Here is a 68,495-nt window from a genome sequence, read left to right as displayed (position 1 = left end):
TCAGCAGCTATAAGTGGATGATATTAAGGTTGTATATGTGCACGTATGCAAAAGATGGTGTGAATGCACAAACACAAGGGCGTCCGTGTAGATGTGTGTACCGAGGTGCATTAGCAAACACACGCCTGTGTACATCTGTCCCCTTAGGCCCTGTGTGCCCTTTATTAGCAGCAAGTTGACTCCATTCAGCTTGGCGAAGTGATTAAACCTTTTCATGGCGGGAACTTTCACACCACTGTGAACTGTGTGAGGTGATTAAAGGCTGTTCAATTTGTAGTCCAGTCCCACTGCTATTCTTCCTCATTGATCTTTTTCAGGCCCTTGAAGTGAGAGCTGCACGCAGCAGGCTTCTCTCATTGGAATAAGATGGGATGCACACTCTGTCCTATTCTTTCTGTCTTGCTGCTCTCATGTCAGCAAATATTTCACAGACCTGTATCAAATCTAATTACAGCAAAAAATTAGCTGCCATGTATGGCTGGTATTTAATAACGTTTATGTGATTAACTTTGTTGTGTTTCTTTTGATATTGTTACTTGGATTTAATTAAGCTCTTTTATGTTGAACAGTATGCATGAATATGTATCAAGTGAAATTATGTTAATTACATTGCTCAGAGTGCTGACCTTTATAATGTATGATACGTAACTCAAGAAGAACAAATGCTACAGCCACGGATGATTTTCAGAAGATGAAATCTTAACAGAGAAAAAGTGAGTCTTTGTGTACTGTTCACAGTTTGTGAAGGTACAATAAATCATAATTGGAACCCAGTATGATAGTTTTCAGAGGAATGTATCACTTTACCACACTTAGAGAAAAATGTTGTAGGCTACTTAAAAGAAATCAGGAAAGATATTTTTATTTTACCTTTGTTTTAACAGAGAGTCTTAAACCTCTAAATGCTAGCAAAAGCATGCCAGCATGCTCACATTACCATGTTCACCATGTCAGTTTAGCATGCTAAGATTTAGTAACCTAAGAACCTAATGAAAATGTCATTCATTTCACAGGTATTTAGTTGAAAATTTCCTGAGGGAACAATAACCAACAACTAATTTTTAAATTGAACAACAGACAGGAGGTATTTCTGAAAACATGGGGTCTCTACATGGATACAATGTTGAATGGTTAACTAGGGCAAAGCTAGGAGTGATAATTATAGCCTACCTGCCATGTATGCAATTGTTACACTGGTATGTGAGTTTGATAGGTATAATAATACTTACCCTGTGTGTATTTAGATTATTTTTGTTTTTCTTTTGTTTTATTAGATTTATTGTTATTATTGTTTTCTGTCTATGATGCCCTTGTTCTTGTGATGTCCTTTGAGGGGCAATAAAAAGTAAATTACAAAAAAAAATCTTTTGGGAAACATGAATGTCTGTATCAAATACCATGGCAATCTATACTACATTTCCTGAGGCATGTTACTCAAAACCATAAATGTCAACTTAATGAAAAAGTCACCCAAGTCATTCAGATTCATCCTCTGGGGAACATGAATATCTGTACAAGACGTAACCGTAATTCATCCTATAGCTGTTGAGATGTTTCAGTCTGGGCCAATGAGGTGGACTGAAGATATGGACTGACAGTGGCACCCCCAGTTGGGGGGCATGGCCCCCCAGTACAATTGCTGCAACCCCCACTGGCTCCCCTTTGCAAAAATTTTTGGTGGCCAACATTACTGTCTTTCAGAGGTTGTGATGTGCTCATTATTTAAGGTAAGCCTCAAGTGAAGGTAGTGGTATCTTGTAAAATTAGACAACTTAAGGTTTTCATCAGTAACAACCATGTCGGCATGGGAAGGTGGCTAAATAGTGCTCCAAATTTAGGCCAAACTTTGGCGAGGGAAAAACTGACAAGGCCGTTTTCAAATGGTTCCTTGAACTCTCAACTCAAGCTATGTAAATGGGTTCTGTGGGCACCACCGAGTCCTCCCTAAACTGAAAAAGGTTTGTTCCCAGTAAAGGGTTTGTTCCTTACAATCAATGTACTCTTTCAAATTAAAGCTGTTTATTTGTCTTTTTAAAGGCTTATTTGAAGAGCAATGAATCACGTAACATGTACATAACTTATTAAAAACAGGATTGTTGTGGAACTCAAAGTGTTAACTATACCAGTAGTCTATAACTAGTACTGTCAACTGTAAAATAAGAAATCAGAGTATATCCTTATACAATACCTTGACTCTCCATTTTGACATCGTTTTCAACCAGCCTATATATACTCTTGAAACATCCATGTACCAGCCATTTTCATAACCACTTATCCTCTTGGGGGTATCCCAGCTGACACTGGGCAAGAGTACACCTTGGACAGGTTGTCAGACTTATCACAGGGCTGACACACAGAGACAGACAATCATTCAAACCTATGGACAATTTAGAGTCACCATTTAACCTATCCCCAACCTGCATGTCTTTGGAATGTGGGAGGAAGCCGGACTACCTGGAGAAATCCCACGCTGACATGGGGAGAACATGCAAACTCTGCACAGAAGAGCTCCCTCCTGGGATCGAACCAGGAACCCTCTTGCTGTGAGTGCTAACCACTACAACTACGTGCCGCCCTTACTACTGAAACAGCATAATCAAATTCCTGAAATTCAGTCATGGTTTTTAGTTTTGCTGTGCCATATATGGCCACCCCTATGAAACCTTTCTGGGGGCACCACTGCAGACAACATTGTCATCCCTACAGCCAAGCCACAAGCATGGCGATAACACTTTTTGTTCATTGCTCTTCTTTGTTTTCACTATTACTTCCATTTACTCTGTACATATAGCATCTGTAACATGACTGTCCACCTGGGAAAAGGGAATACTCCCTCCTCTGCTGCTCCTCTTGAGGTTTCTCCTTTTCGCCCACCCGCATAGAAGATCAGAGTACACAAATACAACACTTTCACACACTGCAGAGAGAAAAGAAATGGCCAGGAGAAGGGTTATTACATCACCAACGCTAGATGCCAAAACACTTCCCACAAGGAGTTTGGAGTCTAACAAGTGCTTTAAGGACAAATAGCAAAGACTGATTGTGGTAATGTTCTAATATCAGATTTGATCAAGCAGCAGATGTATTTTTATTGCAAGTCATTACTGCTGTCATACCTATTAGCATACAAATGGTTTCTAGGCCTATGGAGACCTAAAAGTTATTGCATGTGTAATTGGACCTGATCTCTGCTCTGTGATTGAGATGTTCCAACACACACACACATTGCTGTGCACACAAGGCAGTAAACATATTGTGCGCACTCACGAATGCACCTATGCACCAACACACATACACGATTTTCTCTGTTCTTCTCATTTATATAAGTACAGAGAAAGAAGCAGAGGAAGAAAGATAGGAGAGATGAATATGGGGATTATGACCATGTCACTGATCAACACAACACATTATGAATAACACATAAATAATGAAAACTGTAATTTTTCTTCTGCAGAGATTTATAGACATATCTGTGCCTTTTGAATGTGATCCTATTACACAGATGAATTTGGAGGGGTGTGAATGCAAAGAATCAATATGTTAATAAAACTACTGTGTGCAAATGCAAAAGGAAATTAGCAAATATTTCACATCACTTTCTGCCTGAGAATGTTTTTACTTTCTTTTCATCATCAAAAAGGATTTAACAGGGTCATATAGCGTGGGAACTTTTTGGCTCTGCCACTTAAATTTATGTGACAGGTCCTTATGACTGTAGCACATCACAGGAATTATTGCTGGGAACAAGTGCAGACTTTCAAAATCCAATTGAGTCGGCCCTGTTATCGTGACCTCGTTGGCATCTTAGCAGATGTGTCAAAATGAGATTCAGCATGAGCCACTTAGATCCTCAGATGAGCCATGTCAGTCCGTCGGTCCACAACTTTGATCAAGACTAGTAAAACTCAACAACTGTTGGATGGATTGCCGCCCAATTGAAAAGCAATTCATGGTCCCCAGGATGAATCCTGCAGATCTTGTTCATCCCATTACTATAGCTACACCAGACGGTAAAATTTGTATCTTCTCAAATAGTTTGGTTTGTGGTCAAACATCTTCACAACTAGCCTACTGTCATTCACATCAGCCTCAACTGTGATTGCAAATGTTTTTGGTCAAAAATGCTAAACTATATAGACACAATAAACAGTATGCCTGCTGCATGATATCATCCAGGTATTAGCATGTAGCTCAAAGTAAACACTGTTACTCAGAGCCTTGCAGAGCCACTAGCATTTTCAGGGATCCTCCAGTATTCATTCAGTATCCTACCTGGTTGTCCTGGTTCTTCTCAGCCCTCTAAAAGGACTCACAGTGGTGACTCAGCATTTTTTGTTCATATGTGAACACTCCAAGAGAACTCAGACCCCTCTGAAGCGAACTGATCTCAAGTCCGTGGTGCTGTTCGCTTAACCTGTGCACTGTGAACACAAAGCACTCCAGGTTCGCTTTGCTCTTTGCCACTGTATTCAGCCCTCTGGATTACATGCTATTGCACTGGGATGCTTGAAAAAACGTACAAAACCACATCGACCTGTAACGCTTGCCAGGACGCGGGACAAGGAGTAGTTTGGTCCACGGAAGATACTGCATGTCTCCAGATCTGGAATGTAGAATACATCAAACGGCAACAGTCTACAGCACACAGAAACGCTAAGGTCTTCTTCTAACTCTAAATTCATGTGAAAGCGAAAGGCTTAAAAAACCACACTGCGGCACCACGTCAAAGAACAGAAGTCAGTATATATAGGCTATAGTGTGAACAGAAAGAGGAGTCCTTTTTAATTGAACTGACAATGTGAACATAAAAAGAACTGAATCCCTTTCTGTTGGTCCACTTTTTGGTGCACTTTCAGAGGACTGAGTTCAGTTCAGTTCATTTAAAAAGGACTATATATGTGAAAACGCCCCAACTGTGTTAGCATTTCAGACCCATCCACTTCTCTTCTGATTACCCCTTTCCCACCAGTTCCACCACCTGATCTTCTCCTCCTAACTCACCTGCTTCCCATTTCCCTGATTGCCTCAGTAGTACAGTATATAGCACATCACCCACTTCCAGTAGTCAGTTGATTTATTATCTTTTGCATTACACTAAACTCTCCAGCATTCATACCTGATATCTGATTCTGCCTACCTGAGCCCGTTTCTTGGATTCTGACTCCCTGCCTGATCCCTGGTGGTCCTTCATGGTTAAGTTCACCTTCTCTGATTGATCTTCTGTTTTGGACCCTGCCTGCATATTGGAGTAAACCTCTTTGGACTTCAGTTCTTACCTTCATTCTTCAAGAGTCGTGCTTGCGGGTTTTTGCCTGTTCTGTGTAAGTGAGCGCTGCAAGCACAGCTTTAGATTCTTGTTTATATAACACAAATGATTATTTAACCAGTAAGCCAAAGGTTTCAGCCAGGGATTTAGGAAAATACATAATCTCAGTGAATGAGTGATAATCTTGGAGTGTACATATGGTATAGATGAATTTGGTGCCATGATGTTTTGACCTCAAAGTCACATTCAATTTCTAAATTGTACCCCTGATGCATAAATGTTCGTAGTTATAAACAACAAAAATTTCACCTTATAGGGTGAGAATTATTCATTTGGAACAACACTCATTACATTGGTGACTGGCAGCAATCAGTAGGTTACCTGCTCTTTTGACTCTCTGTGAAATCAGTATAAGGTAGGCCTATATTTTATTTAAAGGGCCAGTGTGTAATATTTGGCATGGTTTATTGTCAAACTGAATCTGAATCTGAATATTCTACCCATTAATATGTTTATATAAGTGTATAATCGCTATAAAATAAAATTTGTTTGGTTTCGTAGCCTTATAATTATGCTTTTATATATATATATATATATATATACAGTACAGGCCAAAAGTTTGGACACACCTTCTCATTCAATGCGTTTTCTTTATTTTCATGACTATTTACATTGTAGATTCTCACTGAAGGCATCAAAACTATGAATGAACACATGTGGAGTTATGTACTTAACAAAAAAAGGTGAAATAACTGAAAACATGTTTTATATTCTAGTTTCTTCAAAATAGCCACCCTTTGCTCTGATTACTGCTTTGCACACTCTTGGCATTCTCTCCATGAGCTTCAAGAGGTAGTCACCTGAAATGGTTTCCACTTCACAGGTGTGCCTTATCAGGGTTAATTAGTGGAATTTCTTGCTTTATCAATGGGGTTGGGACCATCAGTTGTGTTGTGCAGAAGTCAGGTTAATACACAGCCGACAGCCCTATTGGACAACTGTTAAAATTCATATTATGGCAAGAACCAATCAGCTAACTAAAGAAAAATGAGTGGCCATCATTACTTTAAGAAATGAAGGTCAGTCAGTCCGGAAAATTGCAAAAACTTTAAATGTGTCCCCAAGTGGAGTCGCAAAAACCATCAAGCGCTACAACGAAACTGGCACACATGAGGACCGACCCAGGAAAGGAAGACCAAGAGTCACCTCTGCTTCTGAGGATAAGTTCATCCTAGTCACCAGCCTCAGAAATCGCAAGTTAACAGCAGCTCAGATCAGAGACCAGATGAATGCCACACAGAGTTCTAGCAGCAGACCCATCTCTAGAACAACTGTTAAGAGGAGACTGCGCGAATCAGGCCATCATGGTCAAATAGCTGCTAGGAAACCACTGCTAAGGAGAGGCAACAAGCAGAAGAGATTTGTTTGGGCCAAGAAACACAAGGAATGGACATTAGACCAGTGGAAATCTGTGCTTTGGTCTGATGAGTCCAAATTTGAGATCTTTGGTTCCAACCGCCGTGTCTTTGTGAGATGCAGAAAAGGTGAACGGATGGATTCCACATGCCTGGTTCCCACTGTGAAGCATGGAGGAGGAGGTGTGATGGTGTGGGGGTGTTTTGCTGGTGACACTGTTGGGGATTTATTCAAAATTGAAGGCACACTGAACCAGCATGGCTACCACAGCATCCTGCAGCAACATGCCATCCCATCCGGTTTGCGTTTAGTTGGACGATCATTTATTTTTCAACAGGACAATGACCCCAAACACACCTCCAGGCTGTGTAAGGGCTATTTGACCAAGAAGGAGAGTGATGGAGTGCTGCGGCAGATGACCTGGCCTCCACAGTCACCGGACCTGAACCCAATCCAGATGGTTTGGGGTGAGCTGGACCGCAGAGTGAAGGCAAAGGGGCCAACAAGTGCTAAACACCTCTGGGAACTCCTTCAAGACTGTTGGAAAACCATTTCAGGTGACTACCTCTTGAAGCTCATGGAGAGAATGCCAAGAGTGTGCAAAGCAGTAATCAGAGCAAAGGGTGGCTATTTTGAAGAAACTAGAATATAAAACATGTTTTCAGTTATTTCACCTTTTTTTGTTAAGTACATAACTCCACATGTGTTCATTCATAGTTTTGATGCCTTCAGTGAGAATCTACAATGTAAATAGTCATGAAAATAAAGAAAACGCATTGAATGAGAAGGTGTGTCCAAACTTTTGGCCTGTATTGTATATATATAGCAAGGGCCTTGCTTTAGAGAGGTCGCCATCTTGCGCCGCCATGTATGTACGGCAGACCGAGCGGACAATCCAGCCAGCCAGAGAACGCGTTTCGCATGTATAAATGAACCAATGAAAACAGCGGAAGGAAGGAAGAAGGAGGAAGAAACAGCAGAGAGTGTTAGTAGTTCGTCGATAGAGAGTAGTGAAAAGTTTTTTTAGTTATAAAGTTTGCGAATGGACCACACTTACCACGCAACAGGAGAGAATGAACTCGAACCGCCATCTGCGAGGAAAAGAAGACGCAACTTCACTCCTTGTGATGCACTCTCTGCGGCGCTTTTCCTCCTGATGATATATCTCCCCAGCGATGGCAGCAGTAGCACCGAATCCCATTCTGTGCATTCAGCCTCTCTTCTCGCCCGCTCAGCATCAAACACATGGAGTTCCTCATCTGTATGCTCCGGCTCAAACAGGTATGGCTCTGGGTCTGTGTCCGCTACAAGAAACTCTTCAAAATCGCGTTCAAAGTCGTCCATTGCAGCTGCTATAGTCTGGAGATATTGCTAGGCTAAATAAACAGCTGAGCTCTGTTTACAGGCTACGCTGTCAGTCAGTGTGCGGGCTGGAGATTGGTGGAGCAGAGAGGGAGGGGGTGCCCACTCAGTATGGTAAACGAGTATGTGTGTATGAAGTGTGTCTGTTATGCTAGAAGAGTCAGAGTTTGGGATGGAGTCTTTTACCCCCTGGAGTGTTACTGGAGTTTCTGGAGCGCTCAAATAAACTGGCCTTTTCCCCGAACACTCCTCTGGTCTCCTTCTCGTGAGGGATTCATTACAATATCGTAACATGGTTTAGATTTCTAAATAAATATTCACCTCGTCACTAGATAGACCTACTCCTGAAAAACTCGTGCGCAAGGCTTTTTGTCCCTACGAGGCCGCCGTCATTTACCCAACGGGAGGGGTGAGCGAGTGAGCCCTGCAATCTAGAATTTGACCACTGATGTCACTGTTTTCAACCCATTTTACACACTGGCCCTTTAACTGTTGGTGGTAAATACACTTTGAGAGTCTGCAGCTGAAAACGCACCAAGCAACAGGGAAGTGCAGCCTGTGGCATTGGCGAGCTGCCACGCAATGGCTGTGGAAAGTTGTGGTGGTCGCTCTGAGCTGCAGCCATTTGTTTCTTTGGCGAAGTGTGGCCAAAAAAAAATTCACAAATAAAGTGTCACTTTTAGTCGAGAGCGGCCAGAAAATACCCGCAACCAATCAGTAAACACTCCTGTGACTCGTGTGACATATTGACCTCTGTTACAAAGAATTTCTTCTCCCTTAAAACACACCTGGCCACAGAAAAAGGTAACCATTGCAGAGAGTCACACGGCCTGAATGTAAGATCATACGACTCTCCTATTGTCCATTAAACGTGAAGCTACGGCTAGAAGCTGGTTAGCTAGCACAACAACTGGAAGTAGGGAGAAACAATGAGCCTGGCTCTGTCCAAATATAACAAAATGTAACACTTAACATTTGAAGGCCTAGATAAACCAAAGTGTTAAAACAACAAGTTACAGGGGGTTTGTGCAGAACTAAGCTAATCGGCTAAGCTAAGCTAACTGGCTGCTTCAGCTTCACATTTAATGCACAAATATGCAAGTGGTATACCATCTCAGTTTCAGCCAAAAAAGGGAATGAGCACATTTTCCCAACTATAAAACCATATTCCTAACTAATTTGGTGGCTACTGGACTGTGACTTGACAAAATATCCATCCACACAATTTGTATCCATCAGAGGAAAAGTTGCCAGATATACACTGTATCAAGAAGCCCTCCACTTATATCTTTGAGGGCAGTCCCACTGGGCCTCTTCACATCAAGACATGGACACTTCCATTTGTCACATGAACCCTTCATTTCACTGTTAGTCCTGATACACTCAGATGTGATTTGTGCATTTTGGCATCAACACAGATGGATGAGGCTCCTCACCAAGGCTGTCAGTCTCAGTCAGGAGGGGACTTTAAATTACCACATCCAAGGCTGTGCTCAACATGAAAGAGCCTCGCACATACATAGCATTCACGCAACCACAAATGACTGTGTGCCTGCACGTCTGTTGTCATGCATATGTCTGAACGGCTTCTGCACGTACCACACGATAATATTTTCACATGAATATGTGAGTGGATTTTTTTAACAATAAATCTTACAGTTATTAACAAAAAGTAATGACCTCAAAATGTACTCAGAAGGAAATAATAAATCTCCATTTGGGTGTTTAGTTGTTTGGCTGCCTGACTCGTTGGCTGGCTGGGAAAAGTATGCTGACCTGGGTGCATCCAAATTAGATATTGGCATGGTTGCGTGTATTACACAGTGGGAGTGCTGCTCTGGCTCAGTCACCCTGCTGCTCTAAATCTGGCCAGTGCTCAGCTCAGCAAACACAATGCAACAGCAGGGAGACAGCATCTCAACACTCTCATTAAGCTGCAGATAATAGCTAGACAAAAGCAGAGGCACACATGTTTTTTATGCATGTTTTTTTTTCCTTGAATCAAATTGTCTACATTTTTTGTTGATTTGTCCTTACACTGTCATCGCGTTGGTTTTGAAGTGAGGCATCCAAACAAGCCTGCTGGAAGTGCAAAAATAAATTTCAGACTGTAAAGTGAGCGACTGTCACACTCACACATGGATAGACCACTTGAAAGAGCTTAAATTAAAATCCAGTGACATATAAACAAAGCACATCTGATCATTCTAGTGGCAAAAGCTGAGGAACATCCATCTATTCACATCAGTCACCAGCGGCACCCCCCTCGTAAATTAGTTAAAGGGATGAAAGAGAGAAGGGATGGAAAGAATGCCCGAGAGCAGCAGAGGGGATGATAGAGTAAGAGAGGGAAAAGGCAGGAGTGGGGTGAGTGAGACAGAAAGAGGAGAGACAAAGAGAAAGGGAGGAGGTAGAGAATGAGGAGGTGGCCATCATATCCCTCCCTGTCTTTGATCAGTGGTCCATGGGGAACTGAGGCAGTGCAGATAGCTGGTCCACAGCTCCTGAGGAACGCAGCTTCACATTCCTCCTTGCTCTTTCCCCGCTTCTGCAAAATCACTTCTAGTCTTTCAGACCACAGCAGCTGTGAAAACACATCATTGCTTACTACATGCCAGAAAAGACCTGGCTAATGCACTGGAGTGCCATTGTCCTGCTGGTCCTCATTTACTGGTGCAATTCCTCCCAGGGAAAACTCTTCTTCTTTTCTTATATTCTCTATTATAAAGTTTAAAAATTATCAACATTATTATATCTTGTTGCATAACCACCTGGCAGAAGGATCAGAGGTCATGCTCAGCTACAGATCAGCACTGCTATGACTCAGCGGTCCAGTGTTTTGCTCAAAGGCACTTTAGCAGGACAAATAAATGCTGATGAAGAGCCAGTTCTGTCCAGAGAATGCATCAGAATGTCTCTGAATCCAACCTCCAAGTATTACAGATATCCTGGTTTCCTTTCATCAGGCATGCCAGTGTCTCAGCTGCAGAATCACTTGCTAATACAGCGACCTGACCCCTAAACCTCTATGAAGCATGGATAGTTTATGGTAACTGTACAGTAAAAGATAATGCTACACCTGCTACTAGCCATCTGCCTTTGAACTCATACAAACAAAACAATAAATAGCAAGCAATATGATAAGCTTGACAAAATTGTATACATCCTGCATCATTATGTGCAACGCTTTTGTCAGCTGAACTCCAGTATATTAGAAAGTGCAAATAGGAGTGAAATGGCTGTTTTGATTTAGGTAATAGCCATAGACCCTGACTTTGTTTTAACTTCATGCACAAACCTACCTTACATTAATAAACAGTATAATATCATGTAGAGGTGTAGCCTATTAGTGTGTCTGCAGTTACCTAATTATTTATGGACAACATTAAAGCAATATAAAATATGCTTTTATAGTCAAAGAGCAATTAAACATACACTGATATTATTTCTGCATACACATATTGTTATTTACTTCAGAATTCACTCTTGACTTTGGAAAACGCAGCAACTATTACAGTCATCTTTAAATCTAACATGTATGAAAAGTCCTAAAAAGAGGACGTGTTAAAATAAATAAATAAATGAATATTTTACACTTACAGTTTTCATGACAACTGGGCAAACTCCATCTGCCGAGATGCTCCAGAGCAGCTAAACTATTTAAATGGACCTTGAGGTAAGATTCTTATGCATTTTACTGTACTGTAATAGTTATTTTATAGGCTACTTACAAAAAAAAGTAAAAGCCTACTAACATTATAATGGACTGCCAAAAAACCTGCATTAAAGAATATCTCTTAATTTCTCACATGGCCTGGTATTATTAAATGGGTAAACCATAAATCTCAGCTGTGAAGTCACTGTGGTAATCAGCGAAGTGTCTTGCTCTTCCTGCTTTCACTGTGCGCCTCTCTTCTCTCTGGATGTGAATGGGTGCACTGGAAGCCCCGCCCGCCTCGGATGTGACACGAGCCAATGGCAACGCATCGTGCGCCGTGGACGCACGTCACATCATCAGCAGCAGTCGTTCTGGTGGGACTACCGTCCTGCTCCTTTGCTTGGCTTGCAGTCTTCACAGCACCTCTTGTTTTTGTGTGTGTGTGAGCCGCCACTTGGACACTTCACGCGACTGGAGAAATTCACGGAGAAATTAGCTCGTCGGCTTCGTGGGAAGAGCGAAGGACAAGTTGTGGACGAATGAAGAGACGTTGTTTTGAGAGGAGGGAGGCAGACTGCCTGGCTGTCTTTACTTCCAACCAGCGTTAAAGCTACTTTGATGCAGCCGCTTAGCTAACAAGCTAACTGTGAATGTTTTCAGAAACTAGCCAGTCTATTAGCTTGCTAGCTAGCCAAATCGGATGGGCAACTTCGCTGTATAGATTTAGCAAAGGGTTATAATGGTAACGTTACGTTTATCTTCCTGTACGTTGAGTGAAAGAACTGTGGCAACGTCTTGCCCGCTTGGTTGCTAATTTCCAGAAGGGACAATAGTTAACAGTCCAGGCAACAAGTCTGGCACACACTGCTGCTGCAACGTTACCCAAGTTTGTACTCATTGTGTGCCATGTTATTAGTGGCAGTTTGGGTCTAGTTAGCTAAACATGAGCACTGTGTGGTGAAAATGAGCGTTTGAGCACCGTATAGATGAGGGTATACAAAGGGGTGCCACTTTAACGTTAGATCCCCGTTTCTAAGTGGATCGGGTCCCTGTTGTGCAGTAGAAACTGATAGTCGACACAACTATTGACGAGGAGGCGAGGTGGATGAACATTATAAATCGCCCACATGCTTTGGATCAGTTCCCGGACTTGCGAAAGGTATCTGAAGCAGAAGGTGGGAGACGTGAGCGCACAGCCCTTGCAGCCCGGGGGAAGATGGCGGAGCGTTCCCGCAGGAGGTGGTGAAGCCAAAACTTGGGGACTTCTTGGATTTATCGCCAGACATCTTATCCCAGATCGTAGGACACATGCAGGCCAAAAAACGGTACTTAACTCTGTTCTCCGCCGGCGCGTGTCTCATTCTGTTGTTTTGTTTTGGGGGGATACAAGTCCCGCTATCCAGACGGGGTCCCAGCCGGCGTGATGACCGCAGCCTCACCGGTTATCACCCCGGGGCGCGGTGGCGTCGCTTCCCGGGGCCCCTGCAGCCTTTCAGCCCCTGGGAGCAAGACCGGACTGATAATCACAATGAACACATATCTCCAAGACAGAAGAGGGACGCCAACTCAGGCGTTTACACTGGAAAACGCTGCAGAATGGACTCCTGCTTTGATTTCTCCCTTTGTAGGAAGAATGGGTTCAAAGTTTACGTCTACCCCCAGCAGAAAGGGGAGAAGATGTCAGAGAGCTATCAGAACATCTTGTCCTCTATTGAAGGATCCATGTTCTACACACCCGACCCAGGACAGGCATGCCTGTTTGTCCTGAGTTTGGACACACTGGACCGGGACCAGCTTTCACCCCAGTATGTGCACAACTTGAAAGCAAAAGTCCAGAGCCTTCATCTGTGGAATGGGGGCAAAAACCACATCATCTTTAACTTGTACTCTGGCACCTGGCCAGACTACACAGAAGATCTTGGCTTTGATATCGGCCTCGCCATGTTGGCCAAGGCCAGCATCAGCACTGAGAACTTTAGGCCCAACTTTGACGTTTCTATCCCTCTTTTCTCTAAAGACCACCCAAGGACAGGAGGGGAAAGGGGTTACCTGAAACATAACACCATCCCCCCTTATAGGAAGTACATGCTTGTTTTTAAGGGGAAGAGGTACCTAACTGGAATAGGTTCAGACACAAGGAACGCTTTATATCATGTTCATAACTCAGAGGATGTGGTCCTCCTCACAACCTGTAAGCATGGGAAGGACTGGCAGAAGCACAAAGATGCGCGCTGTGATAAAGACAATGCAGAGTATGACAAGTAAGTACCATCCAGTTGTTAACTTTACAGCTAAAGTGACTCAGTTCTACTTAATTCACACCATACACTTGCTGTTTTTTCTCCTAGTCTGTTTTGTAATGCTATCCTAATGTTTTGACAGTTCTTTACATTATGTTGTACTACTATAGCTCACACTGTAAGCTACTCTCTCTGATAATGAGAAGGTAAGTGTTAAATGTCATAGACATTTTGACAGAACATCTGTTTCCTCCATGGATTGAACCTTCAATTTCCGAGATGGGCTCTGTAACATTTGTATAGTAAAGTCAACTCACATAGTGGTATAATAAAGTGGCTTGGGTCTGATCAGGTCCACTTTCCTACAACACCCATCCATGACACTGGGATATATTTTTCAGCTTTCAGATCATCTATAGTTGCCATGCTGTTGAATTTTCCTTCCCTGTTTTTGTTTAGTGCTATATAACATAAGGCCTTAAGTCTGGGATGCCAGGCACATAGGCAGTATGAGAGTATTTTCAAATGCAGGTTGGTCTGACTGGTCTTTCTGTCTATGTTTCACTTTACCTTAATTAAATTCCTCCTCATGTTGCACGTCTGATTTACTCAACAGTAACAGAAACACCACTTTGGTGGACAACAACGATTTGTTGCTTTTAAATTGTCCCCGTATCATATGACTTTGTTTACTGAATTACACATCACAAGGCACAGATAAGTAGATTTGCTTTAATGTCAGCCACAAGAGCCACTGTATTAATGCAATTCAGTTGATATCTCCATCTGTCTACAGCCAGCTATTCAGCAGTGGATAAATCTGTTTCTCTTGCTCTCGGCATTTCCACCTTTCTGCCTGTCAGTGTATTATGAGTCCTGATCCTCTCTGACAGAAGTTGTCAATACAGAAATGCATACACGCAGCTACCAGTCATCATGATGCACACAGATACTTTTTTTATGGACGAGTAAATGGTCGACTTTGCTACATCTCTAACGGGCTGAAAAGTTATATAATGCTCAGTAATACAGTCCCTGTAACTTGTCCTCATTCCTGCAGAAGGCAATGTTGCACAGCACCATTGCCTTAAAAAGTTGCTCTGTGATCATCACCCAGTCCTACAGTTAAGCCATACTGTTTTCTGTGCCCAAATCTGATGAGCAAACTGGCGTCTGTCTCCCTGCTTTGGCCAGTGGGATTCATTTCATGTCCCCACAGACTGTGCTGTGTTGTTACTGGTGACTGTATGGCGCTGGGTGTTTGACTGTGGCTCTTTGGAGTGGATTAGTGGGGACAATGCGCTGGTGCCAGTAAGGGGAAGCCACTCTGGCCCCTGTTTGCTCAGTCATTTCCCAGACAAACCCAACTGCATCAGCCAGGAATGCCCTGGCCCCAACCCGTGTCCTGCGTGACCCCTCCGTTGTTGGGGCCTGTTGTGATTGACCCCTATGTCAACTCTTTACCATGTTGTCAGTTGCTCAGTTTTATTAAAAGACAACTTCAAAGTATATAAAGGGTTCTGCTATGGAATCTGGCTGCAACATGTATCACGGTGAGAATGAGGTGTTTTCTTTGTGTCCCCAGATCATTACCTGTGTCTGATATGTTTTCATATCATGATGTCTGATGTGTTTGCTTAGCACTGATCCTCGGAGGATTCTCATCTTTGTGTCTGCCTGTGTAGGTATCAGCTTATGAGGTACATTCGTTGGCTCAGCAGAATAACATTCTCCATATCACTCTTAAGACATGAGCTATCTGCTCGCTCTCTCTGCCTCTTTCTGCCAGCTCGCTGCTTGCTGCCAAGCGCTGCCAGGGAGCAATTTCACACAGTGAGATGGGTGGCATCAGAGCCATAACCCAAAGGAAAAATTAATCCTCCTGTCATTAAGTAGCATTGGGGGAGAAACAGGCTTTGGGTATCTCTCTAGCCCTCGCTGGCTTAGCTCCATTGCATGGCTACAGTATGTTCAGTGGTTCTCAGTCAGTACATCCTCAGTAAGCCACATCACTATCAGTCAAAAGGCTTTGGCTCCATCTCCAGTCCACTGCAGAATGACTGTTAAATTAAATGAAATTAATTTACGGATCCCTACCTTACCTTCTCCTCTTGCTGGTAGAGCCCTAAGAATCGTCAAACTATGTATGTCACTTAAACTAACAAGCTTACAAAAAGTTCTTGCACTTAAATGACAAGCATTGATTACAGTTTCAAATAGAAAACTTGACTGTCTCGTCGTCTGTGCCTGTCTTTTTTAATTGTGACTTTTATCATGCTGCAACATATGGACTTACAGGTGGGTTCACTCCATGGTCAGATCTTACTCACATTATGTTCCATTTTCATACACAAACAAGGCAGTGTATAGATATCATAAAGATGAGTAGATACTCACTACAAAGTCAGCATTGAAATTTCAAAGTTTTCATAACAGACACATTTTCCATGGGTTGCACATAAAAGAGGCAAAGTGAAAAGTGCATCTCTCAGCCAGATATTATACATTTTTTATGAGAAGTTTGTTTGGACCGGATCTGGCAAAAACATCTTGCAGTGTACAGTGATTTTACAGAACACAGTTTGAGGCTATTGGGACTCCTCTTTTGCAGTTTACTATCTTTTTAATGTTTGTGTGTGTGCAGCAAGAGCCCACACTCACATTTTACCTACAGTGGACTTTGGTTTCATGCCTCTTGTTGTTTTTAAAGTTTGTGATAGGTTGGAATCATCGTTGTCTATTAAAATAAAATCTTAAGCATCAGATTCTGAATTTCAATACTTCACTTGACGTGATTGTCTATGCACAGTTTGATGGCAATTATATATGAGCTATTAATCATCTCTTCAGATCATTTTTTCTGTTGTGAAGTGTAATACTAGGATGGTCCAGATGTGGCTGGTCCCATAATACCAGGTATAATCAGTGTAAATTATCATTGAGAAGGTGTATGGCACTGTGTTATGGTTGCATCTGTCCATATTGTGTGCACTTCTTAGAGTAATTTTCCTGAATCTCCCACGATGCGGGCTTTATTATTTAGTTGCTTTCTTGGCTTTAGTCACCAGCACAGTGGACCATAAAAATCCTATCAGTACAATGAGGTTTTTATTGAGTCTGTTTGGAGTACAATTTGGGTGGGGTTTGGCCTTTTTGAGGGGGAAATCCAAATGGTTAACATTACATCTGACAGGACTGATTCATCAGTCCCCAAAAGCCAAATTATTTTCAGTCAGTAATCATACCCAGACCTGCGCTACATCGCTGGCCTGGCACCCAGCTGTACAGCGCTTTCCAAAGGGGTGAGACTCAGAGGGGCCAAAGATGTGGGTGGGACAGTAGTCAAGGAAGGTAGTTGCCAAGGAGATCAATATTTGTTTTTGGGTCGACTTTCAACTCTCCAAATGAAAAGTGTCTCTGACTTATGCTGTAAACAACACAGTAGTTGGAGCAAGCTGTTTGTAGCATGCTGCAAATCGGGAAGATATTAAATGGGCTGAGGTCTTAAAAATATCTCCCTGATTGAGCAGCTCTTCGTTAGGAAGACAGATTTAGACTCGGGTTAAGACATAAGCTAATTTGTAAACATGTCATATATTGAAACAGCTATAGGTGTACTGAATTTATGCTTACTCCACACAACATCATCTCACTTACACAAAGCAGAGATAAAAAAAAAAAAAATCTTAGGATTTTGCTGAGATTTTGCAAATATACTGTCGGTAGTACTGAGCTCTCTATCCAGGTTGATGTCTATAATTGTGATGATGTTCTGGGACTATTTTTTCCTTCCGGATTCCGATACCTGAACTTGTGTATTGGCTAATAGCAATTACTGATTTGATATCACCACGTTAAATAAAATGTAACAGCTGTGTACTACTAACCCTGTATGGATGTGAAATTGTAGCTATCATTGTTGCATGGCATGATTCAGGTAGAATTCTTTGTAAAACATGAACAAATACAAACAGACAATGAGGGCCATAGAACTTTGTTTTATCCAGTGTAAAATATTGCCTTTGTTTACAGCGAATGTGCAACATTTACCAGATATCAATTCTTCTTCAGTGCTGTAAAACTTTGGTTGCAAGTGGCTGCACAGTGCAGCATGCTGTGTGGGCTACTGTTCTAGAGCAGCAAAGGAGAATTGACTTCAGAGAAAACTGACTTTAAAGTTAATTAATAAATGCTGTGGTATTGACTTGCATATACAGTACAGGCCAAAAGTTTGGACACACCTTCTCATTCAATGCGTTTTCTTTATTTTCATGACTATTTACATTGTAGATTCTCACTGAAGGCATCAAAACTATGAATGAACACATGTGGAGTTATGTACTTAACAAAAAAAGGTGAAATAACTGAAAACATGTTTTATATTCTCGTTTCTTCAAAATAGCCACCCTTTGCTCTGATTACTGCTTTGCACACTCTTGGCATTCTCTCCATGAGCTTCAAGAGGTAGTCACCTGAAATGGTTTCCACTTCACAGGTGTGCCTTATCAGGGTTAATTAGTGGAATTTCTTGCTTTATCAATGGGGTTGGGACCATCAGTTGTGTTGTGCAGAAGTCAGGTTAATACACAGTCGACAGCCCTATTGGACAACTGTTAAAATTCATATTATGGCAAGAACCAATCAGCTAACTAAAGAAAAACGAGTGGCCATCATTACTTTAAGAAATGAAGGTCAGTCAGTCCGGAAAATTGCAAAAACTTTAAATGTGTCCCCAAGTGGAGTCGCAAAAACCATCAAGCGCTACAACGAAACTGGCACACATGAGGACCGACCCAGGAAAGGAAGACCAAGAGTCACCTCTGCTTCTGAGGATAAGTTCATCCGAGTCACCAGCCTCAGAAATGGCAAGTTAACAGCAGCTCAGATCAGAGACCAGATGAATGCCACACAGAGTTCTAGCAGCAGACCCATCTCTAAAACAACTGTTAAGAGGAGACTGTGCGAATCAGGCCTTCATGGTCAAATAGCTGCTAGGAAACCACTGCTAAGGAGAGGCAACAAGCAGAAGAGATTTGTTTGGGCCAAGAAACACAAGGAATGGACATTAGACCAGTGGAAATCTGTGCTTTGGTCTGATTAGTCCAAATTTGAAATCTTTGGTTCCAACCGCCGTGTCTTTGTGAGATGCAGAAAAGGTGAACGGATGGATTCCACATGCCTGGTTCCCACTGTGAAGCATGGAGGAGGAGGTGTGATGGTGTGGGGGTGTTTTGCTGGTGACACTGTTGGGGATTTATTCAAAATTGAAGGCACACTGAACCAGCATGGCTACCACAGCATCCTGCAGCGACATGCCATCCCATCCGGTTTGCGTTTAGCTGGACGATCATTTATTTTTCAACAGGACAATGACCCCAAACACACCTCCAGGCTGTGTAAGGGCTATTTGACCAAGAAGGAGAGTGATGGAGTGCTGCGGCAGATGACCTGGCCTCCACAGTCACCGGACCTGAACCCAATCCAGATGGTTTGGGGTGAGCTGGACCGCAGAGTGAAGGCAAAGGGGCCAACAAGTGCTAAACACCTCTGGGAACTCCTTCAAGACTGTTGGAAAACCATTTCAGGTGACTACCTCTTGAAGCTCATGGAGAGAATGCCAAGAGTGTGCAAAGCAGTAATCAGAGCAAAGGGTGGCTATTTTGAAGAAACTAGAATATAAAACATGTTTTCAGTTATTTCACCTTTTTTTGTTAAGTACATAACTCCACATGTGTTCATTCATAGTTTTGATGCCTTCAGTGAGAATCTACAATGTAAATAGTCATGAAAATAAAGAAAACGCATTGAATGAGAAGGTGTGTCCAAACTTTTGGCCTGTACTGTACTTAAGTACTTGCCAACACCCAATCAAGCATTTTAGACATTATCAGAGGCATTTCCAGTAGTGGTATCTTTACCGTATACTGGCATCGGTATCGGAACAACTCTAATTGTGGGTGAGTTGCACTGTCCTGTTATACAGCCCTATGGGTCAGACAGTACAGTCTGTGGTCTAACTGGGTGGAAGTAATAGTTTCTGTGCCTGGCTGCAGCCCTTTGTAGAATAAATCCCTCTTATCCTCTCCCACTGACAACAAGGAAGTTGTGACAGACTGAATGCAGCCTCTCACTATAATTACCATGTAATGGCCGTGTCATTTTTGTGTAATAGTTCAGACTTCATCCTCCAGATGCTGGTTTGGAATGTATATGGGTTTTTGATGCACTGTGTGGCCTGTTTGAAGGAACAATTCATTGTATTTTGACGCTGCATTGCATGGTACTCTGTCTGATTGTATTGTTTTAGTAGCAATTTTAGTGTATTTTTACGAGTGTATAGTATTTATAAGCTCTTTCTTCCAATTTTAGATCCCACGGTCTTTTCACAGCTAAGTTAACTTACTACATTCTGTAACTTATTCCTGCTTGTGGATGGTTTAGTTTCTGGTTATAGGAATTGGCCTCCTCTAGTTACCTTAGGTCTCTACAGTAAAGGAAGTTTTTTTTTTAGCATTGTTGTACCTCATACACTGTAAGATTTGAGCCCATTTCTGACCTGATTTTGGAGCTGCAGGACTTATTGTAGAGTTGGGTCAAATTTCAGCTTCGATGGGCGTTGTTGCTGCGCAGTGTACAATAGTGAGCAAAGACCTATCATGGCCTGATCTACTGCTCCTGACTGGCTGTTCAAACCTTCAGATGAATTTCTGCCATGTCTGGAATTTTGGTTGGCTGAATCAAAGACATGAGTTGATTGCCCAAGGTTAGTGTCTTTTTCCTCACTGTGCCTGAGCAGAGTGGCAAACGTCTAAAAGTGCCATGACGACATGACATGTCATGTGGATGGACAATATGAAGGTCAGATTGGTCGAGCTGTGCCATCAGCATACTCATGACCAATACAAATGAGAGAAACATTGATAATAATACCGTATTGTGAACCACTCGGGTGTAATGTTGCAGACCTTTGCTAGCAGACAAACGTCCATCTGCCTCTGAGCTTTCAAACATATTTCTATTGTCAATTGTCAATAACCAGAACAGTCTGCTGGCGGCCAGTGGGCTATTTTACTGTCTTATTTTGCACATACAATGTGAGCACTCGGGTTGTGGCTTGACGATTGGACCATACTGTGTGTGCACCTAAACTGTGAGCTCTACGTGTACAGTAGGAGTTGGAATAAACAACATTTATAAAATGAGCTCACATCCTACAGTGCATGCCCAGCTTTACTGCTGCAATGAATATTTATTGTACACATGTTGTAGACTCTCTGCATGTTACAAACAGAGGGAAGAGTCAAGGGTTGTATTCTTGCATTATGAAAAGCTCCCACATTTGGCCTTGTAAAAGTCTTCATTTGGTATGATGTATTCGTGTCTCTAAGCTTCCTCCTGGTTCTGATTCACATTTCCTATTTAAAATGTCTGGACTGATGGGGCATGTTGTTGGTGGGTTAAAAATGTCAAGTCACATTCCACATATTTGTGTTGCTTGGAAGTATACTACAGCATGTCTCCGTTTTTCTTGTTTACCTGTCATGTCCCTGCTGTTTCCAGCCAGTGGGTAGAGTCAACTTTTGCTTCCTTATTCACCACACTCTGTCCTTCAGACATCTGCACTCGTCAGCCACTGTGTACAAGCCTGTATTACAGCCAAAGGAGAGAAGAAAAGCTACAGCAGGAGGCAGGTCAGATGCAATTTTAACCTCAAACTGAAAGCCCTCTCACAGCTTGTTTCCAATTAAGAGGCCCTGCCAAGCGAGAGAGTACGAGATGGATAGTGTGAGAGAAGAGTGGGAGACAAACTGAGAGAATGAGTTGGAGGGAAAAATAGGAACACAAAAAGAGAACAGCGAGACTCTGAGAAAGTGAAAGACAGAGGGAGAAAGTTAAAGCAAGAGAAAAGCAAAAAGAGTAAAAACCCATGCCAGCCATCCAGCATTGAGAGGTGAGTGCAATAGCTGGCTGGGTGCTGACGTTGGTCTGCTAGGTGTATTTATAGACTTGCAGGGTTTTAATCCTCAGTATTGGCCAAAGCCCCTGGCAAGAGGGCTCCCAGCCAACTTGATGCAGGCTTTACAGAGCTTGGGGAAAACGATAATCGTTGGGGGAGGATGGTCGATCTCTGAGTTCCTGCACATTAACTTTAAATGCCTTTTTTTCACACAGTCTACTGTTTGCATTGTAGCTTAACTTTTTTTCTGAGTAGCTGATTATTTCCTAGTTCACCAGATTGCTTCTTCAGATTGCTTCAGATGTTGAACACAACGCAAACACAGGAGTGAGTGGCCAGATGACAACCTACATGCAGGTGCATTCTGGGCATATACTGTATGAGAGAAGATAGTAAGGGGGAAGTCTGTATTTGTATTCCAGTCACAGAAGTAAAAACATCAACCCAGCGAAGCATTTTGTAGTCGCTACAGTCAGTTTAAGTGGTCTTGCTCTATTCTCTATTTTATTGGATCTCTCAGACATGCAGTTACAAACGACACTGTTTCACAAGGGTTTGTGTTGCATTGGAGTTTTTAGCCTGCTGTCATTTGCTTGGTAAAGAGGACAAGAGGTCAGGCAAAACATGAAATGAAATTGCACTGAAAGAGTGACATGTTGGATTCAGGAGATGCTAAAAAAAGTGAGCCAGAAAACCCTTTTACTGACAGCCTCAGCTACTGATTCATTTTCCCCCACCATACACATTGCAAAAACTGCAGGCCATGTTTTGCCACAGTCACAAAACGGCAGCCCTGTGGTGCCCAGCGGGCAACAGTTGGCTTGATGTGTCATGGCCCTTTAGCTGCCCCTGGCTAGACTGAAAAGTAGCAATCTTGTGGGAGATGTTTGTGAATCACTGAGTTGTGGAATTGCAAAATAAGCAATTGCTTAGGTTTGTGGTTGGGGTATAGAGTCTTTTATTCATGTGTTTATTTCCATCTGCATGGTTTACATTATGTTATTTATTTAGGTAGGCTAATAGACCACAGAGCTTCTGTGCAATAAAGGGGTCGAAAGAGGCCGTTGGCACTAGTCAGCCCCTGTCAGCTTTTTTTTTTTTTTAAAAGCCGATTTACTTAGTTGAATAAGCTTGAAGTAACTGATTGGCAGTTAAGCTCAGTACATGTGAAGAAAAATGCAAGTGAGGAAAGCAAACAAACAACTTAAGTCAAGAGCATGACAAATTTTATTTTAGCTAAGATTGTTTTTTTTAGCCATCAAGCTCTTTAACGAAAACTGTTTATAACTGTATGTGTTTTTGTCTTTCAACATTGAGTTGTGTTGTTAATGTGCTAAGTGGCTAATTAGCATCCTGAATCTGTACTGTCAGTCTTCTGGTGTTCCTTTTTGAATGACAAATCAGAGTACCGCTGCTTGCTGGTAAGGAGTTATTTCCTCTCACGTAGGCACAGAAAGTATGTGCTTGTTGGCTGTAGGCTTTGCAGTATGTTCAAGTGCAACTGTTTGGCTGAGACACAGATGACGCGAGGTGAAGCAACAGTCAGTCAGTCTTCGTTGCCACTAGTTCTTTGATATCAGTTATCAGATATCAGTTTGGTGTGTCTGGGCCTGTATGGTGTTGCTTCCTGTGTTGAGGTGGACAAATTGTTTACAGTTTACCCTGTTGCTTGGCTGACTTTATTGCAAAAGTGCGATGTAATAGTTAATTCTTTGACTTCACTTTATGAGAAGATCCCTTTTTCTGGAAGGCCCTTTCAGTTGCCATCCTTTATAACTCAGCTCTGCCAGTAAACCATTGACAGTCTGCCCTGCTGGAAAGAGCTGAATGATACAGCAGGTCGTGAAGGAGGATGGTAAACCACAAAACCTCTCCGCACAGATTATATGTTTACTCTGTATCTACATGACCACACTGTCATTTAGAATGGTCAGTGTTTTAAACACTGTGTCAGATGTGCTGTGTTGGGCCATTTTCTGTATGAAAGTGAAAGTGCAGGTCATGGAGCAAGAGGGAAACCTTGAGATAACGACACAGTGACTCTATACAGGAGGGCCCAGCAGCAACTGTTTTTGCTGAGTAAACTCAAGTCCCTAATACTGTTTCATGAGGTTGCATTAGTTTCTCAGCTTGGTCTCGATCTCTATTGGCGCTTACTGTCAGTCACTTCCACTGATTAATGTTATTTTCTCTCTTACATTGATCTTTACAATGAAGACAAGATTAGCTACATACAGGCATCTATTGTCGATAAGCTTTGTATCAGGATATAATGTATTGTGGCCTATCACACAAGCAGCACTGCTTTGCTATATGTGTATCTCCACTACATTGTGTTGTCAGTTTAACTTGTCTCCAAGGCTGTAAACAGGTTGAATCCCATAGAGGAAAATGCTGGCACAATCAGCGAGTTGAGATGAGCTCTTCTGAATGCTGTGATTGGGAGCACCTTTCTTATTTTGATCTGCGGATGTTCATCTTTTCATAATGATGATAGACAGTAGAGCAGAAAATGTATGTCAGTGTGATGCGCTGAGCTAATCTGCTTTACCTCTGCAAAAATTCCACCTAGTTTTTGTGTAGTATCAATGTATTATCATAATATGTGATATGTCTTCTTGGTGAATGGCTTCTTTGTGGGTGAATTTTAAATAGTTAGATGATAGTGGGATGTTTGAAAGACTCTTATAAGAGCAAACTAAACTACATAAATTATGTCAACCAGAAGACGTGCACAGTGCAGCTGGTTGATGAATACTCAGGAGATTTATTTACCCTATATGTCTAATGGTGCATAGCTTTGTGTAAGGAAGTGAAGGGCTAAACTGGATGGATGCTGCACAGTTTCCTATAGAGCCAAGGAATTACAAACTACTCATATTTAGAGAGCTCATAGTAAGTTATAGCCATGGAAACCAATGCAGGAAAGTGGATAACTGAGCAGCCACGCTGTTTCATGGCTGGCACTGTTATTCTTCATGACAGTGTCGTGTCAAGCGAAGATAACTCAGCTGACTCTGACTTCTGCGTAAAGCCAGAGGCATGTGGAGCTGACCTATTGATTTAAAGCTCATCCTGTTTACCCACAACATCACTGGTTTGAGTCAAGCTGGCGACCTGTGCAGAATGTCCTCACCGTCTGTCCTGTCACTTTCATTTGTAGAGAGGAGAATGGATAATTGAATGTCAGCTGAAATGTCTGAAATGTAAACAATAATCAGATTTTTAGATGTTTCAGATGTTGATCAGCTGTAAGTAAACCTAAGGACTTGTATGGATGTAGGTATCCTGTGTTAAATACTTATTTGCCTTCTTTTAGAGTGTGTTAATGTGTGGTGTGGATGTATGCGTAATCTTGAAAACTATCAAAAGTAAACTGTTTCCCAGCAGCATGCAGTCTACCCCCCTCTCAGTTGATTGCCATCCCATTTTTCAATGCCAGGATTTATAGAGAGGGAGGCCGAGGGTGAGCAGAGGGTGTTACCATCAATGTTCACATACCATTATTCAGTAATTACGACTAGTGTCTGTGAAGTAGCTGACTTGGTGTAACCTGGTGCGGCCTAATTTAAGAAGTACCTGGTAACTTGTGAAATTATAGGTAGTCGTTTTAGTCTTGTGTACTTGAGCATGTACTTGAGTGGCCTCTCTCTCTTTCACTCTTTCCCTGATTCAAATTCAAATATGCTTTATTTGCTTGAATGGGTTTTAGCTGCACTTTCACTCTCTTCGGAGGCTACGTGTTTGGGACAGAGGGCAGCACCATTTGCTTGCTATGCTCCCTCTCTCTCATGTCCTGACAGGATGATGTATGTCTTGTCCTTGGCAGACATGTGCAGGTGATGTATTCCACTTGGAATGCCGGGAGAGTGGAATAAGGAAAGGGACGTCCACGTGTCAGGCATGGAGTGTGGTCCATTCCAGGAAGAGCTTTTCTGTCATCATGCGGAGGCACACATCACCATTTCCCTGCGCCTTGACAGATGTGATAGAGTCGGGCTAGATGAAACAGTGAGGCAGAAAGAAGGGGGTGCTGCTGCCAAACAAACTTGGAGCTAAGAGTGTTAGGGTGTGGAAAAAGTGAAACGTAAATGGTAATGAAACCCAAGCAGCACTTTATGGTGACAGAGATGAACAGGTTGACCTTTGTGAAGGGTAGGAACAGAGAATTGATCTAAAATCAATTTTTATGGTACCTTGATGCTTTGGCTTGATTGGAGATGGTTTTCCGGACCTCAGGCTTTTTTGTACGTTTGCTGAAGTGTTAAAGCTGCTGTTGTATGAAGAGAAAAATGCTCTTTGATCCAGCTCAAACCATTGGTGTTTGGTCTGTTTTCTGCAAGCTCAGGTGGCATCTACTGATATGAATAATGTGACTGATTGATTATTTATGGAAGAATTCAGACAAGATCTGAAAAGGCCTTCAGTGACATAGAATGCGATAAAGAAGCTAAGAAATGACAGAGTAGATTAATAATTGATACATTTCTCTATCAAAGCCAACTAAAGTGCCACTGATGGAGCATCTCGGGACAAAGACGTAACTTAATGGAGGTGACTCATCATTCAGCAAGCCAGTGTTTTGCGTGACGCAAGAGGCACATTTACTGTCCCTTCAAACACTCGGATAAGTTGTTTGCTCGGCATGACAGGGGCTTTTTCAATTATCCCTCATGTACAATGAAATATGTTGTGAGAGCTACATGCAGAATTAAGCGGCACTCTAAAATCAAGGCCACCCAAATCCTATGGGCTTTTAATCCTTCAGTCAATGTGGAGAATAGACCTGCCAAGCCCACGGACGTAGAGTCTCTAAATGTCTGTGACTCTTGACTCAGTGCCACAAAATACTTTTTTAATATTTCATGTATTATTTTGGGAATGGAGGAAGGGATTACAGTACAATAATACATAGCCCTAGTATTTATTGTTTTAGATATTTGGAGAGAGGACCTGACTGAATTATCCCGAAGAGTTGGTCCATGTGGATGTGATTGTCCTTGTATCTTCTTAAAGGAACTTTGGCAAAGCATCATCATCAGAGTCAGGGACCATGTTGTTCTGTGTTCGTGTAACCACAGTTGGCAGCATGGAGATATTACCAGCCACCATGTTGCGGGGCTTGGCTGGGTAGTGACTTGGATCATCAGATAAAACTGGCACATACACAGACACACATACACACACACACAGATATGCTATCTCTGGCTGTCCTCTTTGGACTCCACTTTGTCAGATAAGGGCTTTAACCGACACTGTGAGAGGAAGGGAAGCTCCAGCGCACATGATGATAACCCTCAGTATGTGATAGTCTTAACTCTTCCGTGAAATGGTGGCCTAATTCAACCTCTTCTTTGATGCCGTCTTTAACAGATTAAGTGGACATTTAGACTCAATCTTTAACAGATTAAGTGACCCTTAAGACTCACATTAATGTTCAGATCACCAAATTATAGTTAGTGGCACACAAGTAAATATTGACAGAAACTCGAAGCTGTTTTGTTTATAAGCCACTTTCTGTTTTATCAAATGGGCAAGTTGCTGCAATTCAAACTAAAATTACTTAGACTATGATTTTGTGCCTGTTGGCCAAGCTTCATACAGTTTGTTTCCTTCTCTCACCCGGTGAAATCTGTGACTTCCCCTTGTGAGGTCACAACCAGGGGGCAAGACAGGAAGTGTTGTCTTTGATCTTTCCCGCTGTTCAAACTAATTACCTGCCCGCAGCAGCAAGCACTGCTGGCCGTGGAATTCATTAACAGATGGTAAGGCTTTGTTCTGGGCCTGAGTGTCTGCGAGGATACAGAGGAATTCAGCTCCCTCAGAGGGTACTGTTGTGCAGTCTGCATTCCTCTCTGAGATCAGGTTAACTTGTCCTTGGTTGTACCACTGAGAGGTTCTTCATGATGTGCACCAGCATTTCCCCATTCGCCTGGTGGGCTGCTCCACCTAAGAGTAATAATTGTATTGATCTGGATGCCATTTGTTGTCGGATTGTCTAAAAACCTACAGATGTTGGCAGCTTGGTAAGCATGACCTGAGTAGAAGGAATAGGTTACAGTATGTAGATGGAGAGGAGATATTAACTGATTAAAATAGTTGACTATTGTAGACGTTTGCAGCCTTTTAACAGCTGAAGCATGACAAGCAAGCAGTTGGAACTGAGCAATGTTTGCATGGAGCTAATATGTTAGGTGTGGTGTGAATGGCATGGTGAATGAAAGGTGATGACTGTAACAGGGTATGACAGTGCTTGAAGTGACTTAGAGTAATTACAAGCCCTGTCCTCCCACCGCCCTCTGTTTGACCGCAAATGCTTTTTAAAGGGATAGTTCAACCCGTTATTAAAAATGTACATTTTCCCCTACCTGTTGTTATATTTATAAATTTTGGTGTGAGTTCCTGAGTGCTGCAGATATAGGCCGTAGAGTTGCTGCCTTCTCTTGAATATAATGAAACTAGATGGCATTCAGCTTGCGGTGCTCAAAGTGCCAAAACAATGAAATAGTAACTATTAATATAGGAACCAACTCACCGTGCAGAGGGAAGTGTGCATCTGCTGTTGGCTCACCTAACACCACTGAGCTAGCTAACATTACAGCTTAACTGAGGAAGATGCCATTTATGTTTACACATTCCTTCTGCACAGTGATACTGTTGGCGGGTGTAGTTTGGTAGAAAGAAAATAGTTCCTACATGAGACTGCACACAGCAAGGTCTGTGGATTATCTTGAGTAACTGGGTCATAATTCCTGGAAAGAGACATTGTTGTTGAGTTTTTCACATATATTTTTGGCTTTGAGCACAACTGAATTCCATCTAGCTCCATTATATTGGAAAGAAGGCTGACATCTCTACAGCTGATATTTCCAGAACTAGGTAACTTGCACCGAAACAATCCAAGCTGATAAATAGCACTACAGGTGAAAAGGAAGATATGTATTTTTGATTTAGGGGTGTACTGTCCCTTCAATGCTGACAGTATCACCCATTTTACATCCTGTGTTGGGCAACAGTTTTATTTTCTTTTGAAGATACATTAGTAAACATAGGAAATCACCACTTTTAATCTTGTAGATATTTTTTGTGATAATCTGTAAAATAATTGAATGTCTGCTAAGCTCTGCTCTGTAGCACATTACAGTCTATGTTTTTGCACTGTCCCCTTACTTTCATTTAATTTACCTTTCTGTGAACAGTGTATGAAAAGTGTTCAAGACCAAAGAGAGACAAAGACAGAATAGAAATATGAATGTAGAGGTGAAATGTGCAACATATTGCTGCTTCACTGAAATAGAAACCTGTTGAATGCCTCTCTGGATGCTGATGTTTCAGTGCTCTGACAAAAAAGATAGTTTAATTCAGCAGCAGTCAACATGCAACAAATGAGGCATTCCCTCTTCATCTTTCATATTGAAGAGCATTGGCAATGCTTTAACCAAGTGCCACAAATTTCTGCTAGTTGCTGCAATTTTGTGTATCCTCTGGGATAAACTGCAGTATTTTTCCCTTCCCCATCATCATTAGTACTGCCGCCACCCTGTAATCTCTCTTTCCGTCACTGAGGCAATGGGGCTTCTCTCTCCTCTGTGGTCTCGTAATTGTGAGGTAATCATCTTTTGCCTCTTGAGAGCTAAAAGACTGTGTTTACACTTCGTTTTTTGGCGGCTTCGACTTGGCGAGACGCTAATTTACTCTCTCAGCAGCAGAGTGAAGCTGCTCTTCTCATTACTCCTCACTGGCTTTGCACTTATAGCCATTCTTCTCCCTGTGCATTTGAGGTTGGTTGTCATCAGCAGGTTGGATAAACTCCATTTTCTCACTTTTTTATGTGGTGTTTGTAAAGAGGTAGTTCACCTAAATTAAAAAATAACATTTCTCTCATTTATGTTTAGTGGTATCTGTCTGTCTACCTTCATTTTATAGATATCAGTCTGAGATTTCTGCCTCCTCCCTGGTATAATTGAAGTAAATGAATTTTTATCTGGGGGAAAAAATTGAATATTTGTCTGTAATATCTTGTTTCCAGAAACAATGTCTTGGTTGCTTTGGATAATCTGCTGAACACCAGTGGGTTTAACGTTCATTTCCACTGGAACTAGTTTTCCCTTCTGAAGCAATGGTGCTCTTTAAGCTGGTTTCAGTGAGGTTTCAACATCGTTGGCTCTCCTTTTCACAAGCTTGAACTTCACATTTTGACTTGCTTCGCAGGGTTCTGTGACATTTGGTGGGGACGGTTAAGATAATCCAAGCTGGCTTTGCAGTGCTATCACCTCCACTGACCTCAGCTGATCCCCTTTGGATATTCGGCTTTTGCATTATCCCTCATGGTGTCCTTGGTCATAACTGTCACATGGACACACACTTATGGTTGCACACACCCTTATGGTCCAACGGTGCAAAAACCCACTGAAATGTAAGCAGCCAGCACATGTAAACAACATGAGCTTGCTCCTTTTTCCTTTCCCTCACAGTTCGCTCTCTCTCTCCTGAAACATTTGCATAAGGCCATCCCCAGGTATGTCTTAGGGAAAAAAAACTCATGCCTGTACACATTCTCACATGCACACACTCACATACATGGTCCTCCAGTTCAGCTGACGCATTACCCCTCTGATAGTGTCCCAAATCACACCCACACACAAACAAACACAAAATGCTTCAAAACAGACTTCTCAGTCCAGGCAGATGCTAGCCTCAGCAGTCAGGCTTTATCTAAATCCCTCTCTCTGCATGATGGATTGGATCAGATCAGACACAGCCCACAAGTCCATTTGATGGTGCATTGATAGCAAATGCAGTTGATAACATCCCATACTCTGAACTAAGAGAGACATTACAAAGCCCTCCCTGTCACGGCTATTGACACGGTTGCTTTGCCATTAAAAGGAGGAGGCTGTCTGTGAGCTGACAGAGTTCTTCACCCCGGTTAAAAAAGAAGAAGGTGTTTAGAAAAGCTGTCCACATGCTGATACATTCACAGAACTCACACAGGTGTACAGATACTTGCACAGATGCACATAACCATTTGTGTTGTTTCATCCATTTTGTTAGTCATTTTGCTGATTACATTTCCATCTGTATTCTGTGCTCTCCTTTGTTTCCATCTTCTTTGCCTCTGTTATTCTCCTGTTTCCCTTTCACTCTCCCTCAGCTCTCATCCATTCATCACTCCTTTCCCATTTCTCTCTGTTTCACCCTCTACCTCTGTGTCATTCAATCCCTCCCTCCTTACCATCACTATCTGCCTCCTCACATCCTTCTATCTCTTCCTCCAACCGTCCCTGTTTGGCCCAGGATCAGAGACATTCCTGACCTGGACTTATCTCTTGTGCAGAACAGCCGCTGCAACAGTAGCACCCACCAGGCTCTATCTCCAGCAGAAGTCCCTTACTGGCTGTCTGAAGGCATTCCTTCAAACTTAGGGACCATTCAGATGAATCTTTCCAACTTTGACCTTTGTTGCGAATGAGAGACTGGGATTTGTGTAACGTACATATTAGTTTATGCATTCACTCATTCAGTAAGTCATTTACCAGAGCCACGTTGTGGGTGGTTGATAGCTGGACCAAGAGGTCTGAAAGGTTTTTAGCCTAATGCCCTAAACTCACCCGGGGCTTGATGAATAAACAACACAAGAATGCAAAATACAGAAAAACAGCAAAATACTCAGCTGTAAATATTTCCCATCAACACTTTTCATACCAGCAATAATGTGAATTTGCGCTAGTTGCAACAGGTCTGCCATTGTCGTGACACTTTCGAGTGAGGTCTGTTCCACAAACATTGGTTGATGCCTTTATTCGATGTGCCAAAGCTCAGAAAGATTTATCGTATTCGAAGAAAAAAAGACATCGCTTTTTTGCTGTGTAATATTTGCATTCTGTGTAAAGGTACTTATGACAAAAACTACAATTAAAAAATTTATTGGCGTGAGGACTAATGGGAAAAAAGCCCCTGGTGTGTAAAGGTCTTGAGACCTAAAAAGTTGTTTGGTGACCTCCTTGGATCTAGCCTGGTAAGACTGGTAAGACAATCCTGATGACATGAGCTCAACAATCTGTTTTGCTCTTTGTATCAGTCTGGACTCGGTGCTGCCCCAAACACTGTCATTGGGCAGGAGTACTCGCCTCAACAGACCAAGTCCATCAGCCAGTCAGCATAACAAAATACAGGGGAACATCTTCTTCCCAACGAAGCCAAGTTGATAAATCAAGCTTTTGCCAAATCCAGTTGCCTTTTCCTCCAAGAAACTCTGTGAGCACATACTCTTGTTCTTGTTCTGTTGTTATTGACTCAATTTGTGCAGTAAATTTACTTATTGCTGTATTTACTGTTCTGTAAGCTGTGGCCTGCATTTTACATCAAAAACTACAACGCAGTCTCTGCTGCTTACCTTATCAGCTACGATGCAGATCCTTGACTGGCCACCATTGGTTCCGATTGGATTTTAATTACTGGACACAGGATGGAAAGGCACCGAGTCCAGACTGATACAGAGATAGAAGCAGAATGTTGAGCTCAGGCCATCAGTATGGTCTTACCAGGCTACCTTGGATTCAGAATGATAAACAAAATATGAGTGAAGAAGTTGAATAATAGTGGTCTAGACAATTCCTTATTTTCCTTAGGGCCTGCTGCAAAACACTAAAGACTACACCATAATACTGCATCATTAGGCCTAATGTCCTGTTTGGAAATACAGGATACATTCTAAGTAAATATACAACCTTTAACAATCACTCTCAGCTATTGCCAAAAGAGGGAAAATCTCTCCCTGGTAGCTGCGGTCAAATAATTTGACCCAGCTATCTCATCTGACATCTTTATGTTGCCTGGCTTTACAAGTCAGCCTTGACATTCCAGCGTTAATGGCTGTTCCATTAACAACAGTCATTTCATTATCTCCAACACTCCCTTGTTCTGGTTTTTGGTATCTAGAGAGCACTTCAAAGCATCCTTCTCATCAACCTCATCAAGCTGATGGATAGCTGATTAAAGATGTGGGCAGCTTCCTCCAAACTCCTAAAGGATTCAGTGAAATTCAGCAGCCCTTTTATGACAGATATTTTCTGGATGGGTGTTGATGAATCTGTGTGTCTTGGTCAGTATGTGTTTTGCTTACTGGAACTAACTCAAGGGTGCGTATGACTCCATTTTGACGGGGGGTGTTTTGTGGAGATGAAAGGTTTTTGCTTTTTGGTTCTCCTGGTGAGAGAGGGCTTAAGATGGATGAAGACAGAATGGGGAGGAAAAAGAAGTGTGATAGAAGATTCAAAGCATAGTAATTAGGTGAATTAACCTGGGATCATGCACAACTGTGGTAGAGCTTGAGACCCCCCTCTGCGTGCCTGTAAATGTTTTATAAAGCTGTCTTTGAACTCATTAACCAGAGATGAGTGAGCCAAAGGTGCCTTGAGGAAATAAGTTACGGCTTTGTTTTTCAAAAAGTCATATTGGTATTAACATTAAATTTGCTTCATTGACTAGGGTGGATTAGGTAGTGCTCTTTAAACTCCATTAAGCTGCAATATTAGTCCTTACACCATTGGAATGTGTCCTCTTTTCTTATATAGTGTAACAGCCATGCACTTTCATCTGTCTATGTGTACTGATAACCAACAAATGCAGTGACTGAAATGGAATTAGCCCCCTTATTGCCACTCATTTTCCTGAAAAAGGCTCAATGAAATTAAGCAATTTTCCTGGTGTTCAACTGCCTCTGATCTTTTTTTTGGTCTTGTGTTTATTCAGACAATTAATTCCATTTTCACATTAATCATGAGTTTCCAATAACCATGATATAGTCTGCTGGGGTTGAAGTGTCACTTTGAAGGCATGAAATTTCTTACTCGCTCATTGAGACTACATTTGTCCTTTTCTTTCAGATGACCTCAGAATTAAATACTATGTAATGGGTACTGGATATTCCACCCCAGAAACTGTTTTCACCATTAAAAGACTTACTGTGACACTTGCATTACATTTGGAAAAAAAATGATGAAGTTAAAGGATAAAGCAGAACGATTAATTATGCACATTCACCCTTCAGGTGACATGACACAGCCTAGCTTGTGTAACAATGTGTAGCTTTTTTTTTTTTTTTCAATTAAATTTTTATTTTCCCTGAAGCTCTTGCAGCCATCCATTTTTTTGTCCCACTGTTATGTCCCCATTCCTGCTCGAGGCAACATTAGCCTGCTTCATCGCTTAAAAAAAAACTGATCATCTATCATGGCTGCAGGTAAAACAGTCAAGATTAACTATGCCATTAAGTACAAGATAGTGCAGTGAATCTTCTTCACAATAGTGGTGGCCGTCAATCTCTAATGTGCCCATCTTGAGGCCAGTGGAGTATTTTAAGCTCCATATCTTTGGGCAAGTTAGTGTCACATTCTTCATAGTTATTCTGGCCACAACATTGTGTGTCCTTATCTCTTAAAGTTCTTAGGTTACTGCAATGCATTGTTGGAATACCTGTCACAGTGAAATTTTAATTCACACACACTAGACTTGCCGCGGTAGTCATTATTACCAGTGTTACACAGTGTTACACGGTGCTCATACACCTGTTACATCAGTGGCCCTCTGCCCCACTGTTGTTTTGGCTTTTTTTAATGGGGAAAAAAACCCCAATTTTGTTCATCAAGTGTCTGCTCCATATAGCAGTAGCAGTAGCAGCAGAGTCCAAGCACTTGGGAAACAAGTTTGAATGGTATGACCACTGTGAGCTTTGCCACAAGCAAGCTGGGACCTTGTGCGCAAGGCAACATTCATGGGCCCGCGCTACTGGGATGACCATGGCCCGAATGTTGAGGAGACCAAAAGGATTGGTGGTCATTCTTGGGCGGAGAGCGCACCCAGTGAGATTACAGGGAGATGAAGAGGATATAGGGAGCCACTACCGAGCCACAGCCCAAAAGAAAAAAAAAAACTTTTAATGAAAAGAAAAGCAGGTGCTGCCACGGCCATACCAACTGTTCCTGTTACGTTCTGTTCAAAGTAAGGGGAAGATCAAAAGATCTGGCATTAAAGATCAGAGACAGCGCTTTACAGATATTGAGCCTCATCGATGAATATCCCTTCTTCTAACAAGTGTGGTGAAATTGGTAACACCTGTGTTGTCATGAGATTATTAACCGGTGGGAACATTTTCTCACTGTTTTCTGAGGGGAATCTTGAGTTTGATTGGTGTGCCAAGTCCTTCCATCTTACGTTTCCTCAATCCTAAGAGATCACTTTTCACACTATTTCTATTCCAGAGCCCAGTCTGCTTTCTAATATACATTTTGATGGCTAATTAACCCCATGGAGCATGGGTACGAGGATACTCATTAACCCCACATTACAAGCAGCCCTTTGATCGCCTTTTGGAGATCAAAACAGGCATGTAATGATTGCTCTCATGCCTGAAAACATGGTGTAGTTTTGATTCTGCAGGTCAAATGCAAGTCTTCCAGAAAGAGAGAGTATTTGTTTTTATTTGATGTCAGTGTTTTTTGTGTGTGCATAAGTAAAGGATGCTAGGTTTTCCCTCCCCAGGCCTGTCACTATGTGTTGTACATGTCTACCTCTTGGTGTGCAGTCTTGTCAGGGGAAAGAAAGCAGCTGGGTCTAAGAGGGTCTGGCAGTGTCTGGAACTATTGAAGTCGCTCCGATGTGTGTCAAGATCAAAATGAGGCTTTGTGTGTGTGTTTGCGTTGTGTGTGACATTCTTGCCATGGGTGGCTCTGGCTGTGTGAGGTTTGGATACAGCGTGCGGTTGTTAACTGCCGTTTTTCGTCTTTCCCTTTCTCATCCGATGACACTCACTTTCACTCGGTGCCTTTCAGGCTGAAATTCCTCTGGCTTGAACTCATAGTCCTGGCAACAGCCAACTGCCCATCAACTTGGCTCAAGTGTGAGAGAGAAGAGGAAGCAGAAAATGAGATATGAAGGCAGCACAGGTTGGGAGAAGGGTGAGAGAGCGAGATAGTACCAGAGCCCCCATCATTCTCCCCTCTGAAGTTCATCTTTGGGAATTCTCGGGTGTTGAGGATTCTCCCTGTGACCAAGATGAGTGATGGCCACACAATGAACCGGAGGCGGTATATTTTAAAGAATTCAGGCCATCATTTTCTTTTTCAAGAAACTATTTATGGATTATTCAGATGACCATTTCAGCACATTATGTTTAACTCAACCAAACCACTTAGGCCCCACTGTGGGCTTTGGGTCCGTCATGGTACAGATGAAGGCACATGCAATAAATTAGGCCACAGTGGAGCTTTCCAAGAGGTTAATCTTTTGACGATGATTGGCAGCATGGGGTCCATTTACTTGGTCTTTTCCCATTAATTAGTCCAGCTTACTTTATGATGTATTTTTTGTTACTACCAAGCTTACATTGCATAATAATGTTTTCATCTTTTTGTTTGAACTTCTTTGAGTATCCTCATTCTGGCACAAGCACGTTTGGATCAAGATTGAGTGAAGTGACATTGACATCCTTTGATCTTATCAGTGTAATACAGGAAATGCCATTTCCTGAATGTAAATTCATTTAATTTATTTTGCATGTCATGGGTCAGGTCAGGATGTTCTGAGTGTTGCAAAAAGATGATAGATGAAAAGATGAGAATTGCAAAATCAGAGCCACAGAAATCATGTTCTCCATGAACAGATGAGGATATCCCTGTGTGAGCCAGCAGCAAAGATATCATGAAAATTCACTTAATCACCATGTGTGATATGGTAGGGAATGGATGAACAGACAAGTGAAGGTGGATCCATAGTTCCTGTTGGGCATGCTGTCCCAGAACAGTTTGGGTGAACCCACATGAGAACTTTCACTTGTCATAGAGCAGCAAAAGCAATGCCTCCTCTGATCGCGGCCCTCTCTGTGAGTTGTTATGTTGTGAATGTGTGTGGTCCACACAGATTATGGGAGACAAACACTTCGGCTGTTCTTCTGAGTCTCCTCAGGCACTTGACAGAGTGAGCCATGCATTTCTTTTTCACACCATCCATTCTTGTTGCTAGGAGACTGGTTGATCTTTTTTTTTTTTTTTTGACCCAGCTCACTTCCTGTTATCTTTTCTCTTTCTCTGAATCATACTGTGTTGCTTCCCTGCAATATTAATAAATGACATTTAATTCTATCCATGAATGAATAGGTTTATTTAAAGATGGCATAACAGTAGATATCCTACATCATTAAAACAAAAGAGGATAGTTTACCATTTTACTGTGGAGTTCTCTTTTCTTTTTCCCAATGAGAGACCTAGAAAACTGAGACATACACCAGAATAGACTGTTTCATTATTGATTTGAGTTGTGGTGTTGACATGATGATGATGCATGCATCAGTACACTTCAGGTATTATTCCCTAAAATCTCCTCCTGTAGATTTGTTTGCATCTAATTGAAAATTTGGTCACAGTCTACTTCCCCCATGTTGCAGTTTATAGCAAACAGGTCACAGCAAGTCAGCCTTCATGTCAGTATCATGGTCATCTCTCAAAGTATTGAAGTTAATGAAGCCATTATGTCACAGTGCCAAAACATTACTTGGATGTGAGGTACATTGGTGCTATGAGTAAGTGCCTAGCCCTTTCATGGACTTCACTAATAGACTTCAAATGTACAATATGTGTCTCCTTATTTGATATATGTTCCAGCTGACAGTACTCCAGTCCTGCCAACATCTACTTTAGACCCTCAGCTTACAGAGGGTGTGGGGAAAGAGTTTATAATTAAATTTTGTCTTGCTTGCCATAGAGATATTCAGGACTACTCTGTAAGTGTTTCTCATCAACACAGTATATAAGAACGTCCTCCTTATAGTACTGACTACGAAGCTCTTAAAAGCTGTTGTCCCTCTTAAACATGCAACACTTGAAAGCTGTTGTTTTTGTACTTGTCTTCACGTCTCTTTCTCTCTCACTCAAACACATAGAGTGTTCACATAGTGGTCATATAAAAGAACTGTCTTCTCTAAAAGATGGTAGTTTCAAACCAAGAGCAACTGCATGGTCAGGAAATGTCAACTCTGTGGTCTTTTTGATTAAAGATTTGGTTGAGGTTAAAATTCTCAGTGAATGTGTCCGCCACATGCACTCTCTCAGGCTGAAGCTTTGTGCACAGCTCCACAGTAGGACACACTGTTTTGCAGTTTGTTTTGACTGTTTCATGATTTCAATCTATTTTTTGAAGGTTAGGCTAATCAAGATGACAGATGTTAAAGACAGATTTTGATAGGCTTGGGAATTCCTGAGCTGCCAATTTTATCTTTAACCCAATTGCCAGAATTAATGTTGGCATTGTACATTTATATGTTTATATGTTGTGGATATGTAAAAAGCTGGTGTGTTTTAATGTTTTAATTTTCAGTTGAATTTTGTGACAATGCTTGGGTAATGTGTGGTTAGATTTAGGCCCCAAAGCAGCTTGGTTAGGGCTAGGAAAAGATACGGTTTTCGCTTAAAATATCCCTTTACTTTGGAATCAAGCGACAACCTCCAGGGCTGAAAAATGAAGCCAACACACAAGCACCAAAAACTGCAGTTCTTTAAATGACCACTTAAGGCTGCCTCAAGAGGCCAGTCGATTCCCATTGACACCCATGTTAAAATGCCCAACACGTTTACAGCCTGGTACAAAAACGGGTTTGGTCTTTATAGCTAATTTCAGCATTCAAGGCAACTTTAAGGGGGGTAAATTTTGTATGTAACTCGCTGTTTACATTTTGTTAAGGCTTAAAGGGAAATTTCGGTTTATTTCAACCTGTCTCCTATCATCCTAAATTTGTTTCAAGTGACTAGTGACATAAAAATAATAGTTAGCATGTTAGCCGTTAGCCTAGATACAGCCGGGGCGCATTAGTAGCGTCAGACCTGTAAGTGAACGGGCAACCTTCAAGTGCAAAGTTAGTCCACTAAACAAGCTTTTTTTCCTCAAAGACCGCCTCATATCGTTAGGATAAATGTCAGAGAACATATAGAAAATGACATGTAAACGTGTTGTCTTACCTTACCGGTGTGGTGCCATGTTTGTTTATCATCTAGCTCTGCTTTCCAAAGCGCGGCCTATCTATTATTTCTATGTCACTAGTCACTTGAAACAAATTTAGGACGATAGGAGACGGGTTGAAATAAACCGAAATTTCCCTTTAAAGTTACACATAATCAAGGGCGGGCCGCTTTGAGTGACAGCCCGCCTGCTGATAGTGTCCTCGGCCTCTCAGTCAGGTCCTCCCCTCGCATCTCCACAGTGCCACCCTCTCGTCAAATATGGTAATGTCTGACTCCAGAAAACCCCTAAATTGCAACAGCCAAAATGCCGAACTCAAAACGGGAGTCCACAAACCAATGGGTGACATCATGGTAGCTATGTCCATTTTTTATAGTCTGTGGTTGCAGCAATCATGGCTGAAATTGTCTGGACTTGAACAGTGGTCTGCTGTCTGTTGCTGTCTGCTGCCTGGCAGGCGTCTCTCCTTGGTGTCGCATCATCCACCACCCCCTCCTCCTCCTCCTCCTCCTCAGGAGTTCATATACATATTATCTGAATTGCGTCACTTTCGAAATGTTGACATGATATGTATGAAACGTTCAAATGTAACATATCCATGGTTTGCATTCATTTACAATGCCAACATTTTATTCTGGTGACTGGCTACCATATTGGTGTAATATAATACCAACATTGTTTTAGATTATACAGTGAAATGATATTCATGCTAATGTGCATATAATACCATAATTTTGAAGTGGAATGATGATGATGCCAAAGTGTTGTGTGATGTTGCTGTGCCATTTTTAAAACAGTAGTCTATCTCCATATTAATCCTGGAGTTGTAATAATAGACTTAATTGTTATTGTCAGCTTTATTACAGCATTTATTTGGGTGTTTTGCACTATAGGGGTGTGGCAAAAAAGCCTAATTCAAATTCAGTGGTGTATTATATTCAGTGATAATCAATCTGCTAACTGTGAGACTGCTCTGCTCACTAGCAGCCATCTGCATGTTGGAAAATATGGGACTAGGCAGGATTTACCTCATATCATGTAGAGTGAATTGTTGACGGTGCTGTCAGATGCAGGGTATGACTAACTCCTCTCTGACATCTATGCAGATTTTTTCCCCATGAAACCAATCTGTTGAACACCTACAGTACATGCATGTACACACAGATCTGGGAAAAACAAAACAGAAAATGCACCAAGACAGGATTTGGTTCACGAAGAAGATATTTTTGAACACTCATCCTTAATATCTTCCACTGACATGCGGTAGCATACTGTGAGACTGCTCCTCCCCACAGGCAGCCATCTGGAAGAGAAGAGAAGAATGGAGGTATGCAGGGAGAGCAACATCTGGTCTTTTCTGAGTTTGCACTGACAGGAAATAGGATGGATGTGGAGATTAACACCCAGCCAAGCCCAGATTTGGACCTATACTTTTATTTTTATAGGGCTGAAAAACGGTCAGTTATTATGTGCCTCCGGCTGGATTATTTGTTTGTCATACTTAATGATAGCCTGTCATATCTGTGATGGAGTCAGCCTGGTGAATCAGATTGTTTCATAATGGATGCACAGATCAGACCAGTGTCTGTGAAGCTACCAAGCCTTAAGTATTCTTTACTTAGTCTCCTAATATATGCTTCGTAGATAATGGATTTCTGTGTACATTACAGTGTATTACTATAGATGGCATCAAGCTTAACTGTAGCTTTTATGCTTTTTATGCTGTTAATCTTCTCTAAACTCACTGTAGGGGCTGTTAATTGTAAATGGTATGTGTCGTCTAAAGTGGGATTATCCAGATAGATATTGCATAATCACCAATGATGATTTTTCGTTGCAGTTAATATTTTACACTGCACTCATTTGTGGCCCCGGTATACTGTAGAACAACAAGAGAACAGCACTTTGTGTTTGGTGATTTACGTGCAATTGTTCTGGATATCATGGACAAAAATTCTGTCGTGTGCTCTTTAGGCCATGCGGGGAATAAGAGCATTAGAAAAGCTAGTGTGTGCTTGTATAGCAGGACATACTTAAAATGTCATACAACCATGACCCCCACCAGAAACTGGTTTGTCAAGACTCTCAGAGGTCAGCCCAGATCTTGTGAACTCAGTTTTCCCTCAAAAATATTAGTCAGGCAAGCGTCCACTGAGCTGGAAGCCAGACCGAACTGCGACGAGTAAAAAACACAAATTATTTCTGATGGTTTAAAACAAGATCCAACAATTTGTTTTTGCACGTACATAGCGTAGACCTCTAACCCAACAAAATGCGAGGGCGCTTTGTCAAACCACAAGTCAAGTGAAATTTGCGAGTGCTTGAATTTGATACTTTCGCCTGGTTAGGCTCGGTTCCACCAACACTGTGCCACTACAACACTTTGATGTTAACAAGTAGTGTTTTAAAGTGTCAGCATTATTTCACTCAGTGTAATCATGCATACCCGCTATTTATGTACAAGCTATTGGGAATTTGATTTCCACCTGGCCTGGCATCCTGGGGTCTCTGCTGAATGAAAGGGGGTATAGATGAAACCACTTGTTAGCAGATGAATTAAAAAATCCTTCGCTTGACATTTGCCAAGATCAAAAACTAAACCCAGCAGAGTTCAGTATGGAACATTCAAGCGTATGGTAAAGAAGCATTTGTAGTTCATGCATGCTTTTCAGTATTGACCTTTTTAAGATGGCCCAGACCTGGGAATCAACTGTGTCTTAGTTTTTACGTATATTCCTCATACTGTGTAATTAATTAGCTGCCTTGTGTGTCTGCAGTATTCCCCTAAAATATTGGGGTTAAGATGAACCATTTCTTTATTGCTCCATAAATGACAACCATTGAAAAAACAGACAGGCATATACTGATGATCAGACAGTTTTTTGGTATGCATTTTTGTTATAGGTACACTATGCAGGATCATCAGTTACTGTTTGGCACCTGGTCACAGCCAGAGCATTATGGGGGTGCACATATTGTTTTTTTTTTTTTAGGAAAATCCTGCATTGTTCATGTTAAACCTTAAATGTCTTCCCGATTGATACACATAAGGCATATCATGGGAAAGTGTCATACTTTATATCACAATGTACTAAGGAGGAACTACAGCTATATTGCTGTGCACTGCCACACTGACACTAAGCAGAACACTTAGAGACACAGCACTACAGCCTAAAGCATTATAAATCTTTCTAGAATAAATGAGAGAGAAGGAAAATAGCCCCACACATACAAGCTATACATACACAAATTATTACCTCACCTTTACATCTGTATTTGCATTCTTGTGCAAATGTGGTCGTAAATTGTTTTAAATACAAGCACAAATATGCATGAATGCTTGTTCAGAAGTCATACACTGAGGAATAAAATGTGAAAAATTTTTAGTCCTACCTAATGAGACCCAGTCCAATGCATGACAACCAAGCAACATAGAAACACACCCTCTTTCGCACACTCTCCCATGCATGCATACAATATCACACTGAAGGAATTCCAGGCAGCTCCTTAATCCAAGCAAGTGCTGACTGAGGCTTAGATTGGAAGGAGGAAGAGATGTTGAGATGTGCAGGTGAGAGGGCAAGGGGTTTAAAGATGGGTGGGGAGAAGGGAAGCGAGGGGATCAAAGTATGGGATTTTTCCTGGAAGTACTGGTGCTTTCCAGGTATTCCATCAGTAAAAAGGAGGCGTCTCTTCGGTCTGTCCTCTGCTGCTGCACTAAGGCTGTTTCAGGAAATTTGGGCCTGGTATTGGCTGTGTTCCTGAAGTCAGGAATTTATCATGAAATGTCATTGTAGCTGGAGGCTCAGGGGGTAAAACATATGAACTAATGTTCTGTAGTGGAAAGAAAATGTTCTGGTGTGTGACTGCTTAAATTCTTTGTGGTCTTTTCATGTGTCTGTACATATGTGTACCTATTCTTACATTAGTTCCTAATGTCCTCTCTTCCTCGTTATCACCCGACAGGTATGACTACAGAGAGATGCTATACAACTCCACATTCTGCCTGGTACCTCGAGGACGACGGCTGGGTTCTTTTCGCTTCTTAGAGGCTTTACAGGTCAGTGACACACGCACACAGATGTCGCTCATTATTGTTAGGCTAAGCTGTTAGTAAATGCACCACTGCAACACTGCTGGTACTTCACTGGAGTTTGAATTAATGCTGTTTGTTACCTTTCCTGTGCCATTGCAGCCACCCTGCATTGTGTCTTTACTGAATTACAAATATTTTGAAGCAGTTACTGCAGGATTTGGACCCATTAACCCCAAATCAAGGACTGGCCCACGTAGATCCATGTGCTTAAAGTGCTTCGTTTTTGATGCAGTGTCTATATCAATAACGTACATCTTGGCAACTTGGGTTGGCAGCTGAGCATAATGACCGCACACAAGATGAACTGGTTCAAGAAATCTTGGAGTGTGTCACCACTGAAGCTGTGGTGCCCAAACAATAAAGCCATTAATCAGTGGTTGAGAATGGAAAAAGTGAAGCACTGAGTTACTTTCAGTAGCTCTCTCACCCACTGCCAGTCACTTTGTTAATGTGCAGCCAGTGTTGATACAGCTGCCAATGACTCAGTGTCTTCACTGCTGCCCCTGCCATATTTTCTCTCTCCTGTTGTTTTCTACTTCTCTGTTCTGGTTCTGCTTTTTCCATTTCTCTTGAGTTTCTTCACCCACCTCCTCGAGTCATCCTCTTCTTGAACATTACACTTACTTTTTAAAGATTCTGGTACAGTCTTCAACAAGTGTCCTCAATTCCCGATGGCATTGAGCCCATCTTACTTATTGCCTCACTCACACAATCTGCCTACTCACTTAAGGTGAACAGCGATATTGTAGCTTCTTTAGCGGCGGTGCTTTAGGCTTGGACCATAGTTGCAGTTAAAGAATGGTTTTATTTTAATGAACAGATCCACTTAAGGCAGTTTTGTAGAAAAAAAACCTTTCCCAACTTTTCACTGTGGGAACAGTGGTTGTTAAATTACCATTGGATGGGATAGCAGTAAAGGTGATCCTCATTATAGGGGAACAAGATATATTAAATCCCTTAACCGAAAGTTGCTTTATTTGTCAGTTAATCTGTATGCAGGCTAATGTAGGTGAATGATCCAGTGAGGAAGATGTCATGATGAAACAGTAGATGACTAAACCAAGAGTGGGTATTTGCTATTTATGATTAAAGCAGCTATCTGAACATAAATAACTTGTGTGCTGAATTTGAAATCCTGTCGCTAGCACTGATAACACCAGTGCCTTCACACACTCAGGATACCAGTATAGTGAGAATATTTCACATGTAATTACTGCATTTTTTTCCACCCCTGTGAATACTGGGGGAATAATTTGGAGTTGCCTCTGTGTATAATTATATTTTAGATATTTAACTGTTTTTCCTCCTCCAGTGGCTTGCAGTATAATGAGTATAACAGTGGGAGAGAAAAGTCAATATTTTTGTCATCAGAAAAGCAAAAGCAACCAAAGTCAAGATTTAACTTTCCTTTGTGTGAGCTATGTTTGTGTCAAGTATTATAATCACTAGTCCTGGGAAAAGCAGTGGAGAAATAGTCAGGGAAGAAAGAGATTTTTGAGCAGATAGAATAAGAATGATGACTTTTAGGTTTGCAATAGGAGATAGGCAGCAAGTCTTTATTGACTGGGATGGGGAGATAATTGCACCACTGGGGAGCCAGGAGGAGAGAGGCGAGCTCAGACAGTGGACTGATGACCAGGTGGACACAGGAAAAGAAAGCAGGGCAGCTGCCATTGAGGTAACATGCAAGAGAGTAGAGCTGGACCACAGCCTGGAGGTATTAGTGTGTCTTTATACTTGCAGCCTTATACAGGAGCACAGCAGATAAGATAAGATAAACGTTATTAATCCCACACCAGGGAAATTGGCTATGTGAGTAGGGAAGGGCAGGCAGATACTTGAGAATTTGGATGCTGTATGAGTTACGTTCGCTCAAGTAAGTATTCTAACAGGTCTGATAGGAGGCAGTGCAGTAGTCAGGAGTGGAGATGCTCACATGATTGAACCAGAGCTGGGTTGGTGGGGAGGGGTTGACTGATTTGGCAGATGATGTGGAGCGCAATCCGGCAGGATCGGGTTGTGCAGTGCAGGTGCGATGACAAGCAGTAGGCTAGAGTCACATTGAGATTCTCTGTTACGCACAAGTGTTTCCAAAATGAAGGGAGTTCAAAGCAGCGAGTTTCATTAATGAATGTTTGTTCTGTGTGCGTGTAATGTGAGTTGGGAGAGGATTTGAGCTACAGGAGTCTCTAGTTGATTTGTCTGTGAGAGCAGATAGGTAGAGAAAGCATGGCAGCGTTTCAGCAGATTGCTGCCTTTGCTAATGACACCAAGGAGATTAGACGAGCACTGCAGCACTCTGATGCGGGAGCGTTTGTGCCCGGACGTGCATGTGCAAGTGTAGTGACCGAGGCCAATCAGTGAATGGTACCCCACTTAACAGATTATAGGGCCGGTCACTGCAGGCAGGACGCTGCATGTACTATTCAACTCTTACACATGCATATAGACTCAGACTTGCATCACAAACGTTTGCACACACACAAAAAATGGTTGAATGGATTCACAGGACATTTACAAACACGAATACACACCTCAGTACAACATTATTAATCTCTTAGACACAGGGATTTAGTGTTCAAGTATGTTTTGGAGTGTATCTTCCTTTCCACTGAACATAATGATCATTTTTATGAAGCCGCGCTGCCTAGTCACTTTGAGAGTTAGTCATCAAGGTACTGCAACAGTTTTGTAGTTAATGGAAATGTGTTGGAAGATATGTTGCCCCTATTGGTTAAATTGCCCGATTTGATTGCTTGGGAAATGGACCTTGTACAGTGATGACATGGGTTTTCAGAGCATAAGCCATTCAGTAATATTTTTCAGCTTTCTCTTCTCTCCAGTCTGTCTTCACATTATTGCCAGTAGACATACACACAAGGGTGATGTCTGGTTGTTCCCTTTGAATATAAATATTTTAAGACTAATGTCACATGGGACATTACACTGGCAAACAGATGGTGCTCTTATCCATCTCCACACCACTGATTTAATACATTTATTTATTAATGCATTATTTTCTACTGATTTATGTTCGCTTTTATACAATACATGACGACACCTGTCAGGAGCATCACAGGTTCCGCAGAGCAGCTTTTCAGACAATTAATCTCATTAACCAACAATGTATTTTGTGTGTGTGTGTGTGTGTGTGTGTGATGTTGTGTGTTACACTTACAGGCAGCTTGTGTGCCAGTGATGCTAAGTAATGGCTGGGAGCTGCCCTTCTCAGAGATCATCGACTGGAATACGGCAGCTGTGATTGGGGATGAAAGGCTGCTACTACAGGTAGGTACCGCTGCTAATACAGTAGAAACTTAAAGGTAAAAACTCAAGTTGTTTTACGCAAGACTTGAGTCAAAGCGGCTAAAAAAACAACAACAAAAGAATATATTTGCACAGCTGGCATCTGTATGGCAGTGTTGGTTGACCACAAATGATTATTATCACGTCTGTTCTCAAAATGAATTTGTAGCACAACGGCAGTCTGCAGATGTTTGCTTCTTACTCCAGTTTGCATTTTGCACGCAGCACGTGCAAAGTAATTGTGAATGTGTGTGGGTCTCTTGAAATCATTGCTACATAGTCATTTATTTAAGGTTATATTTGTTCTAGTTCAGTCCTGATCTCTTGAATTTGGGCCACCGTCTCCTGCAGCTGCTGTAAGCTGTGTAGTAGATTTACTGTGTAGGACAGCTGAGACAGTTATTGAGGCAGATCTTGGATGAAATGACAATACCCAGTGTAATTCTACATGACGACGGGTTTTTGTTTTTGTTCTGTTTAGGGTAAATAGGCTAACGTGATTTGTTTCTTTCCCAGATCCCCTCAACAGTGCGCTCCATCCACCAGGATAAGATCCTGTCCCTTAGACACCAGACCCAGTTCCTATGGGAGGCTTATTTCAACTCTGTGGAGAAGATAGTACTGACCACACTGGAGGTACACACACATATTCATACATTCACATGGTTTTGTTTGTTTTGCACCCTGTAGTTTGGAAATTTAAGATGTTACTTGTGTGATTGATGTGTGAAAAGAACTATGCTTGCTTCCAAACAAATGCAAGCAAGCATAAAAATCCAAAATGCACAAATCCATCAATTCATGATTTTTTTCAAGCCACTCACTTCTGTTCATCCCAGTTATTGACTTTGTCCCGACATCTTACAAGTGCAGGCTGTGTAGTTGCAGACTTTATGCCCACAATAAAACTGCTCCAGACTAGATTGAAAACAGAGGGATGATGTATATTGTTAAACACTGCTGTCATGTTTTTGAAGCTGTTTCTTGCTGTGGCTTTGCCATCAATCATGTCAGTAGTTTGTTCCTGTCAGACTCCATTTATCTGTATTCTTCCTGGTGAGCAGCAGGCTATCGAACTGCTCTTGGGCAAGAATTACAAACAAGCAAAGATGAGAGCAGGGAGGAATGAAAAAGGATAAAGGAGCCAGATGGAGAAACAGAGAGGATGTTTTAGGCTGGCTGTTAGTAATGCAGGATTTTTCAGTTCATTCAAAGTTGTGCTTTTATGTATCCCCAAAATCTCCAACCACTATCAACCGTGGCCAGCAGTGGACCTCTTAATCATGGCTGGTAGTCTACCAGAATGGCAGGTACAGAAGTATCAGAATTTTGCTTTTAGCTGATGTTTATTTTGTATCATAAATGTTTGAATCTTAAATTCTACAAGTACTGCAATTTTTTGTGATACACATAAGCCTTATTGCTGCCTGCAGTTTACACCATAAGTCGCTGTCGTCAGATAGTGTTACAGAGGCCTTGTCTCAAGGGGTAGGAAGTCAGGGCACTGGAAGGCAGAGCTGGGATTACTGTCAGCCGGCTAAAGTTACACCCTTAAGAAGCTGATCTTCGATCTGTTTACACTCTCAGTATCTATACCCTGCTCCAACACATGCCATAGTACGAGGCTGGTAAGAGGTCAGTGTTTTGGCTTCAGATTTAATACATTAGTGAGCTGCGAAGGGATTCTGGCTGTTTTACTGTAAACAAGGTAAAGTTGCACCTCAAGAATCTGTTTAATACCACAGTATCCTACAGGGTTTACTTTGTTCTATAGCTACACCATTGCTCCTGAGAATGCTTAATATTTTATTAAGGTATCCTCTCACTTTGTAAGAGTCTTCTTAGAGCTTTGGTGGAGTGGGAATTATGGAACAGCTGCTGCCAACCCACTTTATTTTGAAAAAGTAATGGAATTGATGTAACTGTTTATGTGCTTTAATTAATATTTTGTCTATGTGAAGACGTGACAACATAGTGACAACCACTCATTTTGGGGGGTATTTGAAGTGACTTTGTTGTTTCAGTTATTAGTGTAGAAGTGCCAGAGGATCTGTGTCCTCCCTCAGTTTCTTAACACCATATAAAACTGACATAATTATTGCTTAATTTAAAGTGAATAGATGTGGAAGATCTTGGCTCAAAGTTAATTTCCGGCTGACATCTTGGTTCTGTTCTCACTAGTTGTATTCTGTATCTTGGCCTATTGATCTTTTTATTTTCTATGAGTCACACAGGAACAAGCAGTATTGTGAGCAGCTGATTGATGTTTACCAATTGCAGCCTATTGACCACTTTACAGAGAACATGCATCTTCTCTGCTCCTTTGTTTCTACAGATCATCCAGGACCGGGTACTGCAGCACACATCAAGGAGTAACCTCATGTGGAACAGTCTGCCTGGAGGTCTTTTCACCCTGCCTCAGTACTCTACATACTTGGGAGACTTCCCCTTCTACTACGCTAAGCTGGGTCCGTTAATTATTCATGCACATGCTATATGCTTAGAACCGCTTTAATGGCACTCCCTAAGATCTGGTAGACTGATGTTCATTTATGACACAACACAGGAACAGCTGGTGCATGGCAGCTGTTGAATGTCGGTAAACTAACATGTGAATCAGTGACATTGCCACTAGTTATGCAGTATATCTTTATTAATTCATGATTTGTCACAGAGAAGCTCACCAATTAGACCTGCCATGTTGCCATGTTGTATCTGTGCTTGGTTAATTGGCCAGATATGCGGCTTGTTGTTGACACTGGGATTTGGTTAACTGGCACCTTTTCCTTGACAAGCCTAATTAGACCTGTTCAGTTAAAGTGTGTGCCAAGTAAACACAGCTTGAAGTAAACAAGCACAAACCAAGAGATGCTCAAAGCTGTCAAAAAGATAATACTTAGAGATGATATCCTACTTTGTGCTCTAAAGCTGAGACAATACGATAGTGAAGAGGCATGAGAGTAATGCCCAAAAACGATGCTGTTACTACTAACACATAGAAAATATACTGACTGATAAGCCTCAACATTAAAACCACTGACAGGTGAAGTGAATAACATTGATTATCTCGTTACAGTGCAATGTTCTGCAGGGAAACCTTGGGTCCTGGCATTGGTGTAGATGCCACTTGATATGCACCATCCAGCCAAACACTGTTGCAGACCACATACAACCTGTCATGGCAACAGCACTCCCCAAACACAGTTGGGGAGGCGTTGCCTTGAGGAGCGGGTACCTAGTCAGTGTTACATGATCAATGTTAATCGCTTCATCTGTCAGTGGTTTTAATGTTGTGACTTATTGTGTGTAACTGTAGGGTTAGGTTAGTGCAGTTCCATGTTTAAGTGACACTACTACGTGTTATGCTACAAGTTATCAGGGTTCAGAAAATCATTCTTTTGTGTTAAAGCTTACCTGACAGATTTGAATTGTTTCTTTTCTTACCTTTTGATGTGTCCTGGCTGTTTTCAGGTATTAAACCATACACCAAGTTTACAGCAATCATTTATGTGGTGAGCCCACTGGTCTCCCAATCCCAGCCAGTCATGAAGCTGCTTGTGGCCGTGGCCAAATCTCAGTACTGTGCTCAGGTAATTCAAAACCTAACAAACTACACTACATTTCTCACACAGTTGTGGACAGATTTATCCTATTTGTAAAATGTTAAATTAAAACAGTGAGAGATTTGAACACAGTGTTTAAAGGTGTTAAACAGAAAGCAAAGGGGGTGAAGCCAGAAAAAAAGCCCTGTTTGTCTCTATGTCAGTGTCATTTTTCAGGTTTGTTACATCACTGGTGCTGGCTTAAAATTGCTTTTGAATTTCAGTATATTATTCATGCTGGAGATGAAGGGAAGCTGTCCAAATAATTTCCAAACCCTCCTGCCACAGCAGATCCACCCTGACACTCCTCTCTCTGCAGATACTTTTACACAATACTGATGCACACTGTGGGAAATATGGGAAACTGTTACCTGCAGAACCATATAATACACAGCTGTCAAATAACTAAATCCTAAATAATAAATGAAGTTATACCTAAAAAGCTGTTTAAGATACTGATGGTGACAGTGGTGGGTTGATGGTCGTCAGCCTTTCATCTACTAGGTCTCTGTCATGCAGTGGGACAGTGGTTTTCATGTGTACAGTAAATCCTGCCTTCTCCCAGTGGATGTTACTGTATGTATGTTACCAATTATTTTGCCATTTTGCAGATTCACCAAAAATGTGACATCCATTCTTTTCTGTATTTAAAACTGCATGGCTTGCACGAAGTCGTCAGCACATTTTGTTTTAACATTTACAGTAATACAGTTTGTTGCTGTCAGAAACCGTAGGTGGTGTGACAGTTCTGAAAATAGATCTGTAGTAAAATGAGGAAGTTGTCGTCCTCCACTTAAATAGGGAGTAAATAAAAATAGAGCTTTTAATTGAAACAAGACCTTAATGTGTGTATTTGACATGTATGCAGTTAAAATACATTTATGAGTCAGGCATGCATTGTCAAACATTAACAGGCTCCTGCTTTATCATAATTCTCATTAGCTGTACATACACAGGTATGCAAATGATTATGAACATGTTCTGCATAATGTCTAAGCTTAACGTGGTTTCCCCTTGTGCAGGTGATAGTTCTGTGGAACTGCGACAAGCCTCTTCCTGCCAAGCACCGCTGGCCCGTCACATCAGTCCCTGTCATTGTTATAGAAGGCGAAAGCAAGGTAAAAACAATAGCCTTACACTTCTCTCATTAGGTAATGTTATTGCAGCCATTTCACACTCAGCAGTAAAACCCTTCAGCTGAATTTAATTCAAGATGTAAAATATAAAACGGCAGTCATCCCAGAGTTCCTTACTAAGTAGTTAAAGTGGTCAGAGTGCATTGTGTATTCTGCTGCCTCCAGCCCATCTCTCAGTGGCTTGAATAAGCAGCACTGTTGTTTTCTTTCCAAATTTGCAATAACAGATAGGGAGTTTTGCGCTCCTCAAATCATGGGATCAGTGCAAAAAGCACAGCATATCAAACGCTGTCACATCCAAGTTTCAGGTCTTGGTTTAAATTTGGAAATAATTAATGTTATTAATTCTTTTACCCTTTCTTAATGTACACCTACAGCCTCCCTGCCCTAATACTCAAGACTCTGTGTAATAATCACATCACATTGTCACAAGGAGGATGAAAAAGAGTGTCTCTGATTGTCCAACATGTGACTATCAGCTAAACCTACTGTATATTTCCTGACTCACATATTAAAGAACCATTTAAATGAGGTCTATATTAAGGGTAGACAAAATAGGACTGAGGACCAAAAACAAAAAAGATGTGAATGTAGGCAGAGTCACTAAAGCTGAAGGCCAATCACCAACATTTTTTTTTTTTTTTGCTGTGAAAAAGTTTGCCAATCAGCCCTCTGACACTGTGCATGAGTTTTTAAAGAAACATGAGACAACGAGCTTCTGAAAAGCTGCAGAATTATTTATTATGTCAGGGATGTGACTAGCATGCAGTGTATAGGGGCTTGGCACAGATTGCAATCCTTACTTGGCTACATCAAAGTTAACATCTCTTTTCAAGTGTTTCTTATTTAGCTTAGGTCCTGTAGGTTGAGTGGTGATGTGGCTAACAAGGTTGCTGCTGTCAGGGTTACATTATATTTTGAGAAATAATTGCCATTTACATCAGTGTGCACATATGTTATTAATTGGAAAGCACTTTATAAGCATTTGTTATACAAAGTTATTTGCCTAGGTACATGCCAAAAATCAGGTGCTGCAGGGCTCATCGGGGAGGGAAGAACACTACGCTGCTTGTAGATTTCTCTCTGTGGTTTTACATCAGTGAAATGCTGTGTTTCTGCTGTCACTGGTGTTAAGTCAGCTTGTATGTGTGACTTACTCCGCTGTTAACGCGGCAAGATGAAACAACCCTGTAGCACAAACAGACGTTAAGACTGGTAGCACTGCTTGTCAGGTAGATGTACCTTGCCTGTGCTCATATGGGCCCTATTTATACACTGATTGTTGCTGTTGAGCTGCATGGGAAAACTATTCACCGTGTCTGCATTTTTTGCAAATCATACCAGGTAATAAGCAGTCGTTTTCTGCCCTACGACACCATCCCCACTGATGCTGTACTCAGTCTGGATGAGGACACCGTGCTCTCCACCACAGAGGTCAGACTACTACCAGAAAATTTACATTTAAAGTAGTTTTCAAGAAGAGTACATGCTACAGATGTTCTTGTTAACAACTGTATAATAACTCTTGCATATTGTTTCAAAACAGTGAATGCGTTCCTGGTTTCTGGGTGTCATGTCCTCCCTTTCTCTTTTCATGTCTTTGTTTCTTTCTGACTCGGTATAGGTGGACTTTGCCTTCACAGTATGGCAGAGTTTCCCAGACCGCATTGTTGGTTACCCAGCCCGCAGCCACTTCTGGGACAGCAACAAGGAGCGCTGGGGGTACACGTCCAAATGGACCAACGACTACTCCATGGTGCTGACTGGGGCTGCCATTTATCACAAGTACTGACGCACTCCTTTCAGCTTCTTTATTATATTTAACTCCTCTCCACTGAAATTCAGTGTCCATTTAGTTCAGTTCTAAAACAATTCACTCTCTTCCATGTTCTGCTTTAGATACTACCACTACTTGTACACCACCTACCTTCCAGCCAGTCTGAAGGCCATGGTTGACCAGATGTCAAACTGTGAGGACATCCTGATGAATTTTCTGGTGTCCTCTGTGTCTAAACTACCACCCATCAAGGTCACCCAGAAAAAACAATACAAGGAGACTATGATGGGACAGGTGAGACAGAATGTTTTCCTGTAAAACTGGCTCATGTTAAATTATGTCTGAAGGTAGAACAGTGTTAGGGATTATTGATGGCTCTGCTTCAAAGAGAAAAAACAAGCACTTGTTACTAATTTCCTTTATGGCTCTCGGGGGCAATCAGTAGTTAGACTACTTTAGTTTTCATCTGTATAATGGTGTAAAATAATCAGGACAGCAAATGTCTTGATATTTAAAGTTGTTGTAGTTCCTATACACAATAAAAACCAAAGTAGTGGGAATGTCTTATAGAAGGGACATTTTGATTCATCGATTGTGCGAAAATTACTGCAAGTACACTGTTGAGTTGATGTGTGGAGTGGAAGGATGCAGAAAGTCAGTGGCAATTCAACACATAGACTAGAAGAAGAAGAGGCTATTCAAAAACTTGAAGGAAATTCTTTACTGTTAAGACAAAACACTTAACTTGATGTAACACTTTTTTTGCAATATCCAGTAAGGTGTTTTTTCTCTTGTCACAAATCCTGGTAGCTTCTCTTTTAAAAATGAAAATGCCTTCCGTTTAACTGTTAAAGCGTACGTAATTATTTATTTTTCAAAATGATGCTCAGTGTTGAGCAGACAAAGAGTCTGTTTACACCTGGTATTAACGTGTCTCTTGGGTGATCCAATCACATGTGGACAACTCTAGGTTTTTCTGTTCCCACCTGGCATTAGAATGCGCCTCCACATGCGTCTCGAGTGACCACTTGATCATATCTCACTTCACTGCTCTGCATGCAAATAAACACATAGTCTGCAACATTTTATTTACCATCATGGGAGGCTACTGCTGCAGGAGTGTGAGCTCTGTGGCAGGGTGAGAGTCCCTTACACTTATAAACAGGTTTAACGACAGAGTTGAGCCATTTCGGTGTCAGTGTCAGCTGGGACCATTTAACAACTGCTGCTATGTTAGCCCGTGCTAACTGTACAGACCTGCACTGATTGTTCAGCGGAAGGAGAGCGGCTCCAGGGATGGTCCTTCAGCGCTGTATCCACCCTGAGTAATGGCAGCAACAGAAAGTTTGCTTATCTGGCAATGACGTCAGTTGAATAGGCACCTTCAGTGTGACCATATGCAACCCACAACACCTCCAAATTTGGTCTGAGTGATCCAATCTCAAGACACGTTAAGGACACATTTGCTGCATTCTCTCCTGCACTTAGAGCTGTCCACTTATGATCTGAGCATCCAAGACAAGTTAAAACCATGTGTAAACAGAGCCAGCATGGGTCTGACCCATGCTTTTCCTAATTCTTGGAGAGGCTGTTGGCCTGGAGACACATCATGCTGCTTAAACCCTATTAGTGTTGGCTGTTAAAACAGCACAGTAGTCATTTGTAAATTCTAATTGAAATGTGTTTGGCCTTCAATTAGTAAAAAAAAAAACTTGGAATGAATAATTACAATAAGCTCTGAAAGGTCAGAGTAATTTGTGATGCAGTATTCATTTTGCCAGTCTCTCACTTCCTTGCACTGCCTGTGTCTTTCCCTCTTTCTCCCCCCATCCATCGCCACCCCCCAACCCCAGAGCTCCCGGGCGTCTCGCTGGGCTGACCCGGACCATTTTGCCCAGCGTCAGACCTGCATGAACAAGTTTGCCAGCTGGTTTGGCACCATGCCCCTGGTCCATTCTCAGATGAGGCTGGACCCAGTGCTGTTCAAAGACCAGGTGTCCATACTGCGGAAAAAGTACAGGGACATCGAGAGGCTATAACCCTCCAAAGCCCCCTCGCTCTCTGGACACAACAAAGACAGAGCGAAGGGGCGGACACGTTGAGAAACGCAGAGCCTTCCATGAGTGCATGGCTGCATCAGTGGAGAAGCAAGTGGGATTGAGTACAGGGAGAGAGGAGGAAAAAGAAACTGGAACAGATGTGGAGGACGCCACATTCGTTGTGTCCATTTCTCCTTTCTACCCTTTCTCTTTTGTGTTTTGGGGGATAGCTGAGCACACAGTCCCTCTATATACACTATGACTACCACCGACTGAAGGACACCTGAGGACTTTAAAACTGCTCGACTTTGAACAGAAGTGGTCAAAGTCATGGAGTTGAAAATCATAGCTTGCTGCTTCAGTGTCCCAACAGTGGCAAACCACTCTCAACTCCAACCCATTGAAAAAAAAGACTGTCTGTTCTGCTCTGTACACTCTACACAGGCTCCTGAACATTTTTTGCTGAAAGAATATTATTGATAATTATGACTATGAAGAGGTAACACTATTTTGGATTGTGTTTAGCTATTTTTTTTATACAGTGAATGAATGGCCAGCACTGCTCTCTCTGTATTGTCTTAATTAAAACCAATAACAGGGCGGGTGAAGAGAGGAACGACAACCCCTCAACCACAGAACTGAGTTATGATCATTGATCTGATATTCACAGTGCCTCAAGTTTATCTACTGGCGTTGGGATCTGGGAGTGTGAGTAAAAGACATGGTGCAGAATGAGCACCTTGATCTTGCTGCTTTGTTTTTGTTTTTCATGATTTGCTTTATAATTAATGGAATAGTGGATCTTGTAGTGAATTCTTCAGGTCAGCATTCACATTTCTTCCTTGCTGAAATATAATGAAAATTGATTTTCATTCAGTTGATTAAATTATCATTGTGTGTCATCCTGATCATTTTTTACCTGGAAAACTACAACAGTGTCACACAACTAGCTAAATTTCACTTGATCAGATATCCACAGGAACTGAGGAGAAATTGAGACTAAATTCAATGGAATTCCCTTTTTTTATTTTAGGAAGAAGTCTTTTCACATCTCTTTTCCATTTGCAACGGCTTTGATGACGAGGCAGAATTGGTACTTGAATACGTGCTGGCCTGAAGAACAACAAAAGATCACAAGAGTTGCCTTGGTTAAGGGAGCCCGAGCTTGCCAATTGAGCCAACCAATGGTCTGTTAGAAACACAAACCACTGTGAAAACTAGGGATCTCTTTGGGCTGGGTTAGCAAGGGATATTTATATACAAGTATTGTTTTTATGCCATAGACCCAATTTCATTTAGTCCACTGACAAGCTTTGGCAGCAGCCTTGGGTGACAGGTACTCAACATGGGCTAACACTGCTTTCAGCTAGGAGTATCAAGCAGTGCTTGATGCTTTCACAGTCAAAGTTGGCATCATACTTAATAGATTACTGTATTTTTCCTGCTCGTTACAAACAAATGTGACCATTACGACAAGAATTTTCATCAAGTATTTGTGATACTGTCAAAAGGCATCGGGAAGAAATTTGGAGAAATGCTCTATTAAGTAATTATTCTCATTTGTGGTATTTCTTGAACATAATTACATGTAATTAGAAGCCTTTCAGTTTTGCAGATTGCTAATTTGTATCTCTGATAATCACAGATTTAAACAGCCATTCATTTCAGAGAGATTCAGATTGGCATTGTGCTTGGGCAACATTTAAGAGGCAAAATGTAAAATCAGGATGTTCAAGTATGTCTTATAAATATTTTGATCAATTTCTATATGTAGATTTGTATCTGATCTACTGCAAATCAGTACATTGAATGCCAAGTGTCAGTGGAACATGAAATTGAGTTTTTCTGCATATGGATCAGGAGGCTAACACAGAAACTAACAACCACGCTTCGTTTTATTTCTGCCTTGATACGTCATATCTGGTTCTCTGAAAAATGTCAACAGAATTTGATGAATGTGCACCTGTGTTTATAACTGAGTGCAGCATCATTTTAAAGTGTATCTGTCCATCAAGTATCCATGTAAAGCCAGCAACATCTCTATAGAAGTCTATCCACAGCTGCCCTGACACCTCTGATAGCCTCAGCCTCTTTTTTGAGGAAGATGATCATTTTGGTGAGCTTCTTCATTCTGTACCCTTCACCCCAATGTGTGCCAATAGATCATGTATGATTTTTTTATATTTTTTTCATCTGATGTAAGGAATGCCATGCATTCCCATTTTTATTTGGTTCATTAAAAGTATTTCCTGTCTATATAAGAAAGCAGAATGTGTGATACAGAGAGGGGGAAAGGGAAGGAAAGAGTGTTTGTGTGAGAGAAGGTTGCTGCATGGTGTTTTTTTCACTTCTGAGAATGCATTATCAGCTCGACAGCAAATAAACAATCCTAGTATGACTAAACACAGCGCTATCAAGACAACTGAATATGGTCGTAAACAGAGTCACATTGCAGAAATGAACTTGGTGCAATATTTAAGATGACATTGTCTCTATCTTTTTCTCTTCTCCTTCCTTATGTTGTTGTTTTGGAGGGCAGGGGGTTATATATTGATGTGCCTTCAAAAGAAATACACTTCATAGTTTTTTTCCCCATCTGCCTTGTGCAAGAAGCAGGTCTGTGTTCTCATTTCATAGTCGGTTATTTTTTTCTTTATCAATATCCAGTAATGCATAATGGCTCCATGAATGATATTGTTTAACACTGGAATGCTACTAAGACCTATCACCACACATATACTGACATTCCTGCCTTCTCTGTTGTAGGAACTTTTTTTAACACATACTGCCTTGTATTACTGTACCTTCTGTTTGTCACAAGTATAGTAATACATGTAACACACACATAATTCTCTCTAATACACAGTATTTATCAGACAGGATTGCGTCCCAACTGAATCTCTGCCTGCTTCCTTCCCTCTCTTCCGTAACTGCAGACCTAATTTTATAGAGATTAAAATGGAAAGATAGAGCAAAAATCACAATTTTGTAAAAGAATTTTATAAAAACAAAACAATAAAAAAAATCAATGAAGAAAATGTTTGATATAAACTGACTCTCTCTGTTTGTTCTTTGTCTTAATATTTCTTCACTTTTGTCCTTTCAAAATGTTTTGGTAAGTCTGCTTGTCCTTCAAACAAATATAGAATCAAACTTCAGATAGTACAGTTACACATTTAAAATCTACACTGCTGTAAAAGACACACTCACCTTGTCATCCCACTTCCTCCCTGACCTGCTGGCAACCCATTTTCAGGCTTCCCAAAACATATTTTGCATGTTGGGTTTATGCACCGCTCCCACTGAGGGAGAGCCAAACTAAATAATACCTTTAGCTTCCTCCTTGTGCGTGTGTGAACCTCATCCTATGCCAAGAAACTGCTGTGTTTACATAAATCTGTGTCAGGATGATCGGTTTAGACACGCTGCATAAATAACAGCATCTATCCAGGATGATCCCATGGTGCATGAGAGCTGCCAACTCAGCTGCAGCAACAGCTACAGGAGAGATTGCTACCCCCAAAACACACACACACACACACACACATGGACAGACACCAAACTGGGCAAAACTCTAAAAGCAAAAAGCTGTGCAGTATGTTAAAGCTGGACCAGTGCCTACACTGCATAAATTATCTTGTGACACACCAAAAGGAAAACCATTTGGACAGTTGCACCGCGACCACATCCATTCTGAATGGTCCGTGGACCAAATCGGGGGAAAAAAACACAAGCGATCCAGATGTGAAGATGCTTTGTTGCATGGAAGGAGAGGAAATAACAGATTTTAATAAACCAACGAGTTAAACTTCACTGCACTGCGGGGGAACTATCCAATGCCAAAAGTCAGCTTGTATGATTTAATGTTATGCAAATCAGTTCAACGTCTCTTAATCCTACTGATGAGATGTGTATCTGCAGTGAAGACGGATCTCAGCATGCATGCAGTCAGGGCTCTTCCTACTGTTGGATTAAATACTGTGACTTCAGGCCAAATTTGACAAATGTCCTTCCTTCTCTATCAGCATTACAGCACATACTACTGCAGCATATTTCAAGTTGCAGTCAGCCATATGAAAAAAAAACAAAAAAGAAACCCATCACTGATCATATCTGATAATATATACCAATAAAACCTGAGCATAAAAGGTTTGCGACTGGGTTTGCACCGACAGTACAACTGAATGTGACACAGCGCCTTATAGAAAAGCAGTTACGCTACAGAAAGTAGAAGGGGGTCCCTGTGGTGATGTAATTGAATACATTAAGATTAGACACATTTTGGACTAACAATGCATTTCAGAGGATTAAAGGAATCTAATTCTGCAATCAGTATTTGCCTAGATAAAAATCTCTCACTACTTTTAGCCCACATCTCCTCTAAGCGTGTTTGCGTGTACACACAGGAACACTTCAGCAAATCCAAAGCACGGGATGTTTTCTTTCATAAAGCTGGGAAGATAATAATATTCTTACGTTTTGGTATGTAGAGATAATCAGATGTTCAGGCTTTGTGAGTCACACCTTGTACGCTGGAGCTCATCTAAAGGAGGAAAAACATCAGTATAGGAAGTGGCTGGTTCCTCTAAGGCTGTTTAGATGTCTGTCACATGATAACAGCAGCCAGCAATCAGCTATCTGGTTAAAATTATCTTGTTCAGCAGATGGCAGCCCAAAACTGTGTCATCATCCAGACATTGCTGTGCAGCATTGTGTTGAAATGTGTTGTATACCCATTTCTGTGTATGCTGCACAAGACATTAGATACCTATGGAAAAGTAGCTTGATTCAATATGATTACAAATTGGCAACACATTGAAAAGCTCCATCCAGTTTTAATTTAAACAACTTTGTATATTCATTATTGTCTCATCCACATCTGTTAGCTTTCAGTTGTGGAGTCGTGTGCAGTAATTTGGTCTAGAATAATAATTTATTCATCTTCCAGTGAGCCTGTTGCTGCAATGATGGAATGTGCATGATCTGACTGAATTAAATACATCTAAATGCTAACTGCCGTTGTTATTATGCTGCCATCATCATGTGTTATCATGCAGCTCAAGTGCCATGTGATGCTGATAATGAAAATAAATTTAGCATTAATCTAATAATGTGTGAGCACTACCTCAGTTATCTACCAGCCGTCCCCATACAGTGACACGGAGCCCTGCTGCTAGTAAATCATAAACATGCTCAACTGGCAGCTGTTCGACTGCAGCAGATGCTGTGACCTATGAGACAAATCCGCTTTACTGCATACCAATTCTGCAATTTGATTTTAGATGAGTCAGTCTCCCTGTCAGGCATGCTCCTCATCTCTGTATCTAATATACTGTTTGGAAATTGTTTATTTTCTTCTTCTTTGTAGTCTGCATAAATGTCCATTTCCCTACTGAGTATTCTATTCAAAGGACTGGATTTGTTGAGTAGGCAGTATTCATTTGTGGTCAGAGTAAATATTGTGTAACCTATGTAATTCTTCTCTTGCTGGATTTACCCATCAAACATACATTGAATTGGTCATTCCTAAGCCTTCCTTACAGCAGACATTTTGCCATATTATAGCAGGAAATTAGGTACAGGTGTACCTGCAACGTTGACGATTACTCTGTTCCACTTATGCGTCATGCCGGTAAGAGAGCGTGCACAATAGCAGGGCTCTGGGACCCCTGATTGGAATGATGACCTTCTATGATATGTCAAAATGCCTGATATGAAAAGGGTGTACTGGGAGACTACGGGTTGTTTTAGGTCACTCTGTTAATGTACTGGTTGTGAGTCCCAATAGGTCTGGGTCATAACCAATGTAACAACATGGGATCTGTTGTTTGCAAAAGATTAGAGGCCAGATGGGACAGCTGGGGATGGGAGCGAAGTAGTCTGACAATCATATCCACAAAAATGCAATATCATGAGTATGCTCCAGCAGCCATGAGAAATGCAGAGGTAATACTGCACTGTAACGGACATTGGGTAACCTCAGTGGGAAGTGAAATATATATTAAACAACAACATTAAAGGGGAACACCATTTAAATTAAGAATTCCAATATGCTACTTCCACAGCCTTGGAAAGTTCAATTAATATTTGTGAGCATGAGCTACTCTCTCTCAAAGCCAGAGAGAAGACAAATAAATCTCAAACTTGTGATGTCATAGGGTATTAAGTGTGGAGCTGCTCCTTAGACAATGATTTTGTTGACCCACAGATTGTCTGTTTTCTTGTTTATTCCCAAATGAGCTATATTCTACTGTAACGCTCTCAGCTGTGAAACAGAAGATGTACCAATATACTCAGAACATTCTCCTGGTTGCTCTCAGTGTCATCTACAGCATCTCTCCCAATTCATTATCTGTGGAGCAGCTCCAGACTTCATACCTTATGACATCACAAATTTGAGTTTTAGCACAGTTTTAGATATGAAAGCGCGATGTTCATTTTTACTAATATTTTTTGGGCTGTCTTAAACCATAGGAATAACATGTATGAATTTTAAAAAAAGGAGGGATCCACTTATATTAATAATAATAATAATAATAATAATAATAATAATGACAAGAAGTATACTTGATTAATCGTCTTTGGCGTGCGTACTTTGTAAAATATAACACACCGTATTTAGTTATTGATTTATTAGTCAAACACCTTTCATGTCTGTGGTAAGCATTGTGCCACAGCGCCCCCTATCTCCGCTCAGCGCTCACAGCGTGCTGTCTGTCTGTCTGTCAGAGTCGGCCTCTCAGCAGACTCCTCCTCCGCCATTTTTGACTGTAAACATCCTGCCGATTTTAAAAGGACAGCGGTGAGCGGGAGGAAGGCGACTGGCGCCATCTTGGCTGTTTTAATGAGTACAACAGGGGAGAATTCGCTGGGAGAAATAACTTAATCATTGGGATTTCACTGTAAAAGGGGTGCTGTCGGTAAGTGTGTCTGCAGCGGAATTATTTGCGCGTGGTTTTGTGTGATCTACGAGACGGAGTTAGCATGCACGTTTGTGTGGATTTGTTGCGGCCTTCACTGTACAGGGAGCCGTTAGCCACCAGCTAACGATACAGTTGTGGTGATAGAGGGAGAAAAGTATGAGCAGGTTTTGATGGGCGCCTTGTTCCGGTGCGCGTTTACTTTCTTTCCTTGGGTGAATTGTATTTTTTTCTGTCCGTGTAGGAAAGCTGTACTTTTACTCCAAGTAACTTATGTGTCTACTTAACACGCGCAGTATTCGATTTCATTGCTCCTTTTGTAGTTAGCTGGCGGCTAATTTAGTTCATCCCACTTGATGGCGCCGACTATTTACTGGCGCTGACCAACCCCTTGGCGCTCTTAACGTGTTACACTGTAATAAGTACCTCCAAACATCGAAAATGTCCTCTTTCAGCAACTTATGTTGCGGTGTAATTTAGGAATTCTCGATTCATTGTAGTAGAGTCCGGGAAAAGTGTCGGTTACCGTAGGCAGACATGTGCATTTCCAATGTTTGCCACCCTTACTAGGAAATAGGCGGAACTTGAATGAAGTCGGCTCTTGTTTTGATTAAAATCTCATTTTCTTAATGTCGCACCCTGCTTTGGTTTTTTAAACTTCAAATGAATAGCTTAAGCGGTTAAAGCTAACAACAGTAACGTTAAGGTTAACGTTACACAGCAATAGACAAAAGCGTGCTTCGAGAGAGCTTCATCGATTTTAGGGCTAACGTTACAGCTAATGAGCCGAGAAAGGATTAGCTAAAGTAACAATCGAAAACGATCAGTCTGGAAATAACAGACCCCCATTCTTGTCAGATATTTCGCAAGCTAATAGTAACTAAAAACAAAGTTATCTAATATAACGTTAGCCAAAACCTGCCTTTTGAGGCGAATGTGGATTAACACGACGCATCATTTGCACTGTTGTTGCCTAACTCGCCAAGAAGTGCATTGGCTCAGTCTCAAGCGTTTAACTTTTTAGATTATGCTCTCGATTGTGCGGCTTTATTATTTGGGCGTCCTTTATTAGACCAGATTATCACCTGCCTGGTTATTCTGATCAGTTTCAGACCAGCAGGATTTACCGACTGCCCCCTGGCATCTTTGAGCACGATATTGAGCAGAGATTGATGTCAAATCTTTTTCGCAACTTAAGAGAAAATATACAATTTTAATAATTACTAAGCGCTTATATTGTGCAGCAGCACAGCTAACGTTACTGTGTTTGCAACTTGAATAAACAATCCCATATCCCTATACCACGAACTACAGACATATCGAGGATAGTATAGCTTAAGTTGTTTGGGATACTTCTGTTCTCATGTATTTTGTTTGTCTTTTTCTTTTTGTCTTAATTACTACTATACAATGATGTTTTCCAGGAGAACCATACCACAGTGTGAGTGTGTGAGCCAGGGGAACCAGGGCAATGTTCTACGCCCACTTTGTCCTCAGCAAACGTGGGCCGCTGGCCAAGATCTGGCTAGCGGCCCATTGGGACAAGAAACTGACCAAGGCCCATGTATTTGAATGCAACTTGGAGAGCAGTGTGGAGAGCATCATCTCACCGAAGGTAACAAGACAAAAGTGTAGTCTTTGCATTCTTGCTCAGATCCTGAGGTTTTACATGGCCTTGCTTTGCCTTTATTTTTAACTCTAAATAATGAAAAACGATAAGGGCACAGTTCGTGCTAGCAGTTGTCACAGTTTAACACAGTGTTCGATTTATTTACTCTGTCTTTGCGCTGACATTTTGATTCTCATTGCTGTACAGTGTTAGTGTGCATCGATGTTGACAGTTCAGTCTTGTTTTTACCAAAAGAAGTCCCCTGTAAATATGACTTTTTATGACACATGGTATTATTTTTTCCCCTAGGTGAAGATGGCATTGCGTACATCAGGCCACCTGCTCCTCGGGGTGGTGAGAATTTACCACAGGAAAGCAAAGTACCTGCTTGCTGACTGTAATGAAGCCTTCATCAAGATCAAAATGGCTTTTAGGCCGGGTAAGGAGAAATGACAAGCTAAACTATTATTGGAGTAAAGTACATAAGGCCCGTTTCTACCGCAGGAACTTCGGGGTAATTTTATGGGGCCGGGGCTGTTGGTGCGTGTCTCCACCGCAGGAACCACCCCCAAAGGACAGAGTTCCGTAATTTTTACAGGGGCTAAACAAGTCCCTGCCTCGGAGTAGGTACTCAGAATGGCCCCAAAAAACTCCTGGGTGGGGCTTTGGGTTTACTTGGTGCTGATTGGATATACTCAAGGTGGGATGTGACGTCAGCCTAAAGCAACAAAATAGCCAGCAGTTTTAAAACTCAGCAGGCGAGGAATGGTCGCGCAGCGATTACGTCACATCCAGAGCCCGGTAAGTTTACAGGAAACTTCCTCCTACTCCGCCCTCTCAGTGGAGGTACGGCGGTTGAGAGGGCCGAGCGAGAGGACGTTCCTGTAAAGTTCCTTAGTACCAGGAACTTCTTCAGTGGAAACGGGCCTATAATGTAATTGATCTTCTGAAGAAAGGAGTTGGTGCATTTTTGTTTACTGAAACATTAATGAGGCTGAAAGAAAATCTACAGGCGTGAAGGCTCCAGTGGTTTTTCCTTCTTTAACCAACAGCGTCACTAAACATTTTTCAGAATTTGTGATTGGATTTAACAAACAAAAACAGACTTAGTATAGTTTTTCTTTGTTGGACATGAGATCGGGAACAGTTGTGTGTTATAGCAACACTGTTTTATACAACTACTTGTATCTATATTCAGGTGTGGTGGATCTACCAGAGGAAAACAGAGAGGCAGCCTACAATGCTATCACCTTACCTGAAGAGTTCCATGACTTTGACCAGCCACTTCCTGATCTGGAGTAAGTTTACCGCTTTCACTACTCTCACTTCATCCCTCATGTGTTGTGAGTTTGTTATTCAAGCACCAGCAGTTGTTCTCATGCTTGATGCCTTTGTTTGTGTTTTTTTTTTCTTCAAACAGTGACATAGATGTGGCCCAGCAGTTCACCCTGAACCAGAGCAGAGTAGAAGAGATCACCATGAGGGAAGATGTTGGCAACCTCAGCCTCCTGCAGGACAATGACTTTGGTAGGACACACTATATACTGATATGTATACCCATACCACCCATTTTGAAGTATCAGTAGCCGATGGAAACTTATAGAATTGTTATATGTCAAAAACAAATCTTTCCCTGTTTATACATTATGATAACAACTTGCTGTACTTTTCAGCTGACTTCGGTATGGATGACCGAGAGATGATGCGTGATGCCAGTACATTTGAGGAGGACATCATGCACGGAGCAACAGCTTCTAACCTTTTGCTAGAGGCTGAGCCTGGCCCAGCCAATCTCCCCGACAAGTCCAACCACATGGAGTATGATGACTTTGGGGATGGCTCCATGGGCAACAGTGATGGGGGAATGCTAGGTCAGCATTTTATCTTTTTTTTTTTTCTTCTTTCTGTTTTAATTTATTTCTTCTTTATCTCAGCATAAAGCATATTGTATGACTGTTGTTGTTGTGTGAGGTATTTATGATTAGGTAATAAACAATGATTGTTGAGTTTCTCTTATTTGTTTTTTCCCAGTTGATAAGCTACTGAGCTCTGAGGATGGAGGTGGTATTTTTGATGACCCTCCAGCCATCACAGAAAGTGTCATGATGCCCCCAGATCATGGAGACGATGAGGACGACTTTGACAACCTCCAGTCTCGTAAGTACCGCGCATTTCTTTTGTGTTATTGCTAATTCTGATTTTTCTTATATACTGTCTTCATCAACCTTTAATGGTTATAACGTGTATTTGCGTGTGAAGAACCTTTTTAACTGCTCGTTCAACTGAGCACATGTCACATAGATCAGCTGAAAAAACTTTCCAGATATGAGCCATTGTAAATAGAATGTGCATTGTGTCTTCACTTGCTTGTTTGAGGGGACTTGCAATTAAATTTCTGCAATGTTCGTATGTGTGTAGCGGGTCCCGACAGCCCAGACTCTGGCCCAGCAGAGCAGCTTCCAGCAATGGCTGACCAGACCGAACAGACCACTCTGGTTCACAATGAGGAGGAGGCCTTTGCACTGGAGCCCATTGACATCACTGGTAAGACCTTCGTTCACCTTTCTGGAGAGAATTAAAATGCTGTGTAATAATAATAATAATTGATTATTATTCTCTTAGATATTTTTGTAAAAATTCTTTTGAAACTACCCTGTTTTCTAAAGGCCTCACCATTTAATGTGAGACGATAGAGCAGGGATAGTCAACCTGCTTTGCCCAGGGGCCAGTATTGCAAAATGACAGAAGGCCAGTGGCCAGTTAATAAACAAGGCAAATACAATCACAGCAGCCCCACATAGGTCAGATGTACCCAGGGGCATTTCTAGGATTTGAGGACATTTGGGGCTTAGCCTGGACCTCTGTGGGGGGTCAAGGGGATCCTCCCCAGGTACTTCTTTTTTTTTTCTCCAATAAACAAACTGTATTTTAATGCATTTTATTCCCTTGGGAACATAATTTACAGTCGAAGTATAAAAACAATGTCTGTGAATAATTTTTTTCCATTGTGTATAAGAAAATAGTCAGTGTGCCACCCAACACCTTACTATTGGTCAGATTTGGCCTACATGCCGTAAGTTGAGTGTCATTGAGGCCTTGACATTTGCCATTATTTGATAACCATAACAAATGTGCTGAAACGTTACCTGTGATGATGTAGAAATCATGGTGAAGCCGTCATGATTTTTTTTCTCCTTTCACATCTCCAGTGAAAGAAACCAAGGCAAAGCGTAAGAGGAAACTGATTGTGGACAGCGTGAAGGAGCTGGACAGTAAGACCATCAGGGCCCAGCTGTCTGACTACTCGGACATCGTCACCACCCTGGACCTCGCCCCTCCCACCAAGAAGCTTATGATGTGGAAGGAGACAGGAGGAGTGGAGAAGCTGTTCTCTCTGCCTGCCCAGCCCCTCTGGAATGCCAGGCTCCTCAAGGTAACAAATGCTCATCATAAATATGCATGCATTTGTGGATAAATATGTACACATGTCTGCTCGTAACTATTTGACAACATACCAAAACTGTCAGCTCTCTGCCCGAAATCACTGACAAGCAGTATTACCACTTGGGAAACAGTAATGAGCAAACCACACCGCTGTTCTGATCCTCCAAGTAGGTCAGACTCTGGTGCTGTTTAATGGAAGAGTAGAGAGTAGATTTATAATATTGTATCTTTCATTGACATTCTGCTCAGGTTGTGGGATTTAAAATGAGAACATTGAAGGAACAGGAAGTGGAGGAAGTGATTGGTTTTGTCTGTCTCTCTTCCCTATCCTCTCCCACCCACTCATTACCCATCCAGAATACTCAATGGAAACCGTGTTGATGCATAATTTAGCAAACCTCTCTTCGTTTTTTTCTGGCATCAGTCCTCCTTTACAACCCCTACATTTTATTGTACTGCTGGTGTCACCTAAAGTTCATACTACAAAAAAAAACCCTTAAGTTTACCTGTTTATCTCTGTCAGATGTTCACACGCTGCCTGACGCCTCTGGTGCCAGACGAGCTGAGGAAGAGGAGAAAGGGCGGCGAAGCAGACAGTCTGGATGAGTTCCTCAAAGAGCTGGAGAACCCAGAGGTGCCTAGAGAGGAGGTCATGAGTCAGCACAGAGATGTTATCGGTAAGTCATGCCGGGAGAGATGAGAGGAGGTCATAACCCAGTGCCGACATGTCATGAGTTGTACGATAGGGAAAGAGACCAGTGGCTGAAAACATAGCAGAGACAATAAGTTATTGAATAAGGCTGTGTTCACTGTCCTATTTGTTTTAATATTTTATTAACAACCTCCCTTATCCATCTTTCAGACCAGACTATTATGGAGGAGCCCAGTATGCTGGCAGCCTCTGCAATGGAGGGCAGCAGGACGACCCTGGATGAGACAGTCATGCCTCCTCCGTCAACCCCTCGCGGTGTCAAACGCAAGACCCTCGAGAAAGAGGGCACTCTTCCTGTGAGTACTTGTCACCTGAATTTTGTTGAAAAACAGTGGAATTTAGGTTGCATAATTATCCGCATAATCCGCACTTAAAAAAAAGTGCTGTTTTAAAACCATTAATTGGCAGGTCATTCTGGTACTGAAGCAGTAGCCACAATTCATAACAAATTGGGTCCCATTTGTTAAACTTCTTGCTGTTCTAGACCAGATCTGCTGATTTTTATTTCATTTGGTTCACATTGATCTTATCTGTTATCTAATGAAAATATTACACCAGATGGTGATTTTTAAGTATTCAGTTATTTATTTATTCCTTTTTTGAAGTGGTGGACAAATGCTCAACAATCACATTGAATAGACACAAAATAGTTAATTTAGTTGACTGCACTTTTTCCTAACTTGTGTGCATCCTGCTTTCCCTCTTTCAGATGGCTCCCTTGGAGCAGCAGCAGCAGCAGCAGGTGGCTGACCGCTCAGTCTTGTCTCAGAGGTTAGACATGCATCAGGTGGATCTGCCCCCAGAGGAGAGCAGCCTCAACCTCACCCAGCTTGTTCCTGAGCTTGACCTGCTCGGTGAAAAGAGCAAAGACAAGAAGGATGATAGTGATGAAGAGGAGGTGAGGCTGAAATGACTGCTTTTTCTGATACACTGTGGTTGGCTGTA

At 41.7% G+C, this 68,495-nt stretch overlaps 2 protein-coding genes across 2 annotated transcripts in view; both read left to right on the top strand.

Moving 5' to 3' along the window:
• Window positions 1–12,064: 12,064 nt before the first annotated feature.
• On the top strand, window positions 12,065–55,499 carry LOC117265950 (exostosin-1a-like). The gene is made up of 11 exons (XM_033640790.2): window positions 12,065–13,963; window positions 42,876–42,969; window positions 46,186–46,293; window positions 46,828–46,947; window positions 48,647–48,779; window positions 49,783–49,901; window positions 50,936–51,031; window positions 52,394–52,483; window positions 52,674–52,834; window positions 52,949–53,120; window positions 54,680–55,499. The coding sequence occupies exons 1-11, from the start codon at window positions 13,011–13,013 to the stop codon at window positions 54,863–54,865; spliced, it is 2,232 nt and encodes a 743-aa protein (XP_033496681.1). The 5' UTR covers window positions 12,065–13,010; the 3' UTR covers window positions 54,866–55,499.
• Window positions 55,500–61,635: 6,136 nt separating this feature from the next.
• The window catches only part of LOC117266417 (double-strand-break repair protein rad21 homolog A-like), an 8,920-nt gene continuing 2,060 nt past the window's right edge, over window positions 61,636–68,495 (top strand). Inside the window, exons 1-12 of the mRNA XM_033641605.2 lie at window positions 61,636–61,785; window positions 63,210–63,400; window positions 63,704–63,833; window positions 64,593–64,692; window positions 64,815–64,921; window positions 65,068–65,265; window positions 65,426–65,551; window positions 65,813–65,938; window positions 66,604–66,827; window positions 67,362–67,515; window positions 67,701–67,846; window positions 68,260–68,448. Of these exons, the coding sequence (XP_033497496.1) occupies window positions 63,257–63,400; window positions 63,704–63,833; window positions 64,593–64,692; window positions 64,815–64,921; window positions 65,068–65,265; window positions 65,426–65,551; window positions 65,813–65,938; window positions 66,604–66,827; window positions 67,362–67,515; window positions 67,701–67,846; window positions 68,260–68,448 (1,644 nt within the window). The 5' untranslated portion in view covers window positions 61,636–61,785; window positions 63,210–63,256. The remainder of the gene's footprint in view (window positions 61,786–63,209; window positions 63,401–63,703; window positions 63,834–64,592; window positions 64,693–64,814; window positions 64,922–65,067; window positions 65,266–65,425; window positions 65,552–65,812; window positions 65,939–66,603; window positions 66,828–67,361; window positions 67,516–67,700; window positions 67,847–68,259; window positions 68,449–68,495) is intronic.

The sequence above is a fragment of the Epinephelus lanceolatus genome, chromosome 10 (assembly GCF_041903045.1).
Source record: "Epinephelus lanceolatus isolate andai-2023 chromosome 10, ASM4190304v1, whole genome shotgun sequence".
NCBI classification, from domain to species: domain Eukaryota; kingdom Metazoa; phylum Chordata; class Actinopteri; order Perciformes; family Serranidae; genus Epinephelus; species Epinephelus lanceolatus.
The sequence above is the reverse complement of the archived record's forward strand: the minus strand, read 5'-3'. Positions and strand labels throughout refer to the sequence as shown.

What these genes read in the sequence shown, in the direction of transcription:
- LOC117265950 (XM_033640790.2), top strand. Translation starts at nt 13,011, where the DNA reads ATGCAGGCCAAAAAACGGTACTTAACTCTGTTCTCCGCCGGCGCGTGT. An exon ending in TAGTACTGACCACACTGGAG is followed by an intron (nt 46,948 to 48,646) that starts GTACACACACAT and finishes TTGTTTCTACAG; the next exon opens with ATCATCCAGGACCGGGTACT. An exon ending in AGGAGACTATGATGGGACAG is followed by an intron (nt 53,121 to 54,679) that starts GTGAGACAGAAT and finishes CCCCAACCCCAG; the next exon opens with AGCTCCCGGGCGTCTCGCTG.